This window comes from Cryptomeria japonica, chromosome 4, assembly GCF_030272615.1.
Source record: "Cryptomeria japonica chromosome 4, Sugi_1.0, whole genome shotgun sequence".
Lineage (NCBI taxonomy): Eukaryota > Viridiplantae > Streptophyta > Pinopsida > Cupressales > Cupressaceae > Cryptomeria > Cryptomeria japonica.
The window spans coordinates 67,972,142-68,044,230 of NC_081408.1; the positions used below are offsets into that span (position 1 = coordinate 67,972,142).

At 36.7% G+C, this 72,089-nt stretch overlaps 2 protein-coding genes across 2 annotated transcripts; both read right to left on the minus strand.

The window, feature by feature from the left end:
• Nucleotides 1–21,327: 21,327 nt before the first annotated feature.
• Nucleotides 21,328–24,926, minus strand: LOC131874892 (disease resistance protein TAO1-like). Its single transcript, XM_059218829.1, has 3 exons — nt 24,831–24,926; nt 24,263–24,685; nt 21,328–22,641 (listed from the first exon to the last, which is right to left on the minus strand). Exons 1-3 carry the CDS (start codon nt 24,924–24,926, stop codon nt 21,328–21,330), a joined length of 1,833 nt encoding a protein of 610 aa, XP_059074812.1.
• Nucleotides 24,927–24,944: 18 nt separating this feature from the next.
• On the minus strand, nt 24,945–32,820 carry LOC131077886 (disease resistance protein RPM1). The gene is made up of 5 exons (XM_058015478.2): nt 29,802–32,820; nt 29,275–29,373; nt 28,556–28,866; nt 26,000–26,617; nt 24,945–25,907 (listed from the first exon to the last, which is right to left on the minus strand). Exons 1-5 carry the CDS (start codon nt 32,559–32,561, stop codon nt 25,091–25,093), a joined length of 4,605 nt encoding a protein of 1,534 aa, XP_057871461.2. The 5' UTR covers nt 32,562–32,820; the 3' UTR covers nt 24,945–25,090.
• Nucleotides 32,821–72,089: the final 39,269 nt, after the last annotated feature.

Below are 72,089 nucleotides of genomic sequence, written 5' to 3' on the forward strand. Positions count from 1 at the left end.
GTCAACTCTTTTGTGTGGGACAAATGCCCACTTCTCCTAGAACACATGGAAAACCTCAACGGTTACTTCAAACACCACTGATCACACCAACATGTACTTTGACACCTTTCATCCTTGGGAAGAGTCAAGAAGAAGAAACCAAAGATGAGGACTTAGTGGAATGGATCTATAAAGATCCCATCACCACCGATATGCTACAAGCTACACTTCCCACGGATCAATATGGCAAAGGCCTCCTCATTATGCAAAGAATGGGTTATGATGGTCAGAGTGCTTTGGGACCTTGCAAATAAGGAAGACATGAACCACTAATACCAAAATTAAAGCCCAAGGATAATACAGGCCTAGGCTTTCAAAAGGAGATCTTTCCTAAGCTTAGATTCAAAGGAAAACCCAACAAACCACTATATCAGCCTATGGCAAAGAGGACACCTTTTATTATAAAAGTAGCATCAAACACCATCGCAACTCCCCCACTGAGGCTCAAAATCCCAACACAACCACCTATAATACCAATCATCCCACCAATCAAACCAGTGATCCCATCAACAATAGCAATAACATCAATAGCACCATTATCATCAACAACTATATCAGAACCCATAGCAGTATCTATGACACTAGTGGTTCCAGTAGAAGCAACAGAGTCAACACTACCAATACTCCCCATATCAGATTCATTGATCCCTACCATCCTTCCTGCAACTCTGATCATTTCATCTACAAAGGTACATCAACTGATCACACTTGCAGTGTTTAACTCAAAAGACATCCCAGTATGGTATAGTAATCGGATACTAGAAAGTGACTTAGAGACTGACTCACATGAATGGGAATTTGATTCCATCCAGCTTAATACTTTAGATGAGGAAGACACATCAGTACCTCCACCTTGCAAAGACATCCCTGTTTACGGAGAAGCACAAATAAAGATCTCTTGGGTTCCTGAGTTGAAAACTTCTTCCATAGACCCTACGTCACATCCTACGCCTGATTCTGACAAGGAGAGTACCATGAACAACCTTCACCATAATGTCTTAACCCTCACTGACACATCTAATGAAATTAACCTAATTGATGAAGTAATGTCCATTATCCATCCTGAACTCATTCAATGGAACCAACCTAATCCCCCATGTCTTGACCATTTCCAAAATGATGAGACACTCATTAACTTTTTGGAACTATGGGATAACATACCATGTGGGGATCACAAAGATGGATTTTCCATAGAACTTAATAGCGCAACCTACTTTGGGGTGGATGCCAAACCTTTTAGCTACAAAAATATAACAATAAAACATGGATCTTCTAGTGAAAACCACACCGTGGCACTGTTTGATTCAACAAAAGTAAAAAGAAAGAGTGTATCCAATGGTGAAAACCTTTCTGAGGTGCTTGAGGATGAAAGGTTTGACATCCTTCCCTATAGTACACAATGAGAACAATCATCATCAAGGAAACAAAAGAATACAACATGGGGACTCCTGAAATTCCTCACCACATACATCCGACATCTCTTCTAACTCCAGAGGAACAACCTAAGTTTGTAGAGTTATTTCAAAAGTGATAGATCAACTTTTCATGGTCATATGCAGACATGCCTGGGCTTGATCCTGATTTAGTCATGCATCACCTCACAGTAGCAAAAGGAGCCAAGCCTGTCAAGCAGAAGCTTCACAAGATGCATCCTCAGATTGCAGTACTAGTCAAAGTAGAACTCAAGAAACTCCTAGATGTTGGTTTCATTAGACCAATTGATTATGCAGATTGGATATCCAATATTGTGCTTGTCAGAAAACCAAATGGGGGCATCTGTATTTGTACTGAATTTAGAGATCTAAATAAGGCATGTCCTAAGGATGACTTCCCCCTACCAAACATCGATATCATAGTGGACCTAATAGTAGGACATGCCATGCTTTCACTCATGGATGATCTTTCAAGATACAATTAGATAAAGATAGCACCAGAGGATCAACATAAGATAGCCTTCACATGTTCATGGGGAACATACTACTTGAATGTAATGCCTTTCAGTCTCAAGAATGCAGGAGTGACCTATCAATGAGAAATGACCACCATCTTCCATGACATGATGCATAGTATGATGGAAGATTATGTTGATGACTTACTAGTAAAATCACTCACCAGAGAAGATCATCTCGACGTATTAGATAAAATCTTTAATAGACTAGAACAATATCATGTTTGACTCAACCCAAAGAAATGTGTCTTTGGAGTAACCTTAGGGAAGCTTCTAGGATACATTATCTCAAGCAAAGGTATTGAGGTCGATCCAGCAAAGGTCAAAGCAATCATGGACATGACACCACCAAAGAACATCAGTCAGCTAAGGACATTACAAGGACGGCTACAATCCATCTGAAGATTCATTGCACTGGTAGATAAGTGTCACCCCTTTACACATCCACTACACAAAAACATCCACTTTCAGTGGGATACCAGATGCCAGCAAGCATTCCAGATGCTTAAAGACTATCTCATGAATACACCATTGCTGATCCCACCAGATCCAAGCAGACCTCTGTTACTCTATATCTCAACAACAAATATAGCATTGGGTGTACTACTAGCCCAACATAATGCAGAAGGGAAAGAGTGTGCTATTTACTACATCTCTCGCACACTGGTTGGCTATGAACTCAATTACACCCCTCTTGAGCGAGCTTTCCTAGCAGTAATCTTGGCAGCTACTAAACTGAGGTACTATCTATTAACACACAAGGTACAACTCATTGTGAAGATTGATCCACTCAAATACTTACTCAACAAAGCAGCATTGATAGGCTACTTGGCCAAATGGATGATGATTCTCAATGAATTTGACATTGAGTATGTGGACCGTAAGGCTATCAAAGGACAAGTTATTATAGATCAGTTGGCCGAAGCACCACTCATAGGCGATCATCCTCTCATTTCCAATTTTCCAGATGAAGAGATATTCATGATCACAACAACACAACCATGGAAACTATACTTTGATGGTTCGTACACTAGGCATGGCTCGGGGGTAGGCATTCTGTTTATCACACCTTAAGGTGACATCATCCTAAAGTCTTACAGACTCACATTTCCATGCACCAACAACATAGCAGAGTATGAGGCCTTGATCACAGGACTCTGGCTAGCCATACAATGAAAGTTACAAGAACTACAAGTCTATGGTGACTCCCAACTGGTCATTCGACAAGCAACAGATGAATATCAGACCAAGGATGACAAACTCATGACATACAAACAAATGGTGGAAAAATTAAAGACATCATTTACTACTATCACCTTTGAGAAAATACCAAGAGATCAGAATCGAGCTGCTGACGCTATGGCTACTATTGCATCTCTCCTAGATATTCCACGGAATTCAACACGCTACGAGTTCTTGGTAGAATGGCTTTGGATACCCGCTTATGATATCCCCAAATCTAAGAAGATATGTTGCCTTATTAGTTCTGAATCCCCATGGTACGGTGAGTTCTACACCTATCTCCGTGATCACACCCTTCCTCCTAACCAATCGAATAACCAACATAAAACCTTCATTTGCCAAACTGCTCGATATACCATAATTGCTAAAACCCTATACCGACGTAGTCTTGATGGTACTCTCCTTTGATGTTTGGAACAAGTTGAGATAACAAAGGCCTTGGAAGAGGTACATGAAAGAATTTGTGGAACTCATGCAAGTGGTCTGTCGCTAGCCAAGAAACTCTTGCGCACTGGATACTATTGGCCATCCATGGAAAAAGACTCCTACTACCTTGTTAGAAAGTGCAAGAAATGCCAAGTTTATGGAGACATAATACATGCACTAACATAGGAATTACAACCAATCACAACACCATGGCCCTTTTGTCAATGGGGTCTTGACCTTGTGGGTAAAATCCATCCATCTTCATCCAATGGCCATAAATTCATTATTACTGCCACTGAATATTTCACAAAGTGGATCGAAGCTGTTCCACTTACCCAAGTTATCGGCAAGAAGATTGCCTCATTTATCCTCAATTACATCATTTGTCGGTATGGTGTACCCATGTCCATCATCACAAATAACAGTCTTCCTTTCAAAAATTAGGATGTCCATGAACTCTGTGAGAAGTTTCACATCCAACACCACTTTTCCACTCCCTATTACCCACAAGGCAATGGTCAGGCCGAAGCGTCAAACAAGAACATATTAAGAATCCTAAAGAAGATAGTCAATGATGCTAGTTGTGATTGGCATGTTCAATTGAATCTAGCACTATAGGCATATCGAACTTGCATTTGAACCCCTACAGGCACAACTCCCTACTCATTGGTCTATGGTACAAAAGCTATTTTACCTATTGAGGTCGAGATACCATCACTATGGGTTTCCTTGCACAATCTCATCGATGATGAAGCATATAGAGTATCCTGTCTCCAAGACTTAGAGCTACTTGATGAGAAACGACAAGCTACATACAATCACCTCAAGGCCTACCAGCAACACATGAGTAGAAGCTATAATAATCAAGTTAGACCTCGTACATCTGAGGTAGATGATCTTGTTCTTTGAGAAAATCCTCATAACCAACCCAACCGAGAACATCAAGGAAAGTTTGAATCAAATTGGCTGGGTCCATATGTTGTCACTCCTATATTTGGGTCTGGGGCATATTAGTTGGCTACTTCAAAAGGAGAACCGCTAGCATATCCAATCAACAACATGCACCTCAAATAGTTATATACATAAGTTGCACAGAGCATCAGGCTCCCATATATACTGGCAAAACATCAAAAACATTCAGAAAAATGTCCTGAAGAAAATACAAAAACATCAAGATAGTAAAGAAAAATCATGCATCCAAATGGTGAACAACCACTCTGGTGGCACCTTGGGTAAGTACGATGGTGAAAACCTGGCAAATAGGTGCCACTCGTAAAGGTTATGGCTCCATTGTCTTTCAAACTTATTTTGATCACATCCACTACATACACACATCCATCCATCCAAACCATGGCTTGTTATTAATCTGCAACCAAAAACAGTACTTTGTACGTCTAGCATCCCGCTTTTTCATACGTCATGTCTAAACTAGGGGCAATGCCCTTAATCTAGTTTGATGGAAGTGGATTATACGTTATTCTTATGATTAGTTGGGTTCTTCATTCAAAGCTATCTCACAAAATCCAAAAATATTCAAAACAATCATCAAAATCCAAAAACATTCAAAACAATCATCATAATCCAAAAACATTCAAAACAATCATCAAAATCCAAAAACATTCAAAACAATCACAAAATCCAAAAACATGATAAAACATCAAAAATCACACAAAAACATGGCAACACATTGTACATACTCATTCAAAGTAGATATAAACAAGCATTGAAAAATACTCGCACGATGATCACTTCTCAAATCAACCAAACAATCAACATCAACACTCAAATTGTCTTCAACAAAGATGCATCTTTCCTTACCAAAACAAAGACAACATGACATTTTCTTTGACAAGAAAATTCTATTTAAAGCTATCAAATACTTGGTTGATTTGTGAGTAATTCATTCATTTATATGTATCAGGTTCCTACAACATTGTTTGTGTATCTTCTACGAATTATTCTGATGAAGTTCTGGGGCATGTACTAATGGTGTTTATGTGGGAAGTTCACTAAGCTACATGATCTTATGCAAAATACAGTCATAGATCACTACGACTTGCTGACTACAATGTATACCTCGACCATATGAGCATGAACCATTACCAAGGATCCATATTCTTTATTCTTTATGTATATACTGCCTGCTTGCAAGCACAATGCTCCTTTTTTGGTTCCTACCTCATCCAAATTTGGATAAAGGTTTTTGTCTCTTATTAAGGTGTGAACTTGTCTCAGGATATGATCAACCCAAGATCAAGGAGGACGATCCAAGCCATGCATGAATAGAGATGATCCTTGTCTGTTCTGCAAGCAATACTCTAGTCAACCTGACCCATTATATCAAGTTGTTTGTATTAACTTTCTATATCAAATCCATGTAAGAAATACTTTGGTCATCTTGAATCATTATGTCAAGATGCTTGTATTTTCTTACAACATTTTAAAGCTCGATGATAAAAAATAAAGCACTATGGATCATCATTTCATCTCATCTGTTTATATGATTGCATTCCGTTGCATATCGCCCATCCATTCACTCATTCATATGTATGATTTTTGTATGCAAATGTGAGGTATATCTTTATGTTATTTATTTCAATATTTGCAACATTTCATTCAAGGTTAATTCCTAAATCGAGGTTTGACTTAGGCAAAACCCTATTTCCAACCTATTTCTCTTCTCCATTGTACATAGGAACATGTATGGATTTGCGATCTTCATAATTAGCTTTATTTACAATGACGAATCGATCCCTCATTGGAGTGTGAAAAGTACGGAGGACCAGGGCAACCATCCCAACGAAGTCAAAAAATCAGGAGCTCCTTCTGGGAACAGGTTTGAATACTCTTATAATCCTCAAATCCAAGTTTGTGGCTTGATCAGAGGACTGTAACTCACTGTTCATGTGTTTTTACCTCAATTTTGAAACATTTACCCTAATTTCAGCATGTTCAACAATTTTATTCAACTTAAGGGAAATAAGAGGCATATTTAAAAGCCCTTGGAATTAGATCAAAATCTAGATCTATTAGGTTTAGATCTATCTAATTCCTATATTTCCCTAATGTAATGGTCCTTAAGAAAAACTAGTGGATTTACTACATCTAATGGTAGAAACCTAAATTTTCACCATTACACTAGTAATGGCACCACAAATTTGCAATATTGTCATCCCTTACTAAATGCACACCAATAACTATTAAATGCACATCAGACCAACAAATGTGCATTTTGATCCATCAATTGCACCAAACCCTAATTTAAGAACCTCACTTGACCCCAAAACATGAAAATGTGTGCAAACACTTGACATCAAATGCTAGAAAATACAAAGTCAAGCTTAGACAACTCACCTAATGGGCCTGCACTCACTCTACTCAATGTTTCACTGCAATAATTCCATCCATTACTCTCAAAGTCAACTACCCTACCTTGGAGATGAAAAAGTGAAAAGTGAAAATGACCCTTATGGACCCCCCTAACTTACCTTTCAACCCCTTATGTTGCCCTAATTCTTGCTTGTGGAGCTCCTTGAGTTTCCCCTAAATCAGTCACTTTTATCATTCTAAACATGTTCATATGTCTTTGTCACCTCACCTTAATTTCATAGCCTAATCTTTCTATCGAGAAATTGGCCTCCTTTAAAATTTAATTTTTTTTGTCCTCCAATTTCTCAAGGGGGCAGCATATCTCGGATCTTTGGGCCACACTAGGGTATATTCCTCCAAATTCTCTTTTTCTTCTTTGAGACAATGCTCAAAATCACATCGTCTCAAAGAGGGGAAATATATAGACATCGAAAATTAATTGTTCTTTGTTCATCAATCATCTTCAATAATTAAATAATTCATAATTATTTAGTTGACCTACTAATCTCTCCTCCTCTCTAATATTAATTAGGTAATTTTATATTATTTAATTAATTATCATTTTCCCATAATAAATTGATTTTTAATTAATTTATTATTCTTGTCATTTTCCCAAAGTTTCTTTATAATTAAATAATTTTTATTATTTAATTATTCCTCTATGGTTGAATATATAAATCTATTTATCCCTCCATTCACCTTTTCCCTCCCCGGCTTAATAAAAAGATAAAACATTTGTTTACTATTACCTTTTATCATTAAATTAAATAATCTTATTATTTAATTTTCCTATTTTCTCACTCACCTCTCCACTCTTTGACAATTGTTTCCATTTGCGTCTTGATTCCTTTCAGATTTCCACTCTCTCCCTATCTTTGGCAAAGTTTCTCCTACACAATCTAAGTCGTTCAATCTCTTCCATGTTCAATTAGAACTCGATCGTTGATCAAATTCCCTCCAAGTCTATATATTCAAATCTTTGCCTCTCGTTTTGGGTTAACCACTATGCTTGATCTTTCCTTTTATCATATACTTGTGCTTGCAGTTTTTTTAGGGCAACACTATCAACATTTCAAAGGAGACTTGAGAGCTATGGAGATTGCTGAGGGAGTTCTTGATTTATGTTTATGCATTTGGAGTTTTATGTTCACATTCTTATGACTTATATGCTCATTTCTTCTTGTTGATTTTGTTTCATAATGCTATTATCATTGTATTAGAGTTTCATAGTTATATCTTTATTGTTTTGATCTTGATATGCTTGAGTATTTGAAGCTTTATGCTCTTTGCTCTTGTATCATGTTCTTCATAGGATAGACTAAATATTAGTTGTGATTTAAGGATTTGGTGGTTATCCTAGGACGATCATAACATTCACATTTTGTGGTCTACATTCCTAATCCCAACAATCCTACAATAAGAATTATTTCTCACAAGAAGAACATCACTATCAATAGGTTGGTAAGTGAAAACCCAACCACTATGTGGAGACATATATGATTAGAAGCACCAAAATCTAATAATCATTCCTCTTGATATTGTAAGATATTACAAACAGATAATACTTCACCGACCATACATGAACTTGTCTCAAACGTTTTTGCCTCCTCTTTGGATTCATCAGTATATTTTTTCTTCTTCCAACAATCTTTCTTGAGATGCCATGATTTATTGCAATACCTGTTAGTCCCAACCAGTGCTGAGAGGGGAGGGGTGAATCATCACTATACTGGTTTTTACTAGATTTAACCTTAGTCAAAGTTTCTATTCAAACTTAACACTTATCAATATAAGCAACATTAATAAGAAACATGCACACATAAAATCAAATACACATGACTACCAAGATTTATCATGTGGAAACCCAAATGGGAGAAAACCATGGTGTGAGTAGAAATTCACAAAATATGCACTCTTCTGGATTATGCCCGATGAGGAGCCATCCATGTTAGGAGATTACAAAGACATTGTTAGGTGCCACCCGGTTAAGGGATTTTCTTTAGAGGTAGCCTTGTTAAAGGACTTAGGATCATCAATTAAGATGTCACCCAGTTAACGGATTTTAGAAGGGACATATTAAAGTCTGTTAGAGTAAAGGTTTTAATTTAATCATGTTGATTAAATTACCTTTATTCCTCTCTTAAGATTTCACTTTAGTTTGCATTTGTGACATTTAATAATTATATTAATTATTAAATGTCTACCTATTAGGGTTTCTTTTAGGGTTGCACAATATCCTTTTATAAGGATTCATCATTGTAATTTATCTCTCTCTCAGATGAATACATTTTTTAGCTTTCAGAGCACCCTTGCTTGTTTGTCTCCATCTCTTCTTTCTGTGACAGGTTATTTGCATGCAGGTGATCTTCGGGGTCTGTGAAGTTGGCTTTCTCAACTTCTACATGGTATCAGAGCTCCAGACTTGTTGCTTCCTATTCGTCTTCTGAAGAATTTGGAGCTACGAGGGTTAGATCTGATTTTCAGGTTTTGGTTGCATCAGATCTGTGTTTGTCTTCTATTTTTTATTTTGGAAAAGGGGGGTTTTTTTTTTGGGTGCACTTTGAGCCCAAACGGACCTCACCGTTGAGCTCGTAGTGCCCAAAAACCCCTATTTCCATATAAAATTCATCCGATTTGGACACAGTTGCTCTAGAAGGCAAATTTTTTAATGCCCCAAGGCCGTACGGCCCTAGGACACAAAAACCGAGGCGCAAATTCAAAAAAAAATCAAAAAAAATATTTTAAAAAATGTTGTTTTTGTTAAACGGTGGGCGCAGCCAGTGTTAAGGCCAACGCCGCCGGTGCGCAGCCCAGCGGCCACCGCCGTCGGCGGTAACCATCGCAGCGCCGCCCCGGGCCCACCCGTCGCTTGCGCATCGCCCAGCCGACCGCCCGTAGCCCACACGCCGCCAGCGCCCAGCCAGCGCCCCACCCGAGCGCCACCCTCCGCCTGCGCGCCGCTCCTGCACCGCCCCAGCACCGCTGCCCCAGAGCTAGCCCCTGGTCGCCCAGCGGACCAGGGGCTTATTTTTTTAAGCCCTTGAGGGCTTAAAGGCCCATCTGGGTCCCTTTAGGAGCAATCTTACAAAATCGGGCATAACTTGGGCGTTCGATCTCTGTTTTTCAAAAACGAATAGGCGTTGGAAAGCTGGTTCCGAGCTCGATCTAATTGATGCAAGTCTTTTTCTCTGATTTTGCCGTTTTGCAGTGGTTTTTGCTAGTCAAAGTCAGAACAAGTTTTTTGCACTCCAGGAGCCATATCTTTTGCATACGGACTCCGTTTTTCACAAACGAATAGGCGTTGGAAAGGGGTTTCTATGCTCTTTCCAGATATGTCATTTATTTTTCTAGAATCTACACCAGGTACATTTTATTCAGTACTTTGTGTTTTCACACATCTGTCAATTACTTGGACGTTTCAGACTTGGAAATGATTTGTTTGCGTGGGATGGCTTTATTTGATCTGCTTTATCAGTATTAAAGTCATTTAGTCTTAGATTTGTTAATTTGAAGAGTTATCATGGGTTTTTCTACTCACCCTTCAGTTGTATTTCTAGAACGGGGTAATTATGAGTCATGGGCAAAGGGCATACTTACACACTGTAGGTGGCTTAATATTTTGCCTTATTTGTATGATCTCATACCTGAACCAGTAGCTTTAGAGGGAAAAATAGCTTGGGATATCATTAGCAATCACATAGTAGGAGTTATTTTGTCTAGTGTTGATTCTGACACTGTGTGGGCTATATCGGGCATTGATTGTCCTCACTCACTTTGGACACGTCTTTGGGAGATCTATGGAGACCCCAGTCTTTCTCCATTCCCAAAGGATCCTACTTCAGATTGTCTTGTACCCATTGGTTGGAGAGATAACACACCTTTTGATCATGATACTTTAAAGGAACTTCAATATTTAGACACCCTTACATATTCCGATGAATCAGAGGATTGTCTCACAGTTCCTACTCTTCAGACTGAGATTATACATGTATCAACATCATCTCCTTTTGTTCCTGATCAGTTTGATATTGCCTCTTCTTTGGCTCCTATTGATTCAGCTAAGCAGGACATCATACATCTTTCAGACATGGCTACTTGGGATTCTTATCTTGCAGGCATTTCGTCTTTGTTTGTAGAGTCCTATATTGCAGACTTGGAGGATTACTTTGAGGATTTTCAGCTCCTCTTTGTTGACAGCCATATTCCAGCTGTTAGCCCACCATCATCTGTGCATTCAGAGGTTGCAGTTTTTGAGTCTTCAGTTCAGTTTGGATTTGACATCTTTTGTTTCAGTTCAGACAGAGGGATTCTTCAGCATCCTATTATGGCACACATCTTGAGACAGATTGATTCTTCTCTCTTCACAGGGTTTCTTCATCTTCGTTCTTTGGATCCATTTCTTCCCAAGGGGAGGAATATTATATGCCGCTTCAGGATCTCTTTCTGGATTCTACCTCAGGCATCCATATGTGTGACAGGAGTTTCTTCATTGTGGGGGGGGCTTCTAGTCTCTTTCTTTTTCTTCTATGGAGACCATTGTATCTGTACTTATATGATAGAAGTTGTCTATGGGGGGTATCATGTTATCCACCTCCTATCCTTCTATTATTAGTGCATTTATTTCTTTCATCTCTTTTTGGAGTAGAGTTTTTCCCATGAGGTTTTCTCTATTTCTCCACTTTACAGAGATTTGGTTGTAATTGGGTACCTGATCAGGCCTTGTTGCCGGGACCCAAGTTTACTTTCTTGCATTGTAGTTACCTTTGCTTTCTTGCACATGTTTGTAACTGCACTTTTGCTCATCTTAAGGGGGGGTGTTAGAGTAAAGGTTTTAATTTAATCATGTTGATTAAATTACCTTTATTCCTCTCTTAAGATTTCACTTTAGTTTGCATTTGTGACATTTAATAATTATATTAATTATTAAATGTCTACCTTTTATAAGGATTCATCATTGTAATTTATCTCTCTCTCAGATGAATACATTTTTTAGCTTTCAGAGCACCCTTTCTTGTTTGTCTCCATCTCTTCTTTCTGTGACAGGTTATTTGCATGCAGGTGATCTTCGGGGTCTGTGAAGTTCGCTTTCTCAACTTCTACAAAGTCCACCCGGTTAAGGGATTTTGTTGTTGTAGTTATTAGAAAACAACAGAGGGAATGATTTTCTATAGTATCTACTCTTAGCTTAATCAGATACAATTGAAGCTCTTTGTTTTGACCATCGATTACACTTTCTCTACACTCTACTAGTTCTTTGCATTTCACTTGCTCTGCACTTTACTGGTGCTCTGCATTTCACTTACTCTACACTCTACCAGTGCTCTGCATTCCTTCTCTACTCTTCACATTATCTGAGCTCTGCACACTCTCTTCACCACTCTGCTATTCACTTAGCAGTTATGCATTCTTCTCACCTTGCTAAATCGCGTCTCTTCAAAATTGCACTTAGCAATTTTACAATCAAACTTTTGGGTTTTCACCAAAAACCTTTATACCATCTTTTACCGACACATACGTGTTGATTCTTAAATGAGTTTACACCTAACACTCAATAGATTTGAAATTCAAATCTTCTCGCACTTTCTTTGTGCGCTTTCCATCAATCTCGCCAACAACTCATCCTTATTTGCCACCACAACTCATAATTCTACCAACTTCTGGGTCATGTTCTGCCTTTTTAATGCGAACAAGAAAATCCACACAAATCTCACCTTAACTAGTTGTTAACTGCTGTAGACTTCACTAGAAGTTTGTTTTGATGATATCTCACCATGGTCGACTCACCTTTGGTCATCACATGTAGCTTACTAGTCACTCCTCTGAGATTCTTGATGGATAGCATTCTTCAACCTGTATCACTGGTGTAACTCTTCATCTTTTGCCACTAGTCACTGATCATCATCTGTCCAGAGTGTTCTAGTCATGCATAAGACTACTAAAGTACAATTTGAGTCACCTCTTGTGACCGCATCATCATTTCAACTACTTGTTTAAGAAACTGATCTCAACACTTATCGGATGCTTAACTACCGGTCAGCTACTCTATTTATTCTTCAACCGATTAGTCTTTGACCAACACACTGCTTAAGTGTGTCAATGATGCATATTAGGGAACCATTGAATCCTCCATACTATTTGCAGCCATGAGTAAACCATTGAGGTTTACCACACCTCCTTACCTATGAGTTTGGCCTTACTCACTGGTAAGTGTTGGTCATCAATGACAATACTAACTGATGAACCGGTTGTGCCAACACCATCAGTTATGCCAACAATCTCCCCCTTTGGCATTGATGGAAACACTTCAAAATGTTGTTTTAGCAACCAGTCACTTCTGCTTTTACTGTACCGATCAACTACTCTATTTGATCTTGAGTAAAGATCTTACTCCCCCTTTCACTGGCTTCCATTCATGTCACATTTGACTTCATCTCCCTTCATGTTCCATTTGACTTCACTCCCCCTTTGACAACAATGCAAAAGGTGTAGTCTAGACATCCTATTTCACATACTGCAATGATTGCTCCCCTTAACAAGAGTAGTCCATAAACATAAATCCAAATACATAGAATTTTTCAGGAAAATTATACCGGATTGATGTTGTTCCAATCTTCACTCACCTTAGAGCATGTAGGGGAATTACCCCTAGCTTACCATTAAGATACTCAAAAGTATCCTTAGGTAGCAGCTTGGTGAATATGTCTACAACCTGTTCCTTGGTTGGTACATATTCCAAGCTAACTTCTTTGTCTTGTACCTGTTCCCTAAGATAATGATATTTTATTGCAATAGGCTTGGTTTTAGAGTGCATTACCAAGTTTTTTTATATGTTGATGGCACTTGTATTGCCACAGTGTATCACCACTAGTTCAGACACTTTTTCTTGGATACCTTCCAAGATCTTCTTAATCCATACTACCTGTGTACAATTGATTGCAGAAGCCACATACTCCACCTCAACTGCGGATTGAGAGATACAATTTTGTTTCTTGCTTGTCCATGACACAATCTTATCTCCAAGAAAGAATGCACTTCCACTAGTGCTCTTTCTATCATCAATGTTCCTTGCCCAATCTGCATCGATGAAGACACTTATGTTGAAATTTCACTTATGTGGATACCAGAGACCATACTCATCAGTCCCCTTAAGGTATCTGAATATCCTCTTAACCGCCACCATATGAGTCTTTTTTAGATTTGTAGCAAATCTAGCAATCAAGCCAACTGCTTGTGATATATCTGGTCTATTGTGCACTGCATACTGCAACTTACCAATCATGGATCGGTATAGTGTCTCATTCACTTCATTAGCCTCATCATCTTTGGAAAGCTTGCAACCTGTAACCATTGGAGTTCCAACAGGTTTGGAATCTTCCATTCCAAAGGTCTTTAATATTTCCCTTATATATTTGGTTTGGCTAATGAATATACCATTCTTTAGCTGAGAAACTTGCAGACCAATGAGGAATTTTATTTCACCTACCATGGACATTTCAAATTCTTTCTTCATTTCTTTTGCAAAACCTTTGCACATTTCATCATCTCCTCCAAAGATGATGTCATCAACAAAATCTCTGCAATTAGATGTTTTTCTTCTTTTCCATTCTTGAAATACAAGTTACTGTTGTCACTAGTTCTCATGAACCCTATACTTATTAGGTATGAGTGCAGTCTCTCATACCAAGCTCTCGGTGCTTGTTTTAGCCCATACAGAGCCTTTTTCAGCTTACATACTATATCTCTTCCATCTTCTGAAGCAAACCCTTACAGTTGCTCAATGTACACTTCTTCCTCTAGAACACCATTCAAGAATGTCGATTTGACATCCATTTGGTAGACCTTAAACTTCATGTAAGAAGCATAAGCAAGCAAGATTTTGACCCCTTCCAGTCTAGCCACCGATGCAAAGGTCTCTCTATAATCCAAACCTTCTTCTTGTGCATACCCTTTGCAGACTAACCTTGCTGTGTTTCTTACTACTTGACAGATTTCATACATTTTTTTTCTAAACACCCATTTGGTGCCTATCATATTTTTGTTCTCAGGTCTGGGCACAAGGGTCCAGGTTTCATTTTTCTCAATCTACTCCAGTTCTTCATCCATAGCCTTGATCCAGTCTTCATCTTTTAGAGCCTCATTTGCTGTTTTGGGTTCAATTTTAGAGAGCAGACAGGTACTCTCCCTTGTTTTTCTTCTAGTCAATACTCCTGCATTCTTGTCACCAATAATATTGTCAGCAGAATGATTGATTCTGACATACCTTGGTGGTGCCGGTTCATTTCTTGGAGCTTCTTCTATCAGTTGTGCAGGTCCTACTTCACATGCTTCCTCATTTGTAGCTACACTAGGATTCTCTGCAACAGGTTTGACTGGTACAGTGTAATCAAAACCTTGATAGTCCTCTAGTTCACTCTTGTTGTTTTGTTCATTTTTCTCAAAGAACTCATCTACTCTGACATTTGCACTTTCCACAATCTTACCGGTCCTTTTGTTCAAACATCAGTATGCTTTACTCTTTGTGGAGTAATCTAAGAAGATTCCTTCATCACTCTTAGGATTGAACTTTCTAGAGTACTCATCCCTCTTGATGTAGCACCTACTTCCAAATACCTTGAAGTAACTCACATTGGGTGAGTATCCACACCATAATTCATAGGGAGTCTTATTTATCCCCTGAATCACCTGTATCCGGTTCAAGGTATACACAACAGTACTCACTACTTCTCTCCAGAAGACATGTGGAATATCCTTCTGAATCATTAGAGTCCTTGCACAATCAATCAGAGTTTTGTTTCTTCTTTTAGCAACCCCATTTTGTTGAGGTGTTCTGGGTGTAGACATCTTCCTCATAATCCCCTATTCTTCATAGTAATTTATGAACTCTTGAGAGGTAAAATCTCCTCCTCTATCCGATCTCAAACATTTCAAACTCTTACTGGTTCCTCTCTCCACTCGAGATTTGAAGACCTTAAACATGTGAAAGGCTTCAGATTTTTCTTTCAAGAATACAACTCACATCATTCTTGAGAAATCATCTACAAACAACATGAAGTACCAGTCTCCATAGAAACTCTTAGTCCTCATAGGACCACACAAATGTGGATGCACTAAGTCCTGCACATTCTCAAATGAATAAGATTTGCTGCTGAAACTAGATCCAGTCAAATTTCCTAGTTGACATTCTTTAGACATAGCATTCTCAAGTTTCATAATGTCAGGCATACCTCTCACAGACTTCAATTTACTAACCTTTGCTATGATATCAAAATTGACATGACACAATCTTTTGTGCCACAACCAATTGTCTTCTACCTTTGTCATTAGGCAACTTCCTACAATGGTGTCTAAGTAGAACATATTACCTCTAGTTTGTTTACCGGTAGCTATCAGACCTCCTAATTTATCACTTATTTTGCATATTCCTTCATTAAACTTCAAATGGTAACCCTTATTCTTAAGTTGTGCAACACTTAACAGACTATACTTTAGCCCTTCTATCCAATAAACATCTTCACAATTGGTTTTATCATTTAGGGCAATAGATCCCTCACCTTTTACTGCACAAGGAGCATCATTTCCGAATCTCACCAGTCCTCCATCACAATCCTCCATGCTAAGGAATTTGTTCCTATCACCAATCATGTGGCAAGTGCAACCACTGTCAATTACCTAGTCTCCACATCGGTTTGAACCAGAAATCAGTGCCATATCACTTTCCTCTATGTTGTCTTCCTTTACCACTACAAATGCAATCCCTTTTCCATCAGATCCTTCTGATTCTTCATTGGTAACTCCTTCTTTTGCAAGATAACACTCCTTCTTTCTCTTCTCTTTGTATCTTCTAAAGTTATCCTTTCTATCATTGTTAGGACATTTGGATGCAATATGACCTATTTTATTGCATGAGAAACACTTCAGGGGTGGTTTACCTCTATACTTCATTTTTCCTCTTGGCAGCCTTCTTGCTATTAGAGCTGCAAGCTCATCTTGTTCATGTTCTTCAGATAACAAGTTGTCATGAGAATGAGAATGACCGGTTCTTGCAGTAGAACTACTTTTGGTTTCTTTTCTTCTCATTGTTGGTGTAAGTGTCATGGAAGATTTGAAGGCAACATCAATCTTTGGCATACTATTATCGTAGTTGCTCAGTTCAAAGGCAATCAACTTACCGATCAGGGAGTCAAGTGTAACATTAATTGTTCCCAAAGATATGAGTTCCTGAATTGCAAAAACACTTATGGCATATTGTGGTAGTAAAGTTCTCAAGATTTTGCTAACCACGCCATCTTTGTCAAATTTTCTTCCAGCATTTATGACGAAATTTACCACATTCTTTATTCTTTTGTTGTACTGTTCTATATTCTCTCCTTCTTGCATCCTCATCTCATCAAATTTGCCTCTCCAACTGTCCACCTTAGCCTTTTGTACATGAGGATCTCCTCCATAAATAGTCTTCAGCTTATTCCACATCTCATAGAATGTTTTCAGATCTTGAATCTCAACATACTCATTATCAGATGAGTACTAGCAATCACCTCCATAGTTGTGATGTTATCATGCTTCTCTTTGATCTGATCTACAGTAAGAACCCATGTAGGTTCATTGTACTCTATGCTTACATGATTTTAGTATTGATCTCCTAGGGTTCTTATGTAGAGCTTCATTCTACCACACCATAATGTGTAGTTCTCCTTAGAGAACTTGGGGCCTTCCTTTTGTATCATCTTGGATCTTTCCTTAAGTTGTTAAGCTCTTCTAAATCTAAGGACCAGGGCTCTGCTACCAATTGTTAGTCCCAACCAGTGCTGAGAGGGGAGGGGTGAATTAGCACTATATTGGTTATTACCAGATTTAACCTTAATCAAAGTTTTTATTCAAATTAAACACTTATTAGTATAAGCAGCATTAATAAGAAACATGCACACATAAAATCAAATACACATGACTACCAAGATTTATCACATGGAAACCCAAATGGGAGAAAACCACGATGCGAGTAGAAACTCATAAAATTTGCACTCTTCAGGAGTACGCCCGGTGAGGAGTCATCCTTGTTAGGAGATTACAAAGACACTATTAGGTGCCACCCGATTAAGGGATTTTCTTTAAGGCCTGTTAGAACCTTTACCCTATTAGAGGTAGCCTTGTTAAAGGACTTAGGATCATCAATTAAGATGTCACCCGGTTAAGGGATTTTACGAGGGACCTGTTAAAGTCCACCCGGTTAAGGGATTTTGTTGTTGTAGTTATTAGAAAACAATAGAAAGAGTGATCTGCTGTAGTAGCTAGTCTTAGCTTAATCAGATACAATTGAAGCTCTTTGTTTTGACCACCGGTTACACTTTCTTTGCACTCTACTAGTGCTTTGCATTTCACTTGCTCTGCACTCTACTGGTGCTCTGCATTTCACTTGCTTTGCACTCTACTAGTGCTCTGCATTCTTTCTCTACTTTTCACACTATCCAAGCTCTACACACTCTCTTCACCACTCTGCTATTCACTTAGCAGTTCTGCCCTCTTCTCACCTTGTTGGATCACCTCTCTCCAAAATTGCACTTAGCAATTTTACTATCAAACTTTTTGGTTTACACCAAAAACCTTTATACCATCTTTCACTGACACATACGTGCTCATTCCTAAATGAGTTTACACCTAACACTCGGTAGATTTGAAATTAAAATCTTCTCACACTTTCTTTGCGCGCTCTCCATCAATCTCGCTAGCAACGCATCCTTATCTGCCACCGCAACTCATAATTCTACCAACTTCTGGGTCATGTTGTACCTTTTTAATGCGAACTGGAAAACCCACACAAATCTCATCTTAACTGGTTGTTAAATGTTGTAGACTTCACTAGCAGTTTGTTTTGATGATATATCACCATGATCGACTCACCTTTGGTCATCACATCTAGCTTACCAGTCACTTCTCTGAGATTCTCAGTGGATAGCATTCTTCAACCTGTATCACTGGTGTAACCCTTCATCTTTTGCCACCGGTCACTGATCATCAACTATACTGATCACCTATCTGTCTAGAGTGTTCTTGTCGTGCATAAGACTACTAAACTGCAATTTGAGTCACCTCTTGTGACCACATCATCATTTCAACTGCATGTTTAAGAAACTAGTCTCAACACCTATAGGATGCTTGGTTGACCGGTCAGCTACTCTGTTTATTCTTCAACCGATTAGTCTTCGACCAACACATTGCTTAAGTGTGTCAATGATGCATATCAGGGAAGCACCGAATCCTCCATATTGTTTGCAGCCATGAGTAAACCATTGAGGTTTACCGCACCTCCTTGCCTATGAGCTTGGCCTTATTCATCGGTAAGTGTTTCTCATCAAAGACAATACTAACTGATGAACCGGTTGTGCCAACACCATCAGTTATGCCAACAATACCAACATTTTCCCTTACCTTTTTTGCCTTGACTTAGATTGGATGTACCTCTCTAATTCTACCCTTTTTCTAGGGATCGACCTCTAACCACTATTGCTTCTAGTGTGGAGGTTTCTATATTAGACTTCCTACATGCATCTTAAGACAATATAACCCACACAATAGAATCAATTCAAGAGTGTTGGATGTGCTAAAACTAATAGAAGTGCCTAAGTGCTTCTAAGATTCGAGCAATGAACACAATAGTGTGTCTACCTTGTCTTCATCATCGATTTTACAATCATACTAGCACATTGACAAATAAGAGTACTATAAACATTTAAATGCTCAACAATTTTAATGCTTTCCTCCATTCACAAACTACTCAATTATCTCTTCAAGTAGATTTGATTTGTCAAGGATTTTGTCATGTAAAGACTCTCCATTCTACTCCATAACCATGTTTTTGTTTCCTCCCAAACAATATTGAAAAGAACCTCATCAGCCAAACAAAACCAAATAGTAAAAGAGCTCTTCGATCTAGATCTTCTCAATATTTGTTGCACTAACAAGTCATGCATCTTGAGCTTCCACAGCTCAAAATTATTCTTTCCTTTAAATTTCTTCACGTGGAACCTTCATTCAAAACCTTTGCCATTTGATGCTGCAAAATCAGCACCAAATCCTGACATATTTGTTGCAAAAATAATTGTTCTGATTACCATTTGTTGTGTAAGTGGAAGTTAAACCCAGAATAGTTTAAAATTGCAACACAAATTAGTTGCAAAGAAGCAACAGAGAAAATGAATTGGAATAAATAAATAACCATCAAGACACAGATTTACGTGGTAAAACCTTGACAATATGTCAAGGAAGCATCCACATGACAAGGTATCTGTATTCTTATTATTCATAGAAAATAATTACAAAATTCATAGTTGCTGCTATCAATTACAATTTTCAATATACAATTTACACTGACTTTACCTTCAAAACAATTTAAATATATGGAGTATCTCTAAAAAACAATCACCACCAACATAGAAAAACCAATTTAATTCCTTTGGAGGAAATTTATCCCAGGGAAAAACTGTTATTCTAAAGATAAAATTGTAAGAAATATTCTATTGTTTTCTTCTGGTGCCATTATCCAACACGCTGCAGGTTTGACTATAAGATGGTCTGGCATACAACACTTTATCAGATTAATTTTAGACAAAATGCCATCAATGATATTGGCATCTGGCCCAGTCTTCTTCTGCTTGATAGTCACCTTCACTTGAGGCGTATCCATAATCATATAGATCACTATCAGGTTCTTCATCTCTAGCTTTATCTTCAATATCATCAAGGGCATCAACTTCATCTTCGGATGTTTTTGAGGTGTAACTATCCGCCAATAAACTCAAGTCTTTAACCAATCTCTGAAAATATCCATCCCCAGTCCCATTATACAGCAGCTGCATTCCACATTCTCGAACTTGGATGTTCCTCCCTTTTGCCCTCACACTAATACTATTAGCAGCCTCCATTCTTCTAACAAGGAAATGTGTTTCTCGATACACACAAATGTATAACTGATCTCCTTCGACATTCTGCCTGTTGCTGAATATTGTAACCCAGATAGATTCCTGATTGTCTGCTATGATGGCCAGCTCCATTGAATTTTGAGAAGGGAACCCAGGAGTGTAGTACTCATGCACAAAATTTACAACAAAAAAAAGGAAAATACCGCCACATTTGGCGTTCTTCTCAACAGAATAATATAGTATATCTGTGAAGTTGTCATCATTGAGACAGTGATCCCCTGTTTTGGGTTCTAACCACTGTGGAACTCCATTTGCAAGAATGCAGACTTCTTCTAGCTGAGGCATATCCTGAAAACCATGCACCAACTTAATAATTATTTTCAAGGTCGCTTAAAAGGAGAGACATTTAAAGAGAAAATACAGAATCCCACATACCTCGATATGCTGGTTAAGGTTTGATACAGAAACACCGGATCCCCCAGAGTAAAATGTTTTTAATGAGTTCAACCCTTCAACTCCTTCCAGACTTCTAATATTTATGCATTTTGATATGTTGAGCACTGCCAAGCACTGAGATGAGCTGAGCTCTGGCAGTTCTATTAATTTTTCACAGTTGCATAGCATCAAAGTTGTCAACCTTTTCAAATCTGACATACAGGGTAATCTTATCAATTGTGTACAACTGCCAACGTCCAACTCTACAATTCCTTGGGGAAGAGTAGGAAGTTCTTCAAGAGAGTGGCAATTATTCAAGTTCAGCTTGGTTAAATTAGTAAGTTTAAAAATGCTTGATGGCAATTGGCAGAAAAAATTATTTTCTAGGTTGAGAATTCCCAGTGGCAATAGATCTCCGATCCCTTCATGAAGACCATCTAACAGATTACAGTCGCTTGCATCAAACCACACCAACGATGGAAGTTTGGAAATGCTTGAAGGAAGTTGCATTAAACTAGGATTATGCCTCATTTCCAAAATTCTGAGGTTTAAAAGATTTTCAAAACCACTGGGAAAATTAAGAAATCTGGGGCAGTCATTCATGTACAGTTCCTCCAGGTGCACAAGGTCTCTAAATTTCTCTGGCAAACAGTCTATACTACTACATTTGTTCATTTCAAGATACTGCAAACACCTGAGTTCTCCAAGTGATTCAGGTAAGTTTCTTAAGCTTTCACAGCCACTTATAATCAGCTTTTTCAAGGACAAGAGGTTTCGCAATGAAGGTAGCTTCTGAATAAGCCCTAAAAACTGTATATCAAGTTCTTTTAGGTTATTGAGCTCTCCAATTGGATCCGGCAGAAAGCTAATGGACAAGCAGCCAGCTAAAGTCAAAGATTCCAATTTAAGTAGTTTACCAAAATTAGGCAGCTCCTGAATATGTCTTGCAAATCCTATATCTAGTTCTTTTAGAGCCATTAATTCTTCCATGGCACTTGGCAACTCCTTTAGTGAAATGCAATGGCTTAGCGAGAGTTTTTCAAGTGATGAGAGTTTAGAGATACCATCAGGAAGCTTGACCAAGTTCCTACACCAGGAAAGATTTAAGCACTTGAGTCCTCCTAGGATACCAATAGAATCTGGTATACTCGTCAAGTTGGGACAATCTTCTAGATCAAGAACCGTGAGTGCTGGAAAGGCTGAGAAATCTGGAAGTCTCTCTAGATATTGAGCAGAACTCAGCCGAAGCACACTGAGATTCTCAAATTCCTGGCAAAAATTTAACAGATCAAAATAAAATACATAGCAAATAAACACAAGCTTCTACATCAAACAGAGAAATTGTAAGAGCAAAAATAATTTGATTTTACATATAAATAAATATCTTTTATTTATTTGGCTAGAGAGAAACAACAAGATATTTAAAAAACCACGGTCTCCTGTTTCTGAGGTTATATTAAAAATTGAGTCTTCAATCTCTGAGGTTGCTTTGTCATTTATTTATAAGAATTTGGAAAATCTTACTTCTTTTTCGCATTGGGATAGTAGAGTTACTAGAGTTTGGAAGCTACTTCAATTTTAAAAAAGAATGATGCAATAGGTAAGAGATTCTCTACTAGATGGAAACCTCCTCCGCAAGGGCACTTTAAACTGAATTTTGATGGGGCCTCTCGTGGTAACCTTGGGCCGGCTGGGGTAGGCATGGTAATTTATGATCACAATGCAAATTTTATTCGAGATAAATGTCATGCAATTGATTTTAAAACTAACAATTATGCGGAATTTTATGCTTTGTCTTTTGGATTGGATATGACAATCTCTTTGGGAATTAAGGACTTAATAATTGAAGGTGATTCTATGGTGATTATTCAATGTGTTATGAAAAAGAAATCGAATTGTTGGAATTTGCAATATATACTTGATCCCATTTTACAAAAATTAGAATTGTTTGAATTTTTCTTGGTATCCCATTGTTACAGAGAAGTTAATAAGATTGCAGATTATTTGGCAAATTTAGTCATTGATAGCAATGCTAATCAGCGAGAGGTGGGTTTTGAGGAAATTCCTTCTAGGGTATGGGAAGGTTTGCAGCAATAGTCATATGATTTTCTTGAGTAACGTCGATGTAAAATTTTATGATGATAACTATTCACGCTTTCCCCTTTCATTTCAAGTATTCACGTTCGTTGTCTAGAGAAGAGTTCGAGGTCATGGTATTTGATATAATAGTGTTTTTCCAAAGGTTTTTTGATACTTTCTTTTTTGGCAGGAAGGTTTTTTGGCTCATGGGATTTGACACAGGGCATTGGAAAATTTTGTCTTCTTCCATTGATAGCAGCTATGGAATCTACATTTGAAAATTATCCGATGAGGTTTTTTGCCAAATTGTCATATGGGCTCTATGCAAAACTGAAATTATATGTGTTGTGACCGCATTTTGTATGTGGTTTTGGGCTGGGTGTATAAATTGATCCTTTAGATACTATAGGTTTATTTTATGAGCTGTGACCAGAGGTTTTCTTCCCAGGGTTCTTTCCTCTGGTATGCTCTTTGAATCCTGTGTAAAAAATAAAAAATATTAATAAAAAAGTTTAGTGGAATAATCCACTTTTATTGAAAAAAAAAAAAAAATCTTTTATTTATTTAAAAAATTACATCATATTTTGATATAAAGAACTTATCTTCTGTCAACACACAAATAAGATTTTCTGACTTGACAGCAACAATGATAGATTATATTCATAACTTTTAAAGCATCTAAAACTCTTAAAATTATGAAAATTACTATCTATAAAATTTTTTAAAAATCTTAAAATCTAATTTAGAAGAATGTGTGTTATCTATGAAAATTTTAAAAAAACCTAAATTCCAACTGCGTGGTTGACATTACTTCATTTCCAGTTGCATGCTTAACATAATTGTCCAAAAAAAATTTATGAAAAGTTAAAATAGCATCATCTATGGTCAGCAATACTGGTGTATAAGTAATATCATTGTGTAGAAACTCTACCTTGGAAAGGGATCTCTCACTCCATAATTCTCTTAACTTGGTAGGAGACTCCCTTGTCCCAGAACTCAAATCCAGTACGGTTAGATGTTCTACAGACCATTCAGAAGGCAAACATGTCAATGGGGACGACTTCCAACGCAGCCACCTCAAATCAGGACATAAATTTAGGAAGTCTGTCTTTTCAACTTCTCCAGCAATCCAAAGCAATTGCAGATTGGTCATAGATGCAAAGGATTCTTCTTGCAAGACTATATTACTCCTCTCTTCTCCAGATATAGAGAAGCCTTGAATACTCATAGTTCCCTGTTTACATCAAGTATTCATTGTCGTCAAAAGAGGTAATGGTTTAAAATGCTTTTAAAGTACAGCCATTTGATCTGTTTGTCTTCCTAAACAACTAAAGTGCTAGTAAATAACTTGTATTACTCAAAGGGAGATGTACTCTTACCAAGCTTTTTGTTATTACTTCTGCATCTTCCAGTCTCCATGATCTCCTACGTTCTCCAATGCCTGGATAATTATCGGCAACCATTGCCCTTCCCATGTCTTGTAGAAGATCATGCATTATAAACTGATTTTTGTCATCTATTCTAACAAGTGAATTCTGAATTAGTTTCTCTAAGGCTCTGTTTGGAGCATGGCCAATAGCTTCCCAGAACCTCAATGCTGTTTCCAGGCTCTCTTTCCCACCAAAAAAACAGACAATATCTAGAAACATTTCAATTCACGAGACTCAAGACCTTGCGCACTTACACAGAGGCGCCTGTGGATGTTCTGGTCGATAGTGCTTTCTAAATTCCTTATAGATTCATCCCAATGACTGGTTTCAGTCCTGTCATATAAGGATGCCCCAGCTACTTCAAGCAAAAGAGGAATTCCCTGGCAAGATTTTGCAATCTTTTTAGACCTGTCTTCATAGCCATCATCAGGATCTGTTCTGAGAAATGCATGCCAGCTAAACAACTCAACGCTCTGCTCAAATCCGAGTTGGGCCATGTCATAAATTTTGTCTGCATGTGCAAATGCAAGTAACTCAGTGTCTCTGGATGTTATGATAAGTCTACTCCCAGGTGCAAGACAATCTACATTAAAGGCTTCTAGTTGCATTGAATGATCAATGTCATCCAATATAACAAGTGCCCTAATGGATCCCAGATGAGCTTTCATCAGTGCCTTGCCATGCTCAATACTTTTCACAAGAATATCCTGTCTTGAAAGATCTTTCAAAATATGTTCCTGCAATTTGCATAACTCCTTTGCCTTAACAGGACCAACCAAGCTTCGCGCCTGAAACTTGGGGCCAATGCTATCGAAAATAGCTTTGGCGAGGGTGGTCTTCCCAATTCCACCCACACCACTGATAGCTACTACCATATTTTTTGTATCTGATTCCATCTTAAGTTTGCCTATCAGATCTTCCATGCGTTCCTCCAGCCCAACAGCATGTAATGGAAGAGGCAATGGTAAATTATTCAGCATTTCAAGGACATCAAAAACAACACGCTTCACAAGCCTCCATTCCGTCCTGAACCAGTAAAGTATTGGAAGGTTCAAAAAGAAAATCTTTGAAAAAGGGAAAGAGATGATTGTATAAAACCTACGAGTTACTTTACTTACCTGTAATCCAACGACGACCATCCAGGTAGAAAAGACATTTGCAGTGGAGCATTAGAGGAGCTGGAGAAAACTCCAGCAGTAGAATCCTGTTTATATGCCAACTTATTCAAAGTTTTATCAAATTGGCATTTGATATCTTCATTTGTGTCATAAAACAAAGGCCTAATTATGCTATTTGGTCTGCAAATGCACAGCCATTGTTCTAGAAGCCTCAAATAGTTCTCTTTGGAGAATATGGGAAAGTGAATATCTGTCCCCTCTGAAACCTGTTTCAAGCTTAAATCTTTTTTTCCAGCCATTTCCCATTGGAGCAACTCAATGACAATGACTGTAACCCCTCCTGCATTGAGAGACTTGAACAATTTGTCAACCATTGTTCTTATACAGTCCGATTCATAACATATGAGAAAAATGCGGTGCTTTTCCCTCGGGACAGATACTTCATCTGACCGATGTTTATATTCCACGAATGTATGGAACTCCTGTGACGGGGGAGGGATTTTTGTCTCTCTGCTTTCTATCTCAATTATCCTCAACAATTTGAGGTCCGCATATAAGAGATTTATTTTGTGTCGGAAATCTTGTAAGCTCTCAGCATTCACAGAAGCAGTAAGATACCTTTAAACAATTCAAAATTAAATTTGACATTAGAAGTTACCTCAAATATGTTTGCTTGGCATTATATTACTTCGTATAAAAATTCAAAAATACCTTCTCTATTAAATTAAATACCATTAATTATATTTAACTATTCATTTAATTAAAAAAATCAATAATAAAGTCCTCACTCTTATAGCTTGTTTTGAAGACTTACAAATTTCAATTTTTTTTGAACTTTTGTTTCTCGTTCTTGTCAGGCTAGGCTTAAACAATCCACTCTCCATTGACCACTTAGTTGACTCTTGCGGGGCCCTTTTAACCCATCCCACTTCCCATTCGTCATCTCATTTGCTGTTAATGTTCAAAGTGTTTCCATAGAAGGTTGTTTGGTGGATGCCCATAAGTGTCCTAATGATGTAGTCCCACCATTTCAAAAGATATGAGTGTTCTTACGATGCAAACACTCTTTTTCACCATATGCAACAAACAGGTTTTCAATTTGATAAGTTTTCAATTGTTAGGGTACTTCTAGTGTATCCCCCCCAAAAAAAAAGGGAGCCTTGGAATAGGGTATAGATGTCCATCAATGCATAATAGAAAGGGATTATTTATATATTCTCGTTGGAAATGTTTTGGTAGACATGTATGTAAAATGTGGAACCATAGATAAGGCACACGAACAATTTGATAAGCTGCTTCAAAAAATGTGGTTTTGTAGAATGTTTTTATTGTACGATATGAAGAAAAAAAATTGTTTGTTGAAAAGGATTTAGAAACTTTCAATCAATTGTTCTTGGCAAGTATAAATCCAAATTGTGCAAACTTTCAATCAAATGTTACTGTGATGTTGTTATTTAGTGTAAATGATATGCTAGTGACATGAACAAGTATGGTTATGGTTAGCAAGTTAAAACAACAATTAGTTAAGAAAATTTCAATGAAGGATTTTGGTGCTACAAAAAAATTCCTTGGAATGAAAATTATCAAAGATAGGAAGAAAAAGGAAACAAAATTGTTATAGAAAAATGTATTGAATAGGTTTTAGTATGAAGGATGCTAAGGGGGTGAGCACACCTTTAGCTGATCAATTTAAATTATCTTTTGAAATTTGTTTTAAGATGTACAAGAAGAAAAAGAAAAAGAATACATGGAAAGAGTGCCTTACTCCTTTGCTATTGTGAGCAATCTGTACACAATGGTCTCCACAAGATTTGTCATTTCTTATATAGTGGTAGTGCTTAGCAAGTATACGAGTAATCTAGGGCAAAATCATTGGTAGGCTGTAAAATGGATTCTGAGATATCTAAAGGGCACATCAAATCATGTACTGGGGTTTAGAGGGGAAGATGCACAATTACAAGGATTTGTTGACTTAGACGTGACTGGTGATTTAGTTAATGATTACAAAGAATGAGGATCACTTTATTTTCAAATGTAAATTTTCTATGGGATATGCAAAAGATTTTGGTGTCCCTTTTAAGAATTCTCTCAAAACAGTCTTTCGATTTCCAAATCAGAAATGATAGGCATTATACATTAGAGAAGATTGTATGTTTAGACATCCACTTAAATGAAGGGAAACAAAGGGATGCTTTTGCTAACATAAAAAAAGCCTCCTTCATTCCAACCAATTCTTTTAGTGGCTTGAAGCATGCACCTAATAGCTCTTTACATGCAAGACTTAGTAAAAATTGAAGCTTTCAATTAATGGTGGGCAAAAATACAAGTTACAAAAACTAAAGAGATCTGCAATATATATTTTGATAGAAATACTATAATTACAATTGTTTTCCACAATTTACTTAGTTTTGAATTTTATTATTAATTTTAACTAATTAATCTCTTATATATATTTTAAAGACACTTTATATTGTAAATTTTACCATCAATTTCATTATCTTTAACAGAAATAAAATATGACCTTTCAAATTAAATCAAATAAAAACTTAAACTAACCTAAAAATATTTGTTCTCGATTGTGAAACACACATGATGCATCCCATCACAATGCATTGGAGTGATTCGTTTAACATCTGCTTATGTTCTGCCATTTGCTCATTCAAACACAGAATATGCTTCCCCAGATCAAACATGTCTTTGAGAAGTTCAAAGCACTCCTGATAGCTTTTAGACATCTGCCTTGATATTTCCAGTGCGAAGCCCACCATAGAAAGTGCTGCACCCACACACTGAATTTTACCAACACCCTTTAAAACTTCCATAACTTCGTTTTCTATCTCTGCAGTCACGCTGTTCATCAAATCTGTCTGCACTTAGGAGTGTAGATATATCCATTAGTATGCACAACATAACATTTGGCATAGCCTTTAATTTGAAGTAAATTAAAAATAAATAAAGTTAATACCATCCAAATTATAATTAATGAACAGTTAAAACGGTATATGTATGTTGTCTATTAATAATTTATAGTTAAAGATATCAATGTTCTACAAATTATACTGCTTCTTGTTGTTATTTTCTATATCAGCATTTCAGATCATACAGTGTGATCTATCATCAAAATAATAGAAAGTTTGAGAAACTGAACTATCTACTTCTTCAATTCTAATGATAGATCACACAATGTAATCCAAAAATGATGCAAAAATATACAAACAAAAATGAATCTGAAAACAGCAGCAATAATAATCTATAATTCTCAAATGCAAATTTACCTTGTCAAGTCCGGCAATGTGCTTCTCTATTATCTCCATAAATGCTTGGCCATCTTTGATATAAGGACTTCTTGGTGTTATTTCACTCTTTTCACCTGACTATATGGAAGAATACGAAAAACATATTATCTAAAGTGAACTGGCAAGCTAAGCTCAATACGGGGCTTGATCGTGCAGTTAAATGGTAAGAATACAAAACTTGAAAATTTATGAGATAAACCAAAATAAATACTTTTCAAACGCAAAACTACCTTTATAAATGAGTATAAGGGAGGCTAATCTAAGAGAGGAAGTCTTGTCTCTTCTATATGAAGGGTACGTTTGGGGAAAACAGTCTATTAAAGAAGGCGGTCTTATATATCAAATAGGTGTTGATTGGAAGTTAATAAATTATGACTTCTCATCAATGATTTGTAAATTGTTCATCAATAGTGGATAACCATTTACTAAGTGTAGCCTATCAAAGACATATATCCGAGATTGTTGCACTGCAGAATTTCTATTCAGAAATAGCGGGGATAACTTACCATGTTCTTTAACAGTTCCTCGATATACTGAATCAGATCGTTAGCCTGGCTTATACCATCGAATTTCTTTAGCAAACTCATAAAATCAGTCTCCATAGTAGTGGAAGATCCAGCAATGGTTTGTTGTTGAGAAGGCTGTGGCGGTGAAGAGAAGTTGGAAAGCACTGCAATATCTTCTTTCTGAGAAGGTTGTGATAAATGGGCATCGGTTCCTTTCATTCCGCAATAGAAATCCAGTAGTCCTCTCAACCCTTTTAATCCTTCTGGAACTTTCTTCACCCTCGGACACCTGACTAAATGGAATTTCTCCAGGACGGCCATCGCTCCATCCTCCAAATCTGGCAACTCCTCTAAAAGAGGGAAATCTGATATAATTAGAAAGCGTAGCTTGGGAAACCCGGATGACTTTCCAAACGCCTTGGGTACTTTTCTACAACTCTTATTACCCTCTAATCTCAGCTCTATCAAGTTAGGCATTGTTTCTAATGCCGGATAATCGATACAATCACAATTAAATAATGTGAGTTGCCTCAGATTTGTTAGCATCCATACCCAACTCGGCACTGCAAATTTCCCCAAACAAAGTGTTTGGAGATCCTGGAGGGCAGTGATATTGTGCGGTAAATGCGATTCTATAGAGAAATGAGATTCTATTGACAGATAGCGCATCCTGAGTAGCTGAGCAAGGATTCCATCTTCGATAATCTTCAGCTCCTTTTCATGGGTAACTTCTAGGCTTAACTCTTGGAGGCGGTTTAATTTGATAACATCCCCTAGCTTTAACAACCCATCCTCTTCAACAGAGAGGCTTAGTGGATCTGATCTCAGTACCCGCAAAGACACCAGCTCTGATATTCCCTTGGGCATATGACTCCGCAGCTCATCATTGCAATTCTTTATATTGAGATGTTGAAGACATCTGAGATCATTAATCCACTCAGGCAGCGTTTGCAGCTGTTGGCAATGACATAGATCGAGGAAGACGAGGCTCTTAAGACTTCTCACACAAATTGGTATCTCCTTTATCTTTGTTGATGATAAATTTAAAAGCCTGAGAAGTTTTAGCTTTCCAACAAAGTCGGGCAATGTGGAGATGTTAGACTCGCTCAAGTCGAGAACCCTTAATAACCTCATAGGACTGAAGAAGTTTATCTCAATTCTCTCAATGAGATTTTTATATAGTAACAGAGTGCGAAGAGACCTGGGACAAGAAACCCTGCTGTGTTCCATGACCATATCATCTATCTCTTGTTTGGCCAGTAAAATTCTCTTCACAGATGTGACATCTTCGACAGCAAATGAACATCTGTTTTCTTTAGACATCTCAATTGCCAAATCATACAGCAAGTCATGGATCTTGCAATATTTGATTAAACCCCAATCTTCCCACACTTCAAGTAAGCACAGATTGGCCAACTGATATAAATATCCCCAAGCAACATCCCACTGATCTTCTCCCTGGGGAACGAATCCTTCCACTATCCAGAGATTTATGAGATATTCACAATCTATTCTCTCAACCTCAGGAAAGAAGGACAAATAAGAAAAACAGGGCTTAAGAGCTGCGGGCAAAGAGTCATAACTCAATCTGAGAATCTCTATGATGCGGTAATCGGGAGTAGTTACCTCTTTCTGTCGATGCACTTCCAACTCTTTGAGCCGAGACAATTTGGAGTTCCACTCGCTCGGTTCTGTGCAGCCTGAGAGTGACGCTGCTATTGTCTTGAGTGCCAATGGTAATCTCCCGCATTGCTTTTCAACTTCATGAGCTACCGCTTTAAGATGATGTGGTGGGAGATCCCCGTTATAATTAGAGAAGGCATACGCACAGAACAATTGCCAACTCTCGTCCTCGGATAAAAGCTCCATTTCATATATACAAGCTTCAAGGTTTTGGCCAACTCCCCTGTTTCTGGTTGTAACCACAATTTTACATTGGCTGTCATGGCCAATTGGAAGACCAAGGCTCCTAATGACGTTATCTTCTCGGGTTGCCCTCCAGACGTCATCCAGCACGATAAGAGACTTTGTTTTTTGTAAATCGGCATGAATCAGCTCCGCCGCTCGCTTCTCACTTGCATCCTTTACTGCATCTTTTAAATATCCCATGTGCGATGCTAGATCGCACTGTAATTTATGAACAGAATATGACTGGGACATGGAAAGCCAGATTGAATGCTCGTACCTTTGTTTGATTCTGTCGAAAAGGTTTTGGAGTAGAAACGTTTTCCCTGTTCCCCCGATCCCCACCACGGCAATGACTGGAACAGTTGATTCATCTAGCAAGGAAATGAGGTGCTGAAGCTTGGGCTCAATCGCTACAGGATGTGAATCCCTGAGCAGGAGACTATTTTCCTTCCACGCTGGACTGCTTGATGGTTTTTCGGAGGGAGACGGCACTAAATCACGGAAAAGCTTCAGCTGCTTTCCATATTTGGTAATGAATCTGCTTCTTTCTTTCACTTCTTGAATTTTTTTAGCCATTTTATCCCGGGAAAATAATTCATCACGATTGTAAACAACAAACTCTTCCACAATGTCCTCTGCATCCCAGGCAACGTCCCGAGCGTGGCGTAACCAATCCTTGACGTCGTCATCTTGTGCAAGAAGCGAATTTGCATAGTTCAAGCCACCACTTATGATTCTGAGTTCATTTTTTAACCAGTCAATATCCCGTGTGAAGCTGCAAATCAGGGCTGCCTCCTCAGCTGCTTGTTGAATTATCTTCTCAATAACATCTTGAGAAATTGCACCAGCCATCCTTGATCTGTTATTATTACCACTTAGAGGACACGTAAAATGATCTCTCAAATAAGTATACAAGCCCACAGATCGAAATTGCTTAAGGATGCGTTTAAAAGAACAAACGTTAGAACTGTGTTCTATGTGAGAATAGCCCTGAAACTCTACTGGGTAAAATGTCTTGTTGTACAATTAAAAAGAGTCTTTGCTGTTGTGTAGTGTTTCCAGACGGAAAATAAAATGAAAATACAAGTGGCTGTTTACAGATTGACCGACACTGACAGCTCCATTTTACATTGAACGCATTGAAGGGACAGCTTTATTAAGTTGTATCAAGTGTATGTGGTTGCTTGTCATCCATATAATGAGTTGTGGTTGCTTGGCATTCATATAGTATGAGTTGTGGCATATATATAATATAATATCTATTATATAATTTATAATATCTATTATAATATGATATATGTTATATTATATAAATAAGATTATATAATATAATATATTTATGTGTGTTTTTTAGTCATAGAAAATCTATATGTGGGAGGTGATAGGGCTTGTTTTTTGTGTCGAGGTAGTTTGTTGAAAAATTTATGTTTTAGAACATTGGGTGGAAAACATTTGATACATAGGTAGTATACATAAAGCAAAATCTTTCACAAGTTTTGATTCATATTTACGCGAATAATTTTTATACATTAATTTTCAAATGTGTTTGCATTCACATGAAACTGCACCATTTGTTGAAACTAGTTCAACATTCCAATGACACAATGAGAATGATCTCAAAGTGGGAAGCCTTGTAGTTTAGATCAAACCTCCAAAGAAGGATGTCCTTTCTATACCTATATGCATGTGTTCACCCAATCAAACAGAGGAACTAAACCCTAACAATAGTCATATTTTACTAATCTAGCATGAAAAAGACAAAAGGAATGTAGAAAGGGAAAAGAGGTAATGCATCCATATTTAAATGAGTTTCCTCTTTGCTCATTAGAGCATATAGGACTAACAAAGTCACCTAAACTCGCATAGATCCCATTTAATAGTCCTCACATATGAATATGGAGGCAAGGGATTCAACATTCACTAAGAGAGAAGAGGATATCCATAGACAAATCTTGCAAATTATTTTTAACACAACATATATAACTAGAAAAGTAGTAAAATCATTCACATATGAAGGTAAGAAGAGCTTACACAACCTATAGAAAGTGAAAGGAGGTGAAAAAAATAAAACTTTATTGATTGAGAGGCATTGAGCTTGCTTACAATAATAGGGTTGCATAGGATGCAAGTCTTTAAAGAGAAATTGAGAAGGAAGCCTTTTACAAATAAAAATGAATTTGTAGTTTTCCTAGAAGAGGAAATTTGCATACTTCCATGAGGACCATGGAACCATGATTTTTTTTGTTGTTGCAAGGGTAGGGATGTCTTCTTGTCAAGGTTTTAATCATTTTAGTGATCAAATCTATTATGTACCATATATTTTGAGTTCCTAAGGATAATGGGAGGCTATTTCCATCTATACATGTTGCTCTAGGCATTATTTTTGCTCAAAAGGGAGAAGCGCATTGGTGGGTGAGTAAATGCATGAACATTAATATCATTGCAAAGTTGTAAATGAAAGAAAAACATATTTTGTCATAGAAAATCTTTGTTGCTATTAGTAGAGGATTGGGGCATTTCTTATTTGTTTCACCATCAAACTTGTGAAAGGAACATAAAATCCTCTGATGCCTCAAGTGACAAAAAACCTTTTATCACCCATGCTTGGCCAAGCCATTAGACCATCAAACTTGTACATCAAATTGCATACTTTCCAAGTCAAGAATGTAGGCAAGTCCACCTTTGATATCCCGATGAAGCATTAATGCATTGGACATAAAGCCATCACATCACTGTTGAAATACTTGCCATGGAAAGGAAGATGAAACTTCTAAAACTTTGAAAGGGTGATAATTTAAGAAAAGGATGATATCAAAAGGGACGAGGATTTCTTAGAATGAATGATGTCAGCAAAGGAAAGATAAAGTTTCACACTTTCAAGGATGGATGATGAAATATAGAAAAAGTGATCCTAGAATAACACATCTATTAACCTAGGATCAATTTCTTTTCTCATACAACATTAGAAGGTGTGAGTTGGCTTGACTTACTTTCCACATGGAAGAGCCATGCTATCCTAGAATCATACTTCTATTGGTTGTAATTTGATTGGAATTGGATAAATGTGTGTGCAACGAACTAGGTTAAATAAGGATAAATTGAGCAAGATTAATTGAACATAAAAAATATAGAACATAAATGTATTAGAGTAGTATAGATTTGGAAATGAATACAAAGAGGAACTCAGTGGTGTTTAAATTCAAAGTAGAAAGTGTTAGACACATATATTGGTTTCCCTATTATGAAGGTGATCGAAACTGACTAAGATGAGTTGGAATTTAGTTAGGAGGCTATGAAATGCTATCTCCTAAAGTTCATCCTAGAACAATAGGACAGGGGCATCCAATGAATTAGTTCAAGATTGTTTGCTTGTTCTATAACAACTTGTAATAGTATGCTCTACACTCATGTACCACTTTCACTATTGGATCTAAAAATGTACTCACAATAAATGAGGAAGAAGGGTTGTGTTGTATAGGAGCTAGCCTAAGTCAAAACCTATATTGGTGTTCCCACCTCGACAACAACTATAATGATAAAAAAAAGTTTGTTCTTAGGGACGATAGTGATGCAGAGGTAGGGTTCAATAAATTGTTTCAACCCAACTAAACAATTACCAACTTCCTAGGATCATGGATGAACCTACTTCTCTCACAGCTAGGCCTATAGCCTAGTAGCCCTCCAAAATGACTATTTTGGTCATATATTTTGACCCAAACCTGATATCAACAAGGTAAGAATCTTTTTGGATACCCTTTTGGAAGATACAAAATATATCCCAAAATGAGGTGGGTTTTTGTTTTGGAACAAATGACTCAATAATTGACTGGTAATTTGAAACTTGGCCTAATTAGTACAATAGATTGAGTTTTTTGGGCATAATTTATTGTGAAAACCTCTTGGGATCAAAACAAAAACATTTTGGGATACCCTTCTTTTCATTTTAAAACATATGTAAAACTTAGGTAGGGTTACTTTGGACCAAACTCTTCAAAACTTGACTGCCATGTCGTGCCCAAGGGCTAATTAGGCTAGGTAGCAAGAGGGTTTATTGGTTCTATATGTTCCAAGACCTAGATCACCTTAAAAAATACTCAAACATATCATTTTTGAACTGTTCATTATTACTAAACTACCTCCCATTCATTCCCATTATCATTTCTTCAAACTCTAACCTCTAACCACCTCTTCTTGCACAAAAACACATTGTTTCAATAGGGCTTCCTCATACCATTTGCAAACCTTCTTCATAATTCCTAAAACCTTGGGAAATCATCAAACATCTAAAAACATACTTTCTCACAAATTTTGAATGGTTTTCAAAGGTGGAAACTCAAGATATGAATTTTTCTTCAAAACTGGAACCTTAATTTCTAAACAGGGCTACTAGGAAGATTGCCTTGTTAGACAAATCAAATGAACTTATCTTTTGGACTGGCGGGAATAAAAAATGTCTAAAATTAAATTATATTTCCATCCATGTAAGTTTCAGGTCTGTACTATTCCTTATATGGCTGTACAACACAAATTACAGCCATTTTTTACAAAAAAATAATGAGTTTATTAATTTCAATTTGCATCCAAACAACCACCAACCTTGTGATCGACCATACAAAGTCTTTTTATACCTTTTCACCTCAAAACTAACTAATATAACTGAATTTTAGACTTACATGACTGTTGGCCTTCCTTACTTTTACAATTTTGCACTTTTTGCCATATTGACAACTTTTTGGCAATTTTTGCAACTTTTAAATTATTTGCCAAAAAGAACTCAAATTGACTCAAGACATCAAGAATGGCCTATTATGGCCTTATTACATGACTTTAGAGACTCTAAACACAAAACTTCATTTGTGACACTATTTACCAAAAAAAAAATGACCTTGGTGCTCCTGCACCATACAACCAGCCTAAAAAAACTCATGTCACATGAGGACTGTACTACCTTGAATCTTGCTCCTTTACAACATCTCCTTGACCTTAAAATTCTCCCTTATCTAGTTGTCATTTCCATTTGGTCAATTACTAAAAAATTGCATCATCCTTTATACCTTTGAACTTGCTTTCTCCTTGCCATTGTCTCATGCTTGCAAACTGGCCCGTTAGTTGTCTTCTACCCTTTGCCTCTTCAAAATTGATGTTGCTCTTGTCTTCATACCCACAAACAAGTCCTTACCAATTGTCCCATGAATGTCCTTCTTCCTTACCTTCGCTACATACACAAACTCATCCATTTTCTTTTGTCAAACAACCTTGTTCACTTCACTACTTGTCTTCGCATCTATTCTTAGGTTCCCTGTCCTTAGAACCCTGCATAATCAGGTCCACAAACCTCTGTCATGGAATAATATGACTTCCCTCCAACCTCACTTTGAATTAATGGTGAAAGCACTGTCCTAACCACAATATCTTCATGCTTCTCCGATCCATTTGGAGTCTTCATCAACAACTCACCTTTGGTCTTCTCTTAGCCTTTCTTTGCTATCACCACAACATTTCTTCTCTCCAATACTGAAACACTCTTCAAACTTACCATCTTATCAAGTTCATAATCTACTATATTGGCATATTGAAACTATCCACAAAATTGTTTTGTAATCGAAGGACAAAACACTGCCCCTACCACAATCTCATCACACTTTCCCAATCTAACTTGGGTCTCCTCAAGGAATTTATCCTTGATCTTATCTTTCTCAAATTCTATCACTAACTCATCATCTTTTCCTTCTAAACTTGTTGTCTTGACATCTTTTTCCTTTGTAGTGGCTATACATTCTTCATTTTTGTCTTCCTCAAACTTCATAAACTCCTTCTTGCCAAACATGATTACTGTTTCTTCTTTTGTCTATTCCTTAGAACTCTCCTGTAATGGTGTTAGTGTAAAAGTGGTTCCATCCTTTTCTATAGTGTAAGTATTATATAGGTCCCATCATATATGGCATGTATATCATATTGCCATGGTCTTCCAAATTACAAATGACAACAACTCATAGGTACCACATCACAAAGAACTTTAACCTTATAGCCACCAATACTAAATTCAATAAAATCTTGTTTGCTTACCAAAATTGATTGATTATCATTCAACCAAGATTCTTTATACGATGCTTCATGAGGAATCCTTTCTAAATTCAGTTTATCCACCATTTCTATGGAAACCATGTTGTCAGTAGAACTAGAATATATCACAACTTTATATACCTTTTCTTTGCATTCACGGGTTGTTCTAAATAGTGATCTTCTTCGAGTCATCTCCTTCAACCCATCATATCTTTCTTTCAATTCTCTATTTCTTTTGCCATCTTATCCTTTCAACTTCCACAACTCAAACTGCAACTTTTCACCTTCAAATGATCTAATTCCTAAGCTCTAATACCAATTGATGCAGAGGTAGGGTTTAGTAACTTATTTCAACCCAACTAAACAATTACCAACTTTCTAGGAGCATGGATGAACCTACTTCTCTCACAATTAGGCCTATAGCCTAGTAGCCCTCCAAAATGACTATTCTAGTCATAGCTTTTGACCTGAAATGAGGTGGGGTTGTTTTGGAACAAATGACTCAATAATTGATTGGTAATCTGAAACTCGGCCTAATTGGTACAACAAATTGAGTTTTTGAGGCATAATTTCTTGTGTAGACATCTTGGGAAAAAAACAAACATTTTGGGATACCCCTTTTGTCATTTTACAACATATATAAAACTTGGGTAGGTTAACTTTGGACCAAACTCTTCAAAACTTGACTGCTATGTTGTGCCCAAGGGCTAATTAGGCTAGGTAGCAAGAGGGTTTATTGGTTCTATATGTTCCAAGACCCAAATCACCATAAAATTTCTTTGAACATATCATATTTGACATGTTCATGCTTACTAAACCACCTCCCATTCATTCCCATGATTATTTCTTCAAACTCTAGCCTCTAACCACCTCTTCTTACATAAAAACACACTGTTTCAACCTAGGGCTTCCTGATACCATATGCAAACCTTCTTCATAACTCCTAAAACCTTGGGAAATTATCAAAAACCTAAAAAAATACTTTCTCACAAATTTGGAAGGGTTTTCAATGATGGAAATTCAAGATATGAATTTTCTTCAAAATTGGAACCTTAATTTCTAAATAGGGCTGCTAGGAAGATTGCCTTCTTAGAAAAATCAAATGATCTTATCTTTTGGACTAGTAAGAACAAAAAATGTTTGAAATTAATTTATCTTTCCAACCATGTAAGTTGCAGGTACATACCATTTTGTATATGGCCATACAACACAAATTACAATCATTCTTTGCAAGAAAACAATGAGTTTATTGATTCCAATTTGCATCCAAATGGCCACCAACCTTGTGGTCGACCATACAAATTATTTTTAAACCTTTTCACCTCAAAACTAATTAATATAACTAACTTTAAAACTTACATGACCGTTGGCCTTCCTTACTTTTGTAATTTTGCATTTTTTGCCATATTGATAACTTTTTGGTAATTTTTGCAACTTTTACATTATTTGCCAAATGAACTCAAATTGACTCAAGACATCAAGAATGTTCTAGTATGGCCTTATTACATTACTTTAGAGACTATAAACATAAAACTTCCTTTGAGACACTTTACCAAAAAATAAAATGGCCTTGGTGCTCCTGCACTAGATAGAGGCTAAATAATAATGAAAGGATGAAATGACAAGTTACCTTAGGTATGAAACCCTCTCATGGATTTCCACATAAAGTCTAGTGATGTATTCTTCCTTGAGTTTGTACAAGTGTTATTGCATGGAACGAATCGATACTTGATTGTAGATTTGTTGTAATGATGTTGTAGATCTTGTAGCTTGCTACTCTTTGATTGCTCTAGATTTGAATTAGATTGAAACTCTTCTTAGAATCTATTTAACTTTCTAACTAATAGAAGATGTTTTCTCTATAGGAATCACAAGGCTAATTTCAACTATAAGCCAACACAAAATGATCAAGTACAAAGATCAAGACAAGATTTCAAAATGTAACGATTGACATTTGTAGTCCAAGTTTTTTTGAGAAATTTTAGTGGGACTAAGGAGATTTGGGTGTCCTATTCTTCCTAAAATAACCTCCTTGAAAAGAAATTATGTCATAATTTGGCATTTGATGACGATTAAGTTGCAGGATTAACCACAAAGTTCTAGAGTAGAATAGGGCACAAATAGGCTTAAAAAGATCTAAGAAAAGTCACACTAAAATAGGTGCCAAATATAGTATGAAACTATCGAGGTATACAATTTATAACACTACAAATAGAACAAGATGTCAAAAAGGGGAATAGTTGAAAGTTCAAAATACTTAGAGGAATTTGGAGTGGACTAAGGAAATGTCAAGGAGTTAACCTTTAGGTAATGGAAGGTTAATATGGCAAGTCCAATGAGGATGAAGAGAGGAAGAAGTCTGACAAGTCGAGGATTAAAGAGACAAATATTCAAGGAGTCAGGAAAATGGATACCAAGGGATGGGTTACTAGGGAAGTTCCAAACTTTGATAGGTAAATGGCTTAGGCTTATAGAAAATTTTTGGGCTTCATTGATTATGAGTGCTATGTAATTAAGGGAAACTAAGAGAAACCTTGATAATTTGAAGGTCCGACAAACTTGATAGTAGGGGAAAATTAACTTCTGGACTTTGGCGATTAGAAATACTAAGGAATGGTACAAAGAGATGAAAATCTTTGAAAATCTATCACAATGACAATTAGGCTATATTCAAACTTTGGACTTCATGGATCAAGAGTGTTTCAAAGAGGTGCAATTACAAATGAAACCTCGACAATCCAAAAAGGTTGACAAAAGACACTTAAACATTGTCTTAGATTTTGAACTTTGAAATAGGAGATAGTGAATGAATGGTATGAAAGCAAGGAATACTTGAACCATTTGAAAGGATGAAAAAGTCAATACTTCTTGAATTTTAGATTTTTTGGAATAGTGGTGCTAAGGAATGGTATAGGAGGAAGTGAAACTTTGACAGTCCAAGAGGTCAATAAATTCAACATTTAGGCAATTTCACAAGGCCTTGAGGTGACTAGTTGGTATTGGAAGAGACTATATGAATATGTAAGAAAGCATGCAAATTAGACAACTTTTACATAGCCAATTTTAAAGATTTTTTTAACTTGAGCAACTAGCTAAAGATATGATTTTTGAAAATCAATTTTTTTGGAATTTCTTTTTTAAAAATAGAGATCCAAATTTTTTAACTTTTTAAAGCATAATCGTACCCAAATTTTTTATTTTTATAGAAAAAAAATTAGAAATCTATTTGATTTTGAGGAAAAATTTTAAAACCTGATCACAAAAAAAACATTGTATATATGCACATAGATCGAGAAGTTATAATAAGATGACACAAATTCCTATGCAAGGATCTTGCCACTAAAATGTTTTTTTTTTCTAACTTGTCAGGTCTTGGAAAATTGATAGTTGATATTTATGCTTTTGGCCATTTTTAACATGATGTTGACCCAAATTGAACCCAAAAGGTACTAAAAGATTTCTCAAACTTGGATCTCTCAAAATTTGGATAGGAACTTAACAAATTTTGAGCTCTGATGACATGTTGGAGTTATTTATTGAGCTCCATAAGCCCACAAATTGCCTACAAGAAAAAAGTCTATCACAAATGGAGATCAAACAAGATAGATTTGCTCAACAACCTAAGAATTATATTGATGCATAAAATATTAAGTACAAATGAATAAAATGAATCCCTATAGAAAGGATAAAGAAACCTTGGATGAAATCCCTAGAGAAAGATTAAAAGAGAGTTTGACAAGTGTCATCGTTATAATGAATGAGATAATTTGTTCTAAATAAAACTCAATCTAATAAAATAAAAAGCACTCCTAAGTTTAGCTTAAGTTAATAAAGTAATTGTTAGTGTAAATAATTATTCATCATGGATATTATTACACTTTACTTAACTTAGGATAATGTATCTCATCGTAGTTTGGATATGAGACACTTAGGGAAGTGTGCACATAGGCATATAGCTTGTAGGAGAAATTCCACCTTTTGTGGTCTTATCTTGTTGTTACACCCCACATTCGGTGGTTCATCCACCTCTTGTGGAATATTATATTATTTCTCCTACCTACCCCTACTTTTTCTTACCTACCCTTGTTTCTTATTGAGCCACATGTCATGATTGTATTCTCACATATCCATATGGCCTTGCCTGTATATGCGGGCCCATATTCATTATATTGGTTAATCTAGTTGATCATTTGCATATTGATGGGAATACAGTCTGTTCTTGTCATACTTTTGTCTCTCTTTTGTGCTTTTCATTGTGCCCTTGGTCTTGGAAAAACCTCACAGTAATAAAGGACCTAATTATATAATTAAGAGATTTCAAGTCTTTCTAAACTTCATAAATAAATCACAGATACCTTGCAACCCATATTGAAAGGTAATCTTCAAATATATCATTATGCTCACGATATTTTTGTTATGGTTTTTCTGACAATGTTTTAAATCACAATATTATTCTTTGTTATTACATCTTAGATTTTGACCAATCTATGCTCATGGTTAAATCCAGGCATCCTTCCTTTAACCCTACCTCTAAATCATTCATTATCACTCCTATATGGGTACAACTCCTAAATCTTCCTCACCAATTTTGGTTTGATTCTTGTTTTGAGGAAAATAAAAATTTGTTGGAGAAGTATATGCTTGTCAATGGGGGATTTTCCAATTATCTTCACACCACATATACTTGCATCTTGGTCAATCATAACATTTCCAAAAGCTTCCAATAGACATTTCTCTCAAAACTACATATTGTTATTAGAAACAAATGTTGGATTATGAAGGTTTATCCTTCTACTTTCGTAGGATTTTTTCATATGTACCACATTACAACACATTGTTTCAAATGCAAGATCGACACCCAAGTCACATGGTAAAATGATATATCCTGTTGGCAATTGACACTCATCTGGTAATGGTTAATGGCATTTTGGGTTGTCATTGATGGTAACTCATCTCCTGATGTAGATATTCTTTATCGAGATTCATTGATTTGTCATTTTTCTTTGATTTGGTTAACTGGTATTCACTACACTAAACCCGTATTCACTTTGCTTCACAACTGGTTAAGTCCTAATTCTGGTAACGTGTATTTTGAACCCGGTTAAGGATAGGACCCGGTTAAGATATCTTGTAGCCCCAATAATTTCTTTTAAGGAATTCTTGGTAATGTGTGAAGGCTGACATGATCATCGAGATTATGTATGAAATACCTTGTGATCCCGTAGCCGACAGGATTATATTCTTCATTGAAGCCAACATGATAAAAGGTTAGAAGGGTATTTAAGGAGATCCTTTCAACGATGGATCATATATGATTTGTAATGTGATTTTAGCTACGAATTAATCAGAGATAGATGGTATGCTTTTTGGTCAGCGAAAGGAAGCTATTGTGTGCAGTTTCATGTGTACAAACTAAACTGGTAGCAGAATAGGGTAGAACAAAGCATCAGCAAACCAATACTTAGTGAGGGTTAACAAAGTTTAAATCAGAACTTATCCAACATGGTTAGATGAATCTTATGAGTTCATTTTTACTTGTAATCACTTTCTAATACTGTGTAAGTTAGTGAGACTTCTATTTGAGTAGTGAGCTCTAGGTAGTTGGCTTGATTGCATGTGCAATTCCCTCAATGTAATATTTGTATACCTTGATCAAGTATATAAATATTGTGGGTATTAGCCCTACCATGGTTTTTCCCTTTACAGGGTTTTGCACGTATAAATACTGGTGTTTGTTGGCAATTGACACTCCACAGTAGAATGGAGTTGTAGAGAGAAATAATCAAACTCTCAAAGAAATGGCTAGCTGTATGATACTTGCACATTCTCTTGATCCCGCCTTTTGGATAGAGGCTATCAGTTGTACCACACACATCCAAAATTGGGTTCGTCACAAAGCTTTGATAGGTATTACTCCTTTTGAGGCTTGGGCTAGTAGGAAATTGATTGTGAGACATTTTAGAGTCTTTGGGTGTCCAGCACGAGCTCCCATTCCTCCACAGACATGCAAGGCATTGAAACCTCAAAGTAGGCCTTGTATTTTTGTTGGATATCCTGAGGGTGTTAAGGCATATCGATTGATGGATCTGAGAAACATGAGGTGTTCATTGAGAGGAGTGTTCATTTTGAGGAAATCTCTCCTAGATAAGCCTCTCTACCTCCTCCACCTTCCTCCTTTGTGGATAGTGATGCTAGTGATTCAGATGATGAGACTCCTTCAACTCTGACTCGCAGGGTTACACCTCCATAGGGTCCACTTGCAGTTGAGGAGCCTCATTCTCCACCTCCACCTAGACCTCATTGGGCTCAACAAACACTTGAGTTGACAGGTTCTGTTGTTGGGGATCCTTCAGATACATAGAGGACTCAATCACAACATCGGGACCTTCCACATGTATACATTGCTACGACTTCCGATCCACAGACATTTCGGGAAGAATCAAGGGTTCTTGAGTGGGACCAAGCTATGGAGGAAGAGTATAGTTCCTTGATGAGGAACAACACATGGGAGTTAGATCCTCTCCCGAAGGGGAGAAAGATGGTTCGATGTAAGTGGATCTATCGGACCAAGTTTGTAGTGGATGGTAGTGTGGATAAGTATAAGGCTCGGCTTGTTGTGAAAGGTTTCTCTCAGGTTCCAGGTGTTGACTATACTGAGACCTTTGCGCCCATAGCCAAGATGAACTCCATTCGCTTGACACTTTCTATTGCTGCAGCTCATGGTTAGGCTATACATCAGATGGATGTGAAGAGTACTTTTCTTCATGGGGATCTTGATGAGGAGATTTATATGGAGAAGCCACAAGGGTTCATCCAAGATTCTTCCTTGGTTTGCAGACTAAGGAAATCTCTCTATGGTCGTAAGTAGGCCCCTAGGGCTTGGTACACCAAGATGGATTCCTTTCTTCTCTCAGCAGGGTTCACCAGGTGTCATTCTGATCCGAATGTCTATATTTTGTGACAGGATGACTCTCACTTGATACTTGTGCTCTATATTGATGATTTGATCATTACAGGGAGCACTGCATCCATCATTAGTAGAGTCAAATCTGCTTTGCATGATAGATTTGCTATGACTGACTTGGGTCTTTTGCACTACTTTCTCGGGATAGAGGTTTCACAGTCACCTTCCGGGATTGCACTATCGCAGCCCAAGTATTCTCTTGATCTACTTGCACGCTTTCATATGGCTGATTGTAAGCCTGCACTGACTCCCTTTCTTTCAGGAGTCAAGCTTGAGGCTAGGTGCTCTTCTCCACTAGTTGACACCACATTGTATTGTCAGCTTATGGGTAGTCTCATCTACTTGACTCACATATGCCCTGATATTTCATTTGCAGTTGGCATGGTTTCTCGCTTCATGCAAGAACCACATGAGCTTCATTGGAAAGCCGCCAAACGCATCCTTCATTACATCTAGGTTACACATTATTATGGGATTCACTATGCAACAAGCACATGACTTTGCTTGGTTGGTTACACAGACTCCCATTGGGTTGGCGATCTTGATGATCGTAAGTCTACTTCAGGTTACAAAGTCCACCTTGGTTTGGGCCCCATTTGTTTATAGAGAAAGAAGCAACATGCTATTTCTCTCTCTTTGACTGAGGCTAAGTATCGAGGGGTTGTTAATGCAGCGACTGAGACCATTTGGCGTCAACAGATTCTCACAAAGTTTGGGTTCACCACTCCATGACTGACAATCCTACATTGTGACAATCAAAGTGCTATTGCAATCTTGAAGAACCTGATCCAGAATTAGTGGACCAAACACATAGAGATTCATATGCACTACATCCGAGAGCTGATTCAGGAGCAGGTCATTGATTTGCAGTATTGTTCTACAATGGAACAAGTTGCAGACATATTCACCAAACCTTTCATTGAGAGTAAGTTCTAGTAGTTGTGAGCTCTCTTGGGGGTGCGAGATGTTTCATTTAGGGGGGTCAGCTGACTTCTCCTTCCTCTCTTATGGGGGGGACTTTTTCCTCTTTGGGGTTTTGTCCTTCTTCTTTGAGAGTCTTTTGTACATTCATCTCTCTTTTGGGGGGAGTTTTTTCCCACTGAGTTTTCTCCCTTTCTCCGTTTGTGAGAGATTGCATTGCATAGGTTTGCTTGCATTTACATATTGTACATGGGTACCTATCATGGCCTCATAGCTGGGACCCATCTTGCATTGTTGACTTGAGTCTTCATTCCCCTAAGTTTTACTTAAGGGGGGGTGTTGGTGTAAATAATTATTCATCATGGATATTATTAAACTTTACTTAAGTTAACTTAGGATAATGCATCTCATCGCAGTTTGGATATGTGACACTTAGGGAAGTCTACACATAGGGATATAGCTTGTAGGAGAAATTCCACCTTTTGTGGTCTTATCTTGCTGTTACACTCCACATTCAGTGGTTCATCCACCTCTTGTGGAAAATTATATTATTTCTCCTACCTACCCCTACTTTTTCTTACCTACCCTTTTTTTCTCATTGAGCCACATGTCATGATTGTGTGCTCACATATCCATATAGCCTTGCCTATATATGCAGGCCCATATTCATTGTATTGGTTAATCCAGTTGATCATTTGCATATTGATGAGAATATAGTATGTTCTTGTCATACTTTTGTCTCTCTTTTGTGCTTTTCATTGTGCCCTTGGTCTTGGCAAAATCTCACAGTAATAAAGGACCTAATTATATAATTAAGAGATTTCAAGGCTTTCTAAACTTCATAAATAAATCACAAATACCTTGCAACCCATATTGAAAGGTAATCTTCAAATATATCATTATGCTCACGATATTTTTGTTATGGTTTTTTTGATGATGTTTTAAATCACAATATTATTTTTTGTTATTACATCTGAGATTTTGACCAATATATGCTCATGGTTAAATCCTAGCATCCTTCCTTTAACCCTACCTCTAAGTCATTCATTATCACTCCTATATGGGTACAACTCCTAAATCTTCCTCACCAATTTTGGTTTGATTCTTGTTTTGAGGAAATTAGAAATTTATTGGAGAAATATATGGTTGTCAATGGGGGATTTTCCAATTATCTTCACACCACATATACTTGCATCTTGGTCAATCATAACATTTCCAAAATCTTCCAATAGACATTGTTGGAGTTGAGAAAATACAACACCACAGGAACCCAAATGATCTCTGCAAGCTGAAAAACCTATTACAAGGAGAAGCAAGGAAACAAATCATAGAAGAAAGAAATACACAGAAAATATGCTCAAAAAGAGAGAGCTCAATATTCACAAAATGTGTAATGTAAAAAACCTTCTTCTTACAATGAAAAGAAATAACTCAACCTTTAATAGGTCAAGAAACCCTAAAAGGGAAAACCTAGGTTTGCACATAATAATTAATAAAAGAATTAATTATTATGCACCTAAAGTTAGCTTAAGTGTAAAAGAGATAAAGGGAACTTAAATAATTAAACAAATATTGTTTAATTAATCAAGTAAATACCCGAATACTCTAACACCCCCCCTTAAGCTAGACTTAGGGAGAAGCTAAAACCTAGAACAACTACTGAAAGCAGGAAAGATGGGTCCCGACAACAAGGCAATTCCTTTATTATCTTGCTCTAATACCATGTTGGAGTTGAGAAAATGCAACACCACAGGAGCCCAAATGATCTCTGCAAGCTGAAAAACCTGTTACAAGGAGAAGCAAGGAAGCAAATCACAGAAGAAAGAAATACACAAAAAATATGCTAAAAAAGAGAGATCTCAATATTTGCAAAATGTGTAATTTAAAAAACCTTCTTCTTACAATGATAAGAAAGAACTCAACCTTTAATAGGTCAAGAAACCCTAAAAGGGAAAACCTAGGTTTGCACAAAATAATTAATAAAAGAATTAATTATTATGCACCTAAAGTTAGCTTAAGTGTAAAAGAGATAAAGGGAACTTAAATAATTAAACAAATATTGTTTAATTAATCAAGTAAATACCCGAATACTCTAACAAATATTTCTCTCAAAACTACATATTGTTATTAGAAACAAATGTTGGATTATGAAGGTTTATCCTTCTAATTTCATAGGATTTTTCGTATGTGCCACACTAAAACACATTGTTTCAAATGCAAGATCAACACCCAAGCCACATGGTAAAAAGATATATCATGTTGGCAATTGATACTCATCCGGTAATGGTTAATGGCATTTTGGGTTGTCATTGATGGTAACTCATCTCCTGATGTAGATATTCTTTATTAAGATTCATTGATTTGTCATTTTGCTTTGATTTGGTTAACCGATATTCACTATACTCAACCCATATTCACTTTGCTTCACAACTGGTTAAGTCCTAATTCTAGTAATGTGTATTTTCAACCCGGTTAAGGATAGGACCCGATTGAGAGATCTTGTCGCCTCAATAATTTCTTTTAAGGAATTCTTGGTAATGTGTGAAGGCCGACATGATCATCAAGATTATGTATGAAATACCTTGTGTTACGATAGCTGACAAGATTATATTATTCATTGAAGCCAACATGATAAAAAGTTAGAAGGGTATTTAAGGAGATCCTTTTAGCAATGGATCACACATGATTTGTAATGTGATTTTAGTTGTGAATTAATCAAAGATCGATGGTATGCTTTTTGGTTAGCAAAAGGAAGCTATTGTGTGGAGTTTCATGTGTACATACTAAACTGGTAGCAAAATAGGGTAGAACAAAGCATCAACAAATCAGTACTCAATGAGGGTTAACAAATTTTAAATCAAAACTTATCCAACATGGTTAGATGAATCTTATGAGTTCATTTTTACTTGTAATCACTTTCTAATACTGTGTAAGTCAGTGAGACTTCTATTTGAGCAGTGAGCTCTAGGCAGTTGGCTTGATTGCATATGCAATTCCCTCAATGTAATATTTGTATACCTTGATCAAGTATATAAATATTGTGGGTATTAGCCCCACCATGGTTTTTCCCTTTATAGGGTTTTCCACGTATAAATACTCGTGTTTGTTGGCAATTGACACTCTACTAGTTAGGTTTCATTATGTTGTCATTGATGGCAACATGTTTTTGGGTTCTGTCTTCGTATGGTGTACCGACAGGAAGTTCACAGACTCTACGCTAGCACTGACAAGATAGAATATTTCCTTGGTCACTAGCAATGCAGGTCAACATTGTATAGTAAAGGTCATCGATATTGGAGGCCGACACATCTTGGATCTAGCATCGACAACTTGTTTTAATGCTTATTCAATTATGTTATATGACCAACATGTAATATGATATTGTATATATCCTTGTAAGTCGACATAAGGCATAAATTTGTATAGGGTATATAGGAGAGATTGATTAGAATATTTTGTAATAGAAGAATAAGGGAATAAGGATAGACATGTGGAATGGATATATGGATGTAATGTAATCTGAAATATATCAGAGAGATTATGTATGCGAGGAATTCATTATAAGGGTTATTATGGTATTGAGGTTTAGGGTTTTAATCAAAATAGACAGAGCTTAAATGGGAATTGTATTTTGGCATAGGAGATGCTATACTAAGCAGTTCCCACTTCTCTGGATTGTTGTCTAGATTGTTATGTAGTCAGTGAGGCTCCTATTATGATGAGTAGTGTGCTCTAGGCTGTAAGACTTCCTGCAAGTGCAGGCCCATCATATATTGTAATATCTCTTCATATGGCTAGTGAATTGATATTGTGGGTCACAAATCCCACCGTGGTTTTTCCTCATTGAGGTTTTCCACGTATAAATCTGTGTGTTATGGTTCTCATTTACGTGTTTGGCTTATTTGTTGCATTACTTCTTTCAATTCTATTTATACCGGTATACTGGTTGGTGTATGTATGTTTTGTTAAGGCTAAAATCTTCTATTCTGGTATAACATTGATTCACCCCCCTCTCAGTGTTATTGGTTTCCAATAGTGTTATGGTGTTTCTTCTTTATGTGTTATTTGGTTTATGCACTTAACTTTATTTACTATTAATCAGTTCTTAAGCAATAAGTTAAAAATCAATATTCCTAGTAGAACATTGATTCACCCCCCCCCCCCTCTAAGTGTTCTTGGATTCCAACAATTGGTATTAGAGCAAGTTCCTCGAAAGAAGTTTAACCACTTGAGGAAGATCCAAAAATTGGAATCAATAGAAACCAGTTTGCAATAACAACTTCAACTTGATCTTGAGGATCTTGATAATGAACAGATGGAAAATAGTAAACTGAAGAATGAACTAATGCAAGCTAGAGAACACATCATTTCATTGCAAGGAAAACTTTTAGTTGTTCAAGATAAGAGGAAGGAACTTTGTGATCAATTACAAAATCAGAACAATGATGAGGAATATGCTATGAAGGATCAATGTCAGAAACTCACTCAGGAGAACACTATCCTGAAGAATGAGATGCAAGCCTTAACCATTAGAATGTCCAAGGAGATTGAAGACAAAAAGAATAATGAAGAAACCCTAGCTCAAGCATTGAAAGACAAATCTAATGAATGCAACAGACTGACACATGAGATGACATGTTGAGACTTGAGTTGGTCTAGTCTCGGAACAATGAAAAAGAACTTGAGAGATGGATTATAATCATGAGAGATGACTTAGTCACTGCAAATGAGTACAAGGAAAAATTCAAAGCCAGTTTTGCCAAACTTGATGAACTACGGAAGAGTCAGAGAGATACTAATGACAAGAGAGGTCTTGGTTATGAAGAAGGAGAAAGCTCCAACACTGGACAACAAGATCAATCATCTGGTCATAAGCATAATCATGCCAACAACCAGAACTAGAAATCACCGATAAGACAACTTAATGCTCACAAATTCAATGGTACATGTTTTATTTGTAATAAATATGGTCATATAGCAAGTCAGTGCAAAAATAGGAATAATCAGAACAATGCATCATTCATCAGTCTTGGAAATATAAGATGTCATGCATGTAGCAGATTTAGACATATGGCTAACTAATGTAGATCAAAGGGAAATCAAGGAAATCAACCTAGTTTAACAAAGCAATTTAGCAGAAAAATATTGTCTGTTATGCATGCAATAAGAATAGACATATTGCTAAATATTACAAAAGTAAAAAACCACCAGTAACTAATGGAAATGCAAAAGAGCAAGGAAAAGAAAAAGTGGAAAACATAAAAAAATATCATGAGTGTAGCATCCTAAAATTGCGACACTTGCAATTTCGACTGCATTTTGGTCTTCACGAAGGCGATGCAACACTGAACCTGAACGGAGACCTCGAAACTTGCTCACGACACCAAAAACTGCATTTTTCCTGCACCCTGCCTGATCCCTCCTTGCACCCTGCTGTCCCGGGAGGTGGGACCAGAGTGCCCAACGCCCTGGTCCTTCAGGACAAGGGCACCCAGCGCCCTGGTCCCCCAGGACTAGGGCATCGAGCGTCCTGGTCCCCCAGGACCATGGCGCCCAGCGCCCTGGTCCCTGGCCCTATTTTGGGCCCGGTCTCTTTTGGGGCTTCGGGTCTTTAAGTTTGCAAATTGGAAAATACTCTTTCCTGGTCGGCCTAAGGTCGGAAAAATCAGTCTATCAGCCCTAATTGACAAGTATATAAACTACATTTCCTCTCCCATTTTGGGATAGATGGAAAAAAGGCGGAAACGATACTCAAACATTCAAACATTCAAGCATTCAAGCATTCAAGCATTTCCTTCAAGCAATTGATCATTCTAAGTCTCCATCCAAGGCTAAGTGTTGCATTCAAGACAAGGATTCAACCATTGAAGAGGAGATCACATACTACATACAACATACAACATACAACAACATCTATACCTTCGCATATAAGGATACAAACATCCTTACAACAAGGTACTAGTACTTGTTTTACCTTACAAACATTTACATTTACAGCATTTCTCATTTCTTGGTTAATTCCAAAACTGGGGTTTGACCTAAGGGCAAACCCCTAATCCCTAACCCCCCAATCGTCTTCGCTTTTCTATGTGTAGGTTGCAGGTACGCAGCTGAAATTGAAGATCTGGAATCCTTGTGCAGAGACGAACAGATCCCCCTTCGTTTCGCGGATTTTTCGGAGGACCGTGTGCACGCCGGGTGCCATCGTCCCATCAACTTTCGCTCAAATTTGCAGGACAGTGCCGTCTCAACATTTTACTACTAATTCTAGGTCCGCAGCTTCATCCTATATCCCTATCTCAGTTTATAAGTGAATCTTTCTTACTTTTCATGCATTCCTATCTTAATCTTTCTATCTACATTCTTTACAAAAGAGGGTAGCCTTGCTGTCTTAACCCTTGAAACTCATTTAGAATCCAATCTTGCATTGTGTGGGATTGGATCTTGTGGGTTTCAACCCCTCTTTTGAATGTAAAGTCTCCCCTAAGTGAAAACCGTCAACCCTAGTGACCTCCCTTCTCTCTCCTCGGAGTTGGAAGAGGGGAGAGCAACTAGGGTTCGATTTTCCGCTTTACATTTTGGTGAACCTGACGTGAACATCCTTTCTGATTATTCATGGTTAGATCTGAAAATTGGCTTCCTTGATTACATTTCCATGTTTGATCTTTTGCAAATTTTAGAGGTTAATTGCATAAAAACCCTAAATTTTCTTTTTAGTAATTAAGCTTGCGAAATGTTTAATTATTAATGCTTGTTTCAGATCTGCCCTTCTATTGCGAATTATCAATTCATATTGGTGCTTTAATTTTGAAAATTAAGTGGTTAAGTGTCAAAACCCTAATTTTTGAAACCCTCTTGATTCAACCTTTGTCCGACAATTTCATTGATCAAAACATCTCCAAATCAGCTGTAACTTTGGATTCCGCAATAAAATCACAATATCTTGCATCCCTGAAAATTTGGAAAAAAGTTGCGAGGACCATGTGCACCCCGAGCGCCATCATCCTCGACATTTTTTCCAAAATTTCGGGAGTTGGATCTTACTGTATTTTTCGGCTAAAATCCAGAATTTTGGCTGATTTGATCAATTCTAACACTTTCAAAATTAAAGTCAAAGTTGGTCTAGTGATTGCTTGGATTAAGGCTTCTAATCATTCAAAAATTGTTGAAATTGAAATTTTGTGTCGAAATTGTGTTCTTACTGTCCTAAATCTGAAAAGTGTGTTGGCATTCATTCGAAATTTCAGTACTTCATTCAAATTTTTGCAATTTATGACTTTTGAAATTAAGTGTTTAATTACACCAACTTTGATTTCCGCTTTCAAAATTGAATTTTGCATGAAATTGAGTCAACTTTTAAATTTCAAAACTTGCATTGCTCTTACTATTCCCTCTAAAATCATAAAATTCAAAATTTCAGTTTCCCTCTCTTTTTCAAAATTCAAATTTTGCATTTTTCGACAATCTTGGTAGGGTTCAATTTTGAGATTGCAACTTTAATTTTGCCTATCTACAGATCGTAAAATCACTCAATTTTTTCAGATTAGCTTTAAAATCATCATAACTTTCATCCCTGCAAATTTCGAAAAAAGTTGCGAGGACCATGTGCACTCCGAGCGCCACGGTCCCTGACATTTTTTCCGAAATTTCGGGAGATTGTTATGATTGCATTTAATAGCCTAAATCTAGGAGATTGGCTGATTTTACTGAAATTTGCTACCTCTAAATTCAAAATTTTCTCTCTCTCACTAGTGCATGAGTTTTACAACAATAAACCCTACTCACACTATTCCCGTTAGACGAAGCCGTAGAATTAAGTCTTTCCGAGGTTTAATTACTGAGGAGATGGAACCTAATTTGAATAGACTTTTTAACGAGGACACGGGTAATTCCTCTAATCCTCCTAATGATGAAGAAGCTCTCCATGAGGTTTCTGTGGAACAGCTTTCGAAATTGGATAACCAATTTGATGATTTTCAGCAATGGATGTCTCATGAGTATCCTGATAGTCAAGCTCTTTCATTAATTGAGGGTCTAAAACGTATGATTCAAAGTGATAAGAATGGAATTGATATTTTGCGTGGTATTGCACACATTGTGGATTCGAATGTGATGCCTATGAAGAGTTGTGCTGAAACTTTAGGTTATACACAACCTCCTACTCAAGTCAATCATTCTATTCCTTTGACAACTTCTATTGCTAGCATACCTACCTTTACATCAAACATAATGACTACTTCTATACAAGACATTCCGCCTATGATCACTAGTCATGGGGGCAATCCTTCTTCTTCAATCAACCCTCTTCCTTCATTCAATCCAACTTCTTCATTTATTCCTTCAATGAGTGTCCCTATTACATCTCCACAAATGAACATGACGCAAGGGGGCAATTCATTTAACCATTCCATTCCTCCTTGTAGTGTTCCTCCTTTCCAATCATCTCCTATGACTAACTATCATAGTGTCCCACCACCCTACTCTCTACCTTCTTTCAATAACATAACACCTCCATCTCAATCTAACACGTCTAATATTAATTCTTCGACTCAAGCGACCATTAATAATCTTGCACAAACTGTCTCTTCTTTACAACAACAAATTGCCTCTATGAATCAATCTAAGTTTAGTGTGCCCACATTTGATGTTGCGAGTCCACTTTCTCTTGACATTGTTCGAGCTATCCCTCCTAAACATGTTGAAATCCCACATTTGGAGCTTTATAATGGTAAAGGTGATCCTCTAACACATGTTAAGACTTTTCAAACAATATGCACCGATTTTGCTTATGACCAAAGGTTGCTTGCAAAACTGTTTACTAGAACATTAAGAGATAAAGCCCTACAATGGTATTGCTCGTTGCCCTCTTATTCTATTACTTCTTTCGAACAACTTGCAAATGCTTTTATTCAACAATTTCAAAACAATATAAGTCCTAAAGTTACTTTGATTGATTTAATGCATTGTAAACAAGGTGTTAAAGAAAAAGTGACTAATTTCATTGGTAGATATAAGCATTTGTATGCTCAAATTTCTTTTCCAGTGCCTGACAATGATATTCAAAGAATCTTTATTTCTAATTTACAAAAAGATATTCGAGACAAACTTCTGTTTTCTGAGTTTACTTCTTTCCAACAGTTGTGTGCAACTCTTCACAATTATCAACTGACTGTGAGTCAAATGGAACAATCACATCCTATGGCTCCGAGTGATAAGGGTGATAGCAGTCAACAATCATTTGGAAAGTTTAAACCGAACAGAGATTCCATCAAATTCAATGAAAACATCATCAACAACAATGTGAATGCAGGATCAGGTGTGCCTTCTATTTCTAAGTTTTTCAAGAAAGAGAGAAAGTTTACTCCTTTGAATGAATCATTGCATAGTATTATGAATAAGTTATTGGAACAAAATGTGCTTACTCTCCCTCCTATAAAGCAAATAGATCCTACAAAGATTAATTCACCCTATTTTGATAACAAATCTTTTTGTCAATTTCATCGTCAACCTGGGCATGATACTGAAAAATGTTTTGCTTTAAAGGGTAAAATTCAAGATTTGATTGATAATAATACTATCTCTATTTCTGGAGTGAATGATAAAGGCAACACATCTGTAGCTCCTCCTAACCAAAATCTTCAGATTTTTACTGATCCATTACCTTCTCATACCTCTAATGTGATCGAGACTAATGATTCCTCTCTCTCATCTGATGGTCTTGTGTCTATGACTCTGAATGTGATTAACTTTGTAGAGCAGCAAGAAAACCCTAAAGAACCTTCCATCACATTTGATTCTAGTGAAACTATCAGGGCACCTGATGGTCCTTTATACATAGTTGCAAAAGTCAAGAATACACCTTGCCGTGGAGTGCTTATTGATCCTTCGTGCATGGTTAATGTTATTACTAAGGAATTTCTTTTTTCTTTGCAATTGAATCAAGTGATCTATGACAAAACAAATGTGGTTGTGAAATTATTTGATGCATTTTCTTCTCCTGCAATTGGTTCTATTACATTACCTATTGAGGTCCATAACAAATCCCTTGATGTGAACTTTGCTATTATTCCTTCATCTGAACAATTTCGTGTGAAGCTAGGCTATCCTTGGCTATCTTCCATGAAAGCTATTGCTTCTCCTATACATAAGTGTTTGAAATTTCCCCATAATGGTGAAGTTGTTACTGTCAATCATAGTCTCTTTAAACCAGCTGAAAGAACTTCTAGTGTTCCTATTGATTATTTTTGGCCTAAACAATTCCAATCTCTTCCACCGCGAAGTGATCATCTTTTCAAATCTTATCAAAAGTGGAAAACAGATATGATCTTATCTCTAAGTGAACCTAGAACACCCAAACTTGATATTCCTATCGTTCTTGAGAAGGATTTTCTTCCTTTGAAAGATAAAACTAATGTCTTTCCTCAAGAAGATTCCCAACCCATTCCTATGGATGTGACTATGTCTATGTCTAATAAAATTTCTAAAAGCAGACCTACACCTCCTCATCATGATGGACTTGGTCTCCTTCCTAAACCAAATATTCCTCCTTTATATGGAGCAGTTCCTCCTCCTTCCTTTTATAGAGAGAAGAGACCTTCTTCTTCTCCTATTATTCAACCTAAGAGACCACAACCTAAACACCCAAGTGATAAGGATGAGAACATTCCTCCTCCTCAATCTTCTCCACTTCCTACTAAGACTAGACGAAATCGTTCTGCACGTGAACGCCGACGAAAGCATCGTCTTAGAGCTCAAGCAGCTGCTTCTCAAACTTTCCAATCTCCAAAAACACCTTCAACAAGCATTATTCCATTTTCTCCTCAACCAGAAATTGAGCCAAAATCTCCTAAACATAAGATGCATGATGGTCTTGATCCTGTGTGAGTTAAAGATCCTATTCTTATAAATCTTGATGATGATATAGATGAAAATGTTACTTCTCTTGCTTCTGATAGTGAATATGAACTTGTTGATATTGATAACCATTTATCTAACAAATTTCCTAAAGCACTTATCCTAGCTCCTAGACAAGAACAACGTGGCTTGGAACATGAACATAGCCCTTGTTTGGATCTTGTGATAGCTCCATCTGCTGTGTTGAATGTTCTTCCTCTAGCATGTTTCCTGCCTTCCCAAAATATTGATCAGCAAGATCGGGGGGTAGATGACGTGCTAGACTAGTTTCATTAGCATAGTAGATTCTCTCCTCCTCTCTTTTGTTACTTCTTCTATGTGTTATTCTCATTCTTCTATTTGTTGTCCTTAGTGATGTCTACTTGAGGACGATGCAAAGCATTGAGATCTCTTTTGGTCTCTCTCATGTTGACTCAAAAGACACATGTGTTCCCTTCTTCTAGGTGACCTTCCTTGATTGGGGAATGAAGAACAATTATGCATACATACATATGATATACATGACTTATCATACAACATACTGACCTCGAGGAAAGCGAAGTCACCTCGTGCTTTGTGTTTTGTGTCTATTATCCTTGGGTTTATCTCACACTTGGGGGCTAAATCCTTGCGATAACGTGCTCCTTTCCCTTCTCATTTCTTATGTGTATCACTACCTTAAAGAAATCACCCCCGTTGAGGCATGTGTGATCGCTTTAACGTAGGGGGGCATACACCCCGTCTATCCCTTCAGGATACTGGAAAATTTCTTGACGAACTTAGCTTTGCCTTGAAAATTTTTGGCATTTCTCTTGCATGACTCATAGTGAGGGAACCTTACTACTGACAGTCATGGTTCTCCTTCATGATCTTCCCTTTTACTTTGTCAATCGAAGTCGTAAGATCCTTAGTCCACTGGGGGCTTGGTGTGTCTTGCCTCCTTGACGTGGTGAAAGTCTTTCAATGTTGTTTCCTTGTACTTTACCGGAAGTATGAGCGTACGCTTATACTCCCGCTAAAGTGGGGGCTAAATGTAGCGTCCTAAAATTGTGACACTTGCAATTTCGACTGCATTTCAGTCTTCACGATGGCGATGCAACACTGAACCTGAATGGAGACCCCAAAACTTGCTCACGACACCAAAAACTGCATTTTTCCTGCACCCTGCTTGATCCCTCCTTGCACCCTACTGTCTCGGGAGGTGGGACCAGAGCCCCTAGCGCCCTGGTCCTTCAGGACTAGGGCGCCCAGCGCCCTGGTCCCCCAGGACGAGGGCGCCCAGCGCCCTGGTCCCCCAGGACCATGGCGCCCAGCGCCTTGGTCCCTGGCCCTATTTTGGGCCCGGTCTCTTTTGGGGCTTCGGGTCTTTAAGTTTGCAAATTGGAAAATACTCTTTCTGGTCGGCCTAAGGTCGGAAAAATCAGTCTATCAGCCCTAATTGACAAGTATATAAACTACATTTCCTCTCCCATTTTGGGATAGATGGAAAAAAGGCGGAAACGATACTCAAACATTCAAACATTCAAGCATTCAAGCATTCAAGCATTTCCTTCAAGCAATTGATCATTCTAAGTCTCCATCCAAGGCTAAGTGTTGCATTCAAGACAAGGATTCAACCATTGAAGAGGAGATCACATACTACATACAACATACAACATACAACATACAACAACATCTATACCTTCGCATATAAGGATACAAACATCCTTATAACAAGGTACTAGTACTTGTTTTACCTTACAAACATTTACATTTACAACATTTCTCATTTCTTGGTTAATTCCAAAACCGGGGTTTGACCTAAGGGCAAACCCCTAATCCCTAACCCCCCAATCATCTTCGCTTTTCTGTGTGTAGGTTGCAGGTACGCGGCTAAAATTGAAGATCTGGAATCCTTGTGCAGAGACGAATAGATCCCCCTTCGTTTCGCAGATTTTTTGGAGGACCGTGTGCACGCCGGGTGCCATCGTCCCGTCAACTTTCACTCAAATTTGCAGGACAGTGCCGTCTCGACATTTTACTGCTAATTCCAGGTCCGCAGCTTCATCCTATATCCCTATCTCAGTTTATAAGTGAATCTTTCTTACTTTTCATGCATTCCTAGCTTAATCTTTCTATCTACATTCTTTACAGAAGAGGGTAGCCTTGCTGTCTTAACCCTTGAAACTCATTTAGAATCCAATCTTGCATTGTGTGGGATTGGATCTTGTGGGTTTCAACCCCTCTTTTGAATGTAAAGTCTCCCCTAAGTGAAAACCATCAACCCTAGTGACCTCCCTTCTCTCTCCTCGGAGTTGGAAGAGGGGAGAGCAACTAGGGTTCAATTTTTTGCTTTACAATGAGAAAATATGGGCAAGGAATTCAGTTACACCACTAATAGTACACTTGGTAGAGCCACCAGGTCCTGCATCGGTAGCAAGAACAACCTGTAACTAAGGCACTTTGTCTTAGGGGTAGGAAAATCATCGAAGATCATGCAAATACCTTGGAAAAGATCTATAGCTAGAGAATTTTGATTGCGGATGGGTATTCAGGCAATTTCAAATGTTTATCGGAACATACATGCAGATAAAACTTCCCGTTAGCATTTATGATAGTGGAAAATTAGGGTTAACAATGATAAAAAGGAAAAGTTAAGTTATTTTCTTCACACAGTGATCGAGCATTCTAAAGAGAGACTTCCAGAGCATTCAAGAGTCCAAGGTAATTTGTGCAAGCATTTTCTCTTGAAAGCAATTTCATCTTTTGGAAGTCTCTTGAGATATTTACCCTTAGTCGAAACCCTAGTTTTGATATTTCTCTAATAGATCATGGCTTTTTCATCCTATGTCGACACTCCTTTGGTGGTGGAAATCAAGAACCACCCCCATCCTGAATTCAAGAAGCACCCCTGCAAATCCTTTTTGGATGAACCACTGGGAGCATTCTCGAGCATCTGCCATACTGTTCTTCACATTGAAGACATTAGGGCATGCATTCACTACAACATCGAGGAGCTCAGAGGTTATGAGTTATCCTGCATTTTCACTGAGAATTTGATCACGGATAACTGGCTGAAATCAGAATTTTCCCACTTGTAGAGGAAGGGTTTCACCCAATTCATGGACTTTCCCACATTCAATGAAGCGAAATGGGTCCGTTACATTTTAAGCCGCATTCATGGTGAATTTATCTAGTTGGAACACTCCTACAAAATCATGGAGGAAGTGATCAAAAACATCACTTGCCTGCACAAAATTGGAGGTCTACCCAGCCCTAGGTGCAAACTCTCCAACACCAAACTCTGCAGAGTTATCGGCACCACTTTCGATGGTCGTTCAATGAGAGTTGATGATGTTAAGAAAATTGATGTTAAATTTTCTATAATGGAAATTGAATACAAGGTTTACCTGTCAAATCGGCTAAGCTCTATCTCTGGTAATAACATTTTGATTTCGCACAAAATGGTGAAGGAGGATGCACACTACAATCTTTGCAGTGTGATGTTGAAGGAGTTGATGTCAAACCTTCAAAAGATCAAACAAGATAAGAAAAACACCTTTTGGTATGGTTCTTTTGTTATTTTCCTAGCATTCTACTTTTTGGGTACTGTTCCTGGTTATGGGAAAATACAATGGGCAATTGATCGACCAATAACTACCCAAATAGCCCAAATTTTGGATAGACAAGGGTATAAATCAAAAAAGGCAAGTTTATGGGCATTTTTCAGGACTTTTCAAGAGGAAATGAAGAATAGGGCTAGGATTCCCAAATATATATAGTAGAAAAATATAAAGATACAATATGTTTTATGGTAAATAAGGATGAATGTATGATGGAAGCAGTCCAACCTAGGATAGTTTGGATTATGCCTATGAGTTATGAGGTGGACGAGGCCACACTGGATGCTTATGCACAACATCTACTACAAGCACCAGTTGATGAGAAAGAGGAGAAATTTGGCACAACTCGAGAAAAAGGGTTAAAAGTTCACCAAGAATAGGTTGCACCAGCCATCAAAAGAAAAATGACTAAGGTTGTAGTTGAGACCCTAATAAGTGAAGGGCATGATAGGGCAAAAATAGAGAAAAAAGTTAAAATTATTGAAGCTCAGAGGAAAGAAGAGATGAAATAGAAGAGAAAGGAAGAGAGGGAAGCCAAAAAGGTAGCTCAAGCCACTCCCAATGTGGTCCTAGTATCTACTGAGTCTTCCAAGCAACCACACGCATCATCAGTTGAGCCTATTAGTCCTAAGCCATCTGAGAAAGTAAAGAGAAAATGAAAGGTAGCCCGATAGTATATATCAGTTTCTTTGAAGGAGACTGAGTCAGATGAAGAAATCAAGGTTACTCCAAAGAAGAAAGACATTTTTGCAAGGGTAGTATGGGAGAAGAAGGAAGAATAGAAGAAAGAACCAATTAAGGAGCCTCCCCGGAAACCTAAAATTACCATTGTACATAAGCACAAGCCAAAGTCTAATGAGAAATCTAAACCAGAAGCCAAAAGAAGAATTGATAAGAAGAAATTAGATGATCAAGACATTATTGATCAAATAATTAATGATGGTAATTTGGACAACATTTCTACATTCTTTGATGAATTTGATGAGAAGGATAAAAAGCAGATTGAGGAATCTATTCTTTTATATCTTGATTCTTTCAGTAGAGCATTAATTGAGTTAGAGAAAATTTTGCCCAAGGAATTGTATAATAATCTAGAAGCCAGAAAATTACATGCACAAAATCTGGACTAGCAGATGAAAGAAACTGAATTAGTTAATCTTTGTCCATCAATAACTCCGACAAAGGTTACTGATTTGATTAATAAAATTGGCTCAATCGAATTCAATCCAAAACACAAAATAAATAATTTAATGTTAGAAAGATTTGAATAAACTAGGAAGGAGACCATAGATATTTAGGTCTAGATTCTTTTGAGTTTAGGTTATGAGTTGAGCCCCAGTTTTGTTGAATCACAAAATATACAGTTACCAGGGGACAAGAAACTAACAGAAACAAAGGAGAAAAATGTAAATATAGATCACCCAACTAGCACTCCATCGGATACCACTATACTGACTAGTGAGTCAAATTTTGTAGCAGAGGATAACCTGGGAGATAATGTATGTGATATAGAGGATAATGTTGAGGAAAAAAAGGGTACAAAGGCAAACATAGATAAGGTTAGTAACAATAAAATTGTTGAGGATGTACAGAATAAGGATCAGGATAAGGCACCAAGTGGTGAAGCCATAGATGCACAACAAATAAAAGATTCAATAAAGAAACTATGACAGATCTTTCTACTGGCATGGCAATTGACACTACATCCATAGCCAAAGGAAATTTGTCACAAATTTCTATCAGTTTTGATAAAACCTACCACAAGATGTCTTTGGCAGAGAAAATTTTGGTGACAACAACACTCTAGGCTCAAGCAACCCAAGAGTTGGCCCAGGAAGAATCAAAAGACAAAGAGTTGATTAAGCTCATCTGGTAAATTGCAGTAGTTAATTGATTTTATTAATTGAGCCTAAGGACAAATTTTTTGAAGTCTGGGAACAAAAATTCTTACAAATGACTTCATATGAAAAGGATAAACTCCAAATTTGCTTGAAATCCATTGATACAGAATTGGATGAAGGAGGTAAAGTTTATAAGACTTGTCTAGATTTTTCCAAGCTCACAACTTCCATCGACAAGCAACTTTTAGACTATAGGAATAATTTGATTTAGATTTCTAACTCTTATAACTCGACAGCTAACGTTACAAGTTCTTTGGATGGTCCAATTTTGGTAATCATGGATCAAATTTTGAAATTAGAGAAGGAAAGGGACAACACAATAAAGTGAGCAACTGAGCTTCGGAATCTCAAAGGTCCTCGATTAGATAATTTGTTATTTCATAAGACTGACTATATAACTTACATGTAGAAGAAGGATCCCACTATACCTAAAGAAATTGAATATTACGCTAGTCTCTTGAATGGATTCACCTCCATTCTTGACTCTCTTAAGCATGGTTGGGACTCTTATTTTTCATTTTTGAAGTCTATGTATGTTGATATTTTGAAATTTGTATAGAACCTACATGTATATATAGCTGTACAAAATTGTTTGTGCGCACCCTGATTTGTCATTGATGCCAAAGGGGGAGGAGTGCAATGAAAATGTATATATTGCTAAGGGGGAGTATCAGATGTATATACAAGATTCATGTACAAGTTAGGATGTGTAGATTCAGAGGCAGATTCAGAGATAGCATCATTTTTCACATGAGTGTTACCATCAATGCTAAAGGGGGAGATTGTTGGCAATTGACACTCATCTGATAAGGGTTAATGGCAACTCATCTCCTGATGTAGATATTCTTTATCGGGATTCATTGATTTATCATTTTTCTTTGATTTGGTTAACCAATATTCACTACACTCAACTGGTATTCACTTTGCTTCACAACCGGTTAAGTCCTAATTCTGATAACGTGTATTTGGAACCCGGTTAAGGATAGGACTCGGTTAAGAGATCTTGTTGCCCCGATAATTTCTTTCAAGGAATTATTGGTAATGTGTGAAGGCCGAAATGATCATTGGGATTATGTATGAAATACCTTGTGATTTGACAACCGACAAGATTGTATTCTTCATTGAAGCCGACATGATAAAAAATTAGAAGGGTATTTAAGGAGATCCTTTTAGTGATGGATCATATATGATTTGTAATATGATTTTGGTTGTGAATTAATCAAAGATCAATGGTATGCTTTTTGGTCAGCTAAAGGAAACTATTGTGTGTAGTTTCACGTGCACAAACTAAACCAATAGCAGAACAGGGCAGAACAGAGCATCAACAAACTGATACTCAGTGAGGGTTATAAAAGATTAAACTAGAACTTATCGAGCATGGTTAGATGCATCTTATGAGTTCATTTTTACTTGTAATCACTTTTTAATATTGTGTAAGTCAGTGAGACTTCTATTTGACCAATGAGCTCTGGACAATTGGCCTAATTGCATGTGCAATCCCCTTAATGTAATATTTGTATACCTTGATCAAGTATATAAATATTGTGAGTATCAGCCCCACCGTGGTTTTTCCCTTTACAGGGTTTTCCACGTATAAATATTGGTTTTATGGTGTTGCTTCTTTATGTGCTTTTTGGTTTATGCACTTTAACTTTATTTACTATTAACTGGTTCTTAAGTAATAAGTTCAAAATCAATATTGATGGTAGAACACCGATTCACCCCTCACCCCCCCTTTCAGTGTTCTTGGACTCCAACATATCCCACCACTATCAATTTATAAAAAAAAGAGGATTTTGTTTCGTTTGTGGATGATAGTTCTTAAGAAATAACTTAAAAGGAAACCTCTAAAATGATGTTATTTATTAAGAATGGTAGACAAAATGTTTCAACCTATGATAAACATTGCACTCTTGGGGTTGTTGAATGCTCACCCCAGTTTCAGAGGGGAAGCTCTAGAACTTCAAATCTAAAGAACTCTAAAATTAAACAAGAACTATTAGAGGAAACAAAGGCTTCCTATACAAAATATCTCCTAAGGGTGAAGAAGCCAATATCCTAGGAGTAATGGATATGGCTATTAGGGACTCCAATTAAAATTTAATACTTGTGAAAATAAAAAATGAAACATGTGGGTAAGTGCAAGTAGAAGTAGACTGTGCATACTCACAAAGTTGGTTCCCACTTTTTGGTACGTCCTGATTTTTGCTGAAATCATACATTTTTTAGAAAATATAATGATTTAAGCTTTAATAGGTCCCATTTGAAGTAATTAATTGAAGAGAGTTAAATAAAAGGCTCTTAGATCAAAATTTCTTTGATAGAACCTCTCTACTTCTAAATCATACTTGCAATGGAGTCTCCTTTGCATCTATCAAATGCCGATAAAAAACCAATTTTAAATTAGCTTTTGGGGGGTCAAATTAATTCATTTAAAAGTTTTTTTAAAAAAGTATTTAGTCCTTATTATATTATTTCCAAATAGTATAATTTTTAATATATTTAATTTCATTAATATATTTTTATTTTACTTCTTATGAATGTAGGTTTTTCACCGAACATGAACTTCTTTGTTCAATGCATTGGGAAAAATAGTAAACTAATTCAAAATTTTTTTGAAAAATATCTATGCACTAGGTATTGATGTTTTCTTTCTAACAAAAAAAAGAAAATTGAATTTTGATATATATAGAATAAATTATGTGTTCAAACGTACACCTATATCTAAATTATAATTAGTCAAACTTCAAAACTTAATAAAATGAAAAATATTCAACATATCACTATCAAACCAACTACATGCCTTGGGTATTGATGTAGAAAACCAAAATTCAAAAGAATTAAATTTTTATCATTTATAGAAAAAAATTTATGCGTTTTGGGATACACATCACTCTTAAAAAATGTTGTTTGTTGTAAAAAACTACTTTTTGAGGGAGATGGAAAAATCAATAAAATTTTATTCAAACAAATTTGAAAAAAATATATTTAGAATCTACAAACAAGATCTTAAAAATCACTAGTTTATATCATCTTCAAATTCTTAACGGTTTAAAAGTTATAGGTGTCGGAAAGTGAAGGTTTTTTTCAAAATATTCATCTAAGTGTCAAAGTTGGTCAAAAAGTGGGAACTAGTATTGTGGGTATAAGTGGCCACACTTTTTTTTCTTCTGAAATCGAGTAAATCTAAACTTGGAGGAGAAAGTTGAGAACCATCCACTCAAGATATGAAGATACTCAAAGAAAAAAGATTGTAGTACTCTGAATCTAGTTTCCAAACTACTATTTTTTTCAAAATTGGATAAGATTAAGGGGGTCAAATCCTTCACACACGAAAGATAGACCTTGATTTTTTCTGGAAAACATAAAATAATGTCTGACGTGCGCATTAAAAAATTCATAGTTAGATTTACTATTTTGACAAATTCTTTGGTAGAAAGATATTTAAGAGTGAGCACTATAAGTTGCATATTCTTTTGTAATTTTTTGTTGAGTATTTTTTTTTAATGATTTTTCCAATCGAGCATATCCTGAAAATTAGGTACCTGTTCATGTGCAAAGCATAACTTGCACCATAACAACCGAAAATACAATTTTTTTTAAATTGTAAAGAATCAAGTGCACTACAATAATATATAAAGTTTTTAAAATTTGGATAAGTAGATTAAAAGTTATTAAAAAAATGGTATGCGTATGTCTTTGAGAACTATGGAGACACTGGTAAAATAAATTCAATAATAATATGTTATTGTTGTTCAAATTTTAAAAAAATTATATGGTTAGAAAGATCAAAAGAAGGGTGAAAATATGGTAGTAATTTTAGAAATACCCATTTGATGAAGTGTAAACTTGATGATGACAAAGTCGAGAAACTTTGTCATCCAAGCCTATTCACAAGCCTAATCAACCAAAAACACGTATGGCCTCCCTATACTATAAACAATGCGTATGGGGTATTTTTAAAACAAAACCACATATGCGGTGTTAAAGCTAAAACAACGCGTATGTGCTTCTACCTATGTTTAAAATGTGGGTGTGTGCATACATATATGTATACATGTATAATATATTAAATATGATATTTCAAGTATATATATATATATATATATATATATATATAATAGTAGTGTCATAAAATAATGATCCTTGCAATGTTCGACCACATTAGGGTCCTCACGCATGCGAACTAAATCCCTAAGTCTGATCAGAGACTGAGACTTGCTCGATGCCTGAGAATCACATCTTTCTTACCCTCTGCACTTCCTAGACTGCATCTTGTCCTACAAAAAAGGGCAGGACAAGGGCATGGTGCCCATGTCCCCTACCCATTTTGGGGCAGGACTCTTTTCAAATGTTCTTTGGAGGTTGCACAATGAGCAGGAAAACTCCCCCAGTGTTGGTCTGCGACGTAAAATCAATCAGTTAAACCTAATTGATGAGAATATAAGTTGCATTTTCCCTCTCATTTGCATAAGTTGAAAAAGTTGGATGAGTGGGAAGTTTACACGAGATCAAGCATTCAATTCCTTTCCAGCATTGAGCATTCTCAAGTCTCCCTTCAAGGCTAGGTGTTGCATTCAAGTCAAGGATTCAACCATTGAAGAGGAGATTCATTCCAACATTCAATTCCACACAAGCAAATCTATCTACATTCTTTCTAGAACCTCCCTTGAGGTGATTTACATTTCAGTCTTTCATTTCCATTCACTTGCAATTACTTTCTTTTATCATTTGGTTAATTCCAAAACTGGGGTTTGACCTAAAGGCAAACCCCCAATCCCAACACATTTCCCTCTCTTTTATGTGTGTAGGTTGCAGGTGCGCAACTGTACTTTCAAATTTGGGCTCCATTTGTAGAGGCGGAAAAACCCTTTTTGTTTAACAAATTTATCAGAGGACCGTGTACATTCCTGGCACGATCTGAGCAACTTTTCCTCAAATTCACAGGGTGGCTTCATCTTGACAGATTATTTCCAAATCTAGGTGCACAACTTCATCCCATGCTTCTATCTTAAGTTATAATAAGATCTTTGTCACTTTTACACTTGATCATAAGTACACAATTCAATCAATTCAAATCTCAATGTCAGAAGAGGGGATTCACTTAAAATCACTCATAATTCAATCTCTTTCTCTAAAGGTTGAATCTATTGTATTTTCCTCCTCTTCCAATGTAATGTGGAAAATGTGTTTGAAGAGAAATCCAAAGTGAAACTCTTATCTCTTCTCAAAGGGAAGAAAAGCTTTCTTCTCGATATCTCTATAATTCACCTTTTTCCAACATCACATTTTGGTAAACCCGACGTTTTACATGCTTTATTCTAAAAATCATTGCATATTTTTTATTTACAAGTTTCATTTTTCTGCAAACTTAGTGGTTAATTCATTCAAAACCCTAATTTTTATAATTGAAATTGAACTTGTGTTTTATGAAAATAGCTCGTTATTGTCTTAGATCTGAAAATTGCTTTATTTGTCAAATTCAATTTCTTTACTGCCTTGTTCAATTTACAAATCAAATTCACAAATTTAATTGTCAAAACCTTAATTTTTAAAAATCATCTTGAAATTGTGCAAAAATCGAATTTCCATTTAATTTTCAGATTTTTGACTGTTTTCAGACTTATCTTCTATCCTACAATTCAAATTTTCAATTTCCCTCCTTTTTCAAAATTCAAAATTTCAAAAATTAAGTGGTTAGGTCATAAAACACTAATTTTCAAAATTAATTGGATTTTGTGAAAATTTCAATCAATTTCCTTCAAATTCAGATTTCTAAAACATTCTCCAAGGTGTCCCTATCCATTAGGCTTGACTCTTTTCCAATTTTCAATCCAATTCATCTTTTTATTCAAAACCCTAATAGGGTCCTATTTCCACATTTGAACCTTCATTTCGCCTATCTCGAAATTGTAAAATTCACCAATTTTTTGGGGTTAGCTTTAAAATCGCCGTAATATTTATCCCTAAATTTTTTTGAAAAAACTTGGTCGGACCGTGTGCATTCCCACCACGGTCCTCGACTTTTTTTCCAAAATTTCAGGAGACTATTATGACTGTAGTAATAGCCTAAATCTAGAAGATTGACTGATTTTGTCGATTTTTGATCCCTCTAACATCGAAAAATATCTCCAAAATTCAACATTTTCAATTTCAAGATTTATTTTAAAATTTTGAGGTTAATTATAATCTGCCTTGATTTTAAAAATTCTGATTTTTAAATTAAGTGGTATTCCCTTGGCCCTAATTTTAAAATTCCAATTTCCTTTCATTTTTGGAAATTGTGTCATCCTCTTCTTCCAACAAAGTTCAAATTATTTAATCATTATTTTCTTAAATTTTGCATTAATCAATTTTGTAAGCTTTGTTCCAAATTCAAAATTTCAATTTTCCCTCTAGTGCATGAGTTTCACCACTATTAGTCCTACCTACACTATCCCCGTTAGATGAAGCATTAGAATTAAGGCCTCCCAAGGTTTAATTACTGAGGAGATGGAACATAATTTGGGTAACTTCTTTAATGAGGATAATTCTAATTCTTCCCATCCTAATGAGGTCCCTATCTATCAAATTGATGAATCCCATGATGAACAAGAAGAAGCTTTGACTAGAGTTTTCATAGATCAACTTTCAAAATTGGACAATCAATTTTCAATAATTTTCAACAATGGATGTCGCAAGAGTACCCTAATAGTGAAGCTCTTCCATTAATTAAAGGACTTAAATGTGTGATTCAAAATGATAAGAATGGAATTGATATATTGTGTGGCATTGCTCATATTATTGATTCTAATGTCATTCCTATCATGAGTTGTGTTGAGAACTTAGGTTATTCACAACCTTCAAATCAAATCAATTCTTCTATTCCTTTGATCCCTTTCATGGCTAATGTTCCCACTTTCACTTCAAATATCATGGTTACATCAACTCAAAATGTCATTCCTACAACTATTGGTCATGGGGGCAATCTCTCTTCTTTATTTAATCCTCCATATTTACCTATGTCTTCCATAAGTATTCCTATTATTTGTAAAGTGGAAAATTGGATCCTAGTGACTCCCCACCTAGGAGAGAGAAAGGAAGCCACAAGGATGATTTTCACTTGGGAGGAAATTTACATTCAAAAGAGGGATTGAATTTGCTAGATCCAAATTTGAGCGAAACAAGGATGTGGATTCTGAGTGGATTGTAAGTGGTTGAAGTGTGATTTACCCTCTTTTGTAAATGAGAAAGTTGACTTGTTGACTATGCGAAAAAGAGAATGGAAATGGGTGAAATGAGGTGCTACCAGTTCAGGATCACATTGTAACTTTGGACTTGAACTTATTAAACTAACGCAGATATGCCCTGCAAATTTGGAGAAAAGTCATCAGGACCGTGGCGGGAATGTACATGGTCTGCCACAAAATCTGCTAAATAAAAAGGGTTCTTTCGTCTCTGCAAATGAAGCCTGAACCTGCAATTACTGCACACCTGCAACCTACACACATAAAGAGAGGGAAAAGGGGATTTTGGATAGGGGTTTGCCTTAGTCAAACCCCGATTGAGGAATCAACCTAGAAAGAAAGTAATTGAAAATGCTTAAATGTAAACAATGGAGATGTATACCTTGTAGATCTGCAAGTTATTGATGATGATTGCTTTTCTTCTTGAATGTAACCATAAATGTTGTATGAAATGGCATGTAACATGACAAAACCTAACACACACATTCTTTCAAATGAATGTTGTAATGTTGCTCCAGTGGATGAATGAAGAAGACTTGAATGCTTGATAATGACCTTGAAATCTTGTATCTTTTCCTTATGCTCTCTATCTCTTATCATTTGTCTTATGTCTATGCGTTATCCATTCATCTTTGAACGAGGGTATTGAATTCCCTTTTATACATGCCTCAAGGATTAACTTTCAACCATCGAAGGTAGACAAAGAGGAATAACAAACCCCAAAGACAAGAAGTGCATAGGAGACTAGGTAGACCAAACATAGGGCCACCCTAGGAGGTTGGGCCATTGTCCTAGGGGGAAAGTGGCGCCATGCCCTATCCTATTTTGGGGCCTGAACAAGGTCTAAAGAAGACACAAAACATAAACAAGGAAGAGAGAAGGGTTGGAGATGCAAAAATAGGTCTCAGTTAAGGAAGGAGATGTCGTCGCCAAAGTGAGGACCCTAAATGTGGTTAAAATTGTATGGGTCACAATTTTATGACACTACATTTAGCCCCAACTTCAATAGGAGTATGGCTTACACCACTGCTACCGGTAAAGTAGAAAAAGGGGGATGAAGATGAGAGATGCAGAGAAAAACCACAGGGAGTATAAGACATCACTAATATTGAGGAGCAAAAATCCCCCAACCTTAGGGTCTCAACTCACACCAATATATGCAAGAGCACACAATATAAAAAGGCACAAGACACACAAAACAAAGACAAAGTACAAAAAAAAAGATAAGAACAAGACACAAGACGACAAACTAACTAGCCGAAGAGACCTCGAGCTTAGATGTCTCAACAACTAATCAAGACACAAAGACCAATGCTATCACATAAACACAAGCGATCACACAAAAGAGAAAAGATGACATCATCCATGAACTATCAACAGTAAAACTATGAGTTCATGAGAGGATGAAGAGAGAGAACACAAATACACACTTTGGTGATTGATCAAAAGAAAAAGAGAAGAAGAAAGAAACCATGGACGTCTCGACCCTAAAAATAGGTGATCCATGGAGAGAAGGACATGGAAAATATCACCCCTAGAGCTTGCCTAGGTGGTCCATGTAAAGAGAGAGACTGAGAACTCCATTAGTTCCACTCAACCTCATGCCCATGTGTGCAAGTGAGGTTCAAAGTGCCTCATAGGAGTCTATGCCTGAGTATGCTACAACCTATATAAAATGTATAGTACAAGTGTCAAGAAAGGTGTGATATCTCACTCTAAGAGATCGTGCTCTGGTTCCGAGAATAATCACCCTGCATAAGAGAAAAGTGCATCATCTTGCTCTACGTGGTTTCCCCCTAGTTCCAAGAATGACCCACTCTATAAGAGAAAAGTGACAACATCTTTCTCTAAGAGGTTTCCACCTGGTTCCAAGAATGTCTCATTGTACAAGACAAGAAGAAGTGAAGACATCTCGCTCTAAGAGACTGTGCTCTGGTTCCGAGAATGACCCACTATACAAAAAGTGATGACATCTTTCTCTAAGAGGTTTCCCTTTGGTTCCAATAATGTCCCACTGTTCAATGCATGAGAGAAGTATAGTACAAAGGAGCAGTGTGGGTGCCCCTTGTTGTCCTCAAATTCTAATTTCCCTGTCCTCTCTATAAGAAAAATTAAAACCTCTGTTGCATGTGGAGAGAAACACTAAGAAAATAAGAAGTCCAAAATAAAATATAACAAGGTTTATACAAAACCTTCTACATGGGCATACCTCTTATGAATACTATTCACTATTATAATATAGGATTCACAGTAACCAGTGTTAGAAACCTATGAACCTCATCACCTTAACAATACTGAAACTTGAAAGAAAACATGTGTTCATTTTCAGTCTTGATCCCAAGAAAGATAGAAAAAACTCCATAAATGATACCAGTGCCTTATCCAGGCTACAAAGTCACCCAAACTATGTAAGAACTCTGAATTTGGACATTCACATACATCCTATCACTTTGAATTTATCAACATTAAATATATGCCTGAAATATATGTAAGTTCTTCCTTTATGCTAAACCCATTTATCAAATTCAAGTAGAAATAACTATTGATTCACTAACAAAGGGGTTTTACGTATATTTAATTCCTCTCCTTGAGAGAAAAACCTAAAACACATCTGTAAGCTCGCCTTGCAATCCCCATTCAATCAAATAACCCTAGATTATTTAAAAGAACATAGTAAATCAACAAAATGCATGGAAGAAGACAATGGAAATATGAGCTCAAAATGATTTGATCTTTGTATTAATATCCATTCTCAATAAATCATACATAAATCAAGGTACTTTCTGAAAACCAGAAGACCGTACATAAAT

Bases quoted from the DNA above. Each gene is read 5' to 3' on its own strand.
- LOC131077886 (XM_058015478.2), bottom strand. From the start codon at position 32,561: ATGGCTGGTGCAATTTCTCAAGATGTTATTGAGAAGATAATTCAACAA. The intron at 28,867-29,274 runs GTAAATTTGCAT...TCCTAAGTGCAG, and splicing joins ACATTGCCGGACTTGACAAG to ACAGATTTGATGAACAGCGT. The intron at 26,618-28,555 runs GTTAGTTTAAGT...AATTGTTTAAAG, and splicing joins TCGAGAACAAATATTTTTAG to GTATCTTACTGCTTCTGTGA.
- LOC131874892 (XM_059218829.1), bottom strand. From the start codon at position 24,926: ATGGGAAGGGCAATGGTTGCCGATAATTATCCAGGCATTGGAGAACGT. The intron at 24,686-24,830 runs GTAAGAGTACAT...TGATGTAAACAG, and splicing joins AAGTAATAACAAAAAGCTTG to GGAACTATGAGTATTCAAGG. The intron at 22,642-24,262 runs GTAATGTCAACC...AATTTTTGCCAG, and splicing joins AGCATGCAACTGGAAATGAA to GAATTTGAGAATCTCAGTGT.